This window comes from Sorex araneus, chromosome 1 (assembly GCF_027595985.1).
Source record: "Sorex araneus isolate mSorAra2 chromosome 1, mSorAra2.pri, whole genome shotgun sequence".
Lineage (NCBI taxonomy): Eukaryota > Metazoa > Chordata > Mammalia > Eulipotyphla > Soricidae > Sorex > Sorex araneus.
In genome coordinates this window covers 186,579,690-186,651,778 of record NC_073302.1, presented here as the reverse complement: position 1 = coordinate 186,651,778, position 72,089 = coordinate 186,579,690, and positions in this window count along the sequence as shown.

Here is a 72,089-nt window from a genome sequence, read left to right as displayed (position 1 = left end):
ATAGAAAATTTTTCAAGTTGTTTGAGGAAAGTGTGACAGAAAATATTAATACACAATTGAATATTGGAGTAATAATAGAAATACTCTCAATGTGTTCATAGTTATTTACTTCGTTTAAAAATCTATGTATTAACTTTACTGCCAGATTTGGTTTTGGGAATTAACTGAAAATGAGAAAGAACATCAGCATCATCAATTTATTTTTGCTCTAATATTTATTAAATAGTTTCTCAGACCTATCTTGGCATTAAAATCACCAACAATGATCTTGTAGAAGGTGTGGTCTTCTTTATAGAACATCTCCAGTTCCATGTAGGACCTCTCAATTTCTTCTTCATTGTAGTTGGATGTTGGTGCGTAGACGACGAAGATAGAAACTGCAGGCAGTGAGCCACATCTATTCAAGAGTAATTGTCCAATTCAGGTTGTTAGGCATTCAAATGAATCGATTCTCATGGCCAAGTTCATGTTGACAAGGACACCAACGCCACCAATGCCTCTGTTTTCACATGATTCAAGGAACAATTCTTCTCCAGTGTTGAAAATGGCGTGATGTGATTGATGTCTCCTTGTTTTGGTCAGACCAATGATGTCGTACTTGATCTTCTGCACTTGCTCCATCAGGTCCTTGATGGATTCTTCTGATGCCACCATCCGTGCGTTGAAAGTACAGACAATCATTTTAGTCTTTCTTCGTTTTGGCAGTCTAGTTCATCCCCGAGATTTTTTCAGCCTCTCCTTGCTCATCTTTCTTAATGCTGCCGTATTGGGGCCTCTTTCAGTGACAGGTGAATGAGGTCAATTGTTGTTACTGTTGTTGGCATATCGAATACGCCTCGGGTAGCTTGCTAGACTCTGCCATGTGGGCAAAATACTCTCAGTAGCTTGCCCGGCTATGCGAGAGGAACGAAGGCTTTTAGGGCGGCCTCTAATCGCACTTAGAGTTGTTACCATGGTTCACGGCAAATTTAAACCTATCAAATATGGTGTGGGAATAATGGATATGAAGTGTCTTATGGTGTGTCTTATGGAGCGGCCTGGAGCATGGCGGTGGCTGAGCAGTGGATGTAGTGGGGGTCGGCCAGTAAGGTATTTATCTGGCTTGGGTAGGGTGTGGCGTCTGGGTTGGACTCCTCCCTCAGATGCCAGAGATTGGAGGAGGTAGACAGAGGATCTTGTTTCCAGGTCTCATTGAACCTAGAGTTCAAGGTCTCGAAGTTCTGCTTACCTGTTTTGTGAAGAATGCCGAGAGTGAGAAAGCCACAAACAGACGCCTGTCTTTGTAAACTCTCAGCTCATTCGTCAACGTGGTTTGGCTCGAGCCTCAGGCAACCACAAGCTAACGTCCGAGCTCACAAAGCTGTGCAGAGATGCGATAAAGGAAGACCTCAAAGAGAGAAGAGCAGCAGTGTTGGCCAGTGCAGCAGAAGCATTTGCAATGCTCGCCTGTCCTTCGCCAACTACAAGACCAAGATGACTGCCCTCCAATGTCCCAATAGATCTACCACATCTTCCAGAATGGCAATGGAGGGGATTATTACGACTTCTACTGGGATCTCTTTGACAGCCATGTCCACCTGCCCACGTACCAAATTCCATAGGATGGATATGTTGTTCCCAAAGTTCTCCCTTCTGAAATCCGACATGCCATTTCGTTGGTCAAGACGCGTACAGCACTTAGTCCGAACAACGTCAGACCTGAGCACCTGAAGAATCTGCCGCCAGTACTCATCAATACACTGGCCTGATTATTCACATGCTACCTGTCTGAATGCAAGGTTCCATCCCAGTGGAAACCAGTAGGACCTTTCTGTTGTAGAAGAAGGGAGACATCCACAACATCGGCAACTATCGCCCAATCTGCCTGCTGTCTGTCCTCTACAAGTTATTCACTCGTGTCATCCTGAATAGAATAGGCAGAACACTAGACTAAGGACAACCATGCGAGCAAGCCGGATTCCGAAGGGGATTCAGCATGATAGACCATATCCACACGTGACCAGATTCATTGAAGTTTCACGAGAGTTCAAGATGCCGCTCTGTCTAACATTCATCGACTTAAAGAAGGCCTTCGATTCTATTGAGACTGAGGTGGTCATCGAAACCCTGGCCAAACAGGGCATTCAAACTCAGTAAGTCAAAATCCTCCATGAGCTCTATTGTGGATTCACCCCCAGGATCTCACCATTCTACAAGGAAGTGATGATTGATGTAAAGAGAGGGGTGTGGCAGGGTGATTCCATTTCACCGAAAGTCTTCAGTGCCATCCTGGAGAACATCATGCGATGACTGGAATGGGAAGGAATGGGAGTGAAGATAGATGGTCGGCAATTTCACCACCTCCACTTCGCTGATGACATCGTTCTCATAACACCAAACATTAGCCAAGCTGCACAAATGCTGGCCAACTTTGACCACGAGTGTGGAAATGTCAGATTGCAGCTGAACCTCAACAAGACGATGTCCATGAAAAACGAACGGGTCCCTGAAGCTCCATTTGCTCTCAATGGAATAAACATCTCCAAATGCAGCAGCTATATGTACCTGGGTCGAGAAATCAACATGAGGAATGACTTGGTGCCAGAACTGCGCAGGAGGGAGAGAGTAGCGTGGAATGCCTTGAAGAGAGTCGAAGAAGTGGTTAAGAGAATGAAGAACCTCTGACTCCAGGCACATCGTTTCGATTCCACTGTTCTTCCTGCACTAACATATGCCTCAGAGACCTGGGTCCTACGAAAACAGGATGAGAACGCTATTAGGGTATCCCAAAGAGGAATGGAAAGAACTATGCTAGAAGTATCACGTCTCACTCAAGTGAGAGAAGGAATATGGAGTTCTGACCTCCATCGATGGTCAAGAATCAGGGATGCTGTCTCATTTGCAAAGGCATCAAAAATCATATAGGCTGGTCATGTAATGCGACTCAAAGACGATGGCTGGACTAGAGCTGTTATCGACTAGATTCCAAGGGACGTCAGAAGATCTCGTGGCCACCCACCAACTAGATGGTCAGATTTCTTCGTCAAATCCCTGAATGAACGATTTAAGGCTCTTTCTGTTCTTGGAGCAAGAAGATATCATTGGGCTGCAGTAGCATGCTACAGGGACAAGTGGACAAATTACGGGCACCCGCTCGAGCAAATCAAAGTGATGCAAGTGATGCTTAGTTTCAAATACTTGTCTAGACAATACATGTTTATGCTAAAAATAGATATTTTTTACAATATCTAGTTACTTAAGTTAATAATGATTTACTTGCAATTTTCTGGGTCAACCTAATACAAACTTTTAGTTTATGTTAAAGTCCTAACAGATTTGTGTTCTAATTAAAGACTTGCTGCATATCTTTGAAAATTTTAAACTTTTTAATAGATATATCACCTTAATTTTATTCTTATTGAGTAGGTCACTGTCATCCCATTGCTCATCGATTTGTTCGAGCAGGCACCAGTAATGTCTCTCATTGAGAGACTTATTGTTACTGTTTTTGGCATATCCAATATGCACAGGTAGCTTGCCAGGCTCTGCTGCGCGGGCTCCATACTCTCAGTAGCTTGCCCGGCTCTCTGAAAGGGGTGGAGAAATCGAACTCGGGTCGGCCGCGTGAAAGGGGAATGCCCAACTCCTGTCCAGCCCAGTGGTGTAATCGGTTAGCGCTCGGTACTTATATTAAATAATTTGAGTAAAAATAGTCTTTTTCACAGTCTTTTCTCTAAAGTTTTAAATAATTTGTAAAGGCCTATATTAGAGATCAAAACTTGAATGAGTATCCATTTTCATGGTTACTTTTAAAGTACATCAAAGTATTGAATGACATGTGGAAAAACACTTGCAGACTCATTAACTTTCTGGTTTATGAATAAATTAGCAAGAGGATTATTCAAATTAGGTTTTATGAATTAATAGGAAAAGCCTAGGTCTATTCATAACAACAGGTTAATAAATTGCATAGAAAAGTACAAAGATCTGTTTTTTTAATAATTGGTATCACCTATGTACATTTATATATAGGAATTTATGACTATAATTATTCAAACATTTCCAAATCAAAAATATCTTATTCATACTGTTCAATTATGTATTCTTTAAAAATATTTCCAAATGCATAATAACATATAAACATAGAGGAATTACCAGTAATTGTAACTAGAGTTACCACCAGTAGGCAAATTAAAGAATAATTGATTTGAAAGGTAGAAGATGCAGTTAAATATCTCTGAAATAAGAACATAAAATTCAATCTGCTACTTTCAAAGCTATAAATAATAAAATATTTGAAAAAAATTCAGGTTTCAATACAACGATATTTATTAGCAATATGTTTTGTGTATTTTTATTATTTTCACAGTGGCTTATTAAACATTAAACTAAAATATGCCTAGAGGACTCATTTGTTAAACATGTAGAGTTATTTTTCAATTCAATATTGTGTTCTGTTCTAATTCGTATTGGGACATTGAATGAAACTGCTCTACTATTTGTGCACTTTTAATTAATCTATGTTAATTATATGCATACATTTTCTTTGGTTCTCAAGCTTTATTTCTAGTGGTGATTGGTCTGATATTTCAAACTTTCAAATACTTCATATGCACTAATATTTAAAACACAGACCTAAACCTCTCATTAAGGCTCAGCTTGGTTGTTCAATGACTCCTAACCACAATTTGTTCGTTGTGATGTACAAGAATGATGAAAGAGTTCTGGAAATAGTATGTAGGAGAATTGCATTTACCTTTTGTGCTCAGGAGGTATAAAAAATTTAGGAATAGCTAGTTAAAAATGAATGTATGGTGAGCTAATCCAGTCCCATCCAAGAGATTACTCTTTTTTGGGGCTGGAGTGAAAGCACAGCGGGTAGGGCGTTTGCCTTGCAGGCGGCCGACCCAGGTTCGAATCCCAGTATCCCACATGGTCCCCTGAGCACCACCAGGAGTAATTCCTGAGTGCAGAGCCAGAAATAACCCCTGTGCATCTCCAGGTGTGACCCAAAAAGAAAAAAAAAAAGAGAGAGATTACTCTTTTTAAATGTTGCTTCTGTTTTACCATATATTTGAACATTTAATTTCCTCCTAAAAATTGAAATGAACTTTTAAATTGAACGTATACCAGGAAGTTGGCTCCATGGCTTGGAAACTGGTCTCACATGCTGGGGAAAAAGGCAGCTCAGATAGAGAAGGGAAGACCGAGTAAAATGTGGTTGGAGATCCTGCGCAGGAAGGGAGATGCATGCTGAAAGTAGACTAGAGACTGAACACAATGGCCTCTCAATTACCCTATTGCAAACCACAACACCAAATTGGAGAGAGAGATCAAAAAGGAATGCCCTGCCACAAAGGGAGATGGGATTGGGGGGTGGGAGGGGTACTGGATTTATTGCTGATGGAGAATGGGCACTGGTGGAGGGATGTGTTTGTGAACATTGTATGAGGGAGAAACAAGCTCGAAAATATGTAAATCTGAACTTGTACCCTCATGGTGACTCACTAATTATAGAATTAAAAAAATTGAACATATAAAATTGTATTTTTCCACTTTAAAACCGTTTATCCAGGTTTAAAAAAAAACTGGAAAACTATCATAACCCTAATTTACTCACTAAACAACATAAAATGTCTCAAAAACATATCTTTTTGTTTTATATTTTCTGCATTTTATTTATTTAAAGAAGAACATTTTAAATTGTTTTATTTATATTCTGGCTAGCCTTAGGTCATATATTTTATTAATTCTCAATTCTCATCCTTTGAATTCATTAAAATTTAATTTACTATTACAGCAAAAGGGCATGTTTATCCCGGTAGCAATAAAACCACAGTTTGGATAAAATTTAATTATTAGAAACTTATTTTAAAAAGAAAGTTATTTAACAAGCTCAGAAGAGAACTATGCAAAATTATGGCATAAAATTGCACTTCACATATAGTACACATGTTCATATTTATAAAAAGTCATTTTCACATATGTTCAAGGCTAGAATATATACCAGAACCTTTCCAGAGAGCATCACTTAGTGACAGATCTGATATTTAACCTCTCTCAATTTAACTTAGTATAACTGTAAAACAGGCTCCTGTGTGTGTGTGTTTGTTTGTGTGTGTGTGTGTGTGTGTGTGTGTGTCTTGCTTATGCACTGGGACATCAAATGCAGTGATGCATGTGCTTTATCTCTGAGCAACATCCTTAGCTAGGCACAATGACATTTTGGTTTTCTGACATTTTCAAATATTTCAGGATATCTTCTTAACATTTTCCCGAATGACTGAATAAATGATTATAAAATTTGTAGTTTTGTTCGGTGCAAAATTTATAAAATGTGGCATTCAATGGTGTGAACTGGGTAGCAACATTTAAAACCCTGTTGCTCACACAGCAATTTTTGTCACCAAAAATCAAGATATTTTTGCTTAATGTAGGCATAACATGTATAGCTTCATTCAAAATTTCCAATATTTTCTGTAATTTGGGCAAATACATGTTTCATATTAAAAGGGCATGTATAAATATGAGTTTAATTCATATTGCACAGCTAGATTGACTTTGAAAGCTCATATAATACCCCTGCTCCAGAATTTCTCATTAGCTCATTTGAGAACTTTTGACCTATGTAACTTATTAAAGAAAAATTGGACCATGTGGCCCAAAGTGGCATATTTAATTAATGTTCTTGTAATAATCATTGACTTTAACCAGGTTTACAATTCAACTTTAGGAATCTTTGCTGTAAGCTTTTATCAAGGTGTTTAGAGTTCCAACAGATAGTCATTCATGCAATGTTTGATTCAGCATCTTTAGTAAGCTTAATATTTCATTTCTTCTTCCTTTTCAGATTTTGTAAAATATTTGGTATGTCTTAGAAAGTCAAAAGGCAAATATAATTGAAATGTTGAGAGATTTAATGTAGTCTTTAAAATAGATTCCAATTTAAGTTTATTTTTTATTAGCATTTTGATATAACTTTTCAGATATGCATCTTATAAATCAACTTCTATACTACCACAATAAGTCAAAAGTATACTTTATTGATATATCAATATTTTATTACATCTAAATTTATTCATAAAAATAAGTGATTGTAGGGCTGGAATTATACTACAGTTGATATCATTCTTTGCTCATAGCCAAACCAGGTTCAATCCCCAGCATCCCAAATGGTCCTTGGCGCACAACTAGGAGTAATTACTGATTGCAGGGCCAGAAATAATTCCTGAACACTGTTAAATGTGGCCCCAAAACCAAATAATATATATGTTAAAAAGAATAAGGTAAAATAAGTTATTACATTGTAAAATAGTCTATATACTGCAAGAGATATTTAAAAAATAAAAACTGAACATATAAAGAAATCTTTTTTTTTTTTTTTTTTTTGCTTTTTGGGTTACACCCGGCGATGCACAGGAGTCACTCCTGGCTCTACACTCAGGAATTACCCCTGGCTGTGCTTGGGGACCATATGGGATGCTGGGAATCAAACGCCCTACCCGCTGTGCTATTGCTCCAGCCCCTGAACAGATAAAGAAATCTTAATGTAATTCAGAAACACATGCAATCAGACACTTTATTACATATTTTGTATCTAATTATGCTAATTCTTTTGGTGAGTTCATACTCATATTTTATCATAATTTAAATTTTTTTCACTTGATTATTAATATTAAATACATGATTGCTGAGCTTTATATAATGAAAGATTTAAATATGTTGCATTTTGTAAATTTCATTATACATAATTCATGTCTCATTACAAATTATTTAATATTTACATAAAATATATTTTTACACATATTCCATATTTTATTAGTTGCCCATCATGTCATGTAAAATAATTCAATAAAATTTCTATCAAATATGCAAAATCCTTTCATTTTTTCATACTGTTGACATTGGACATTACAGTTTTCTAATTTTTTTTTTAATATTTCTTTCCTTTATCCTTTCCTTTCTTCCTTGCTTTCTTTCTTCATTCCTTCCTTGCTTTCTTTTGAGTCCACAATCCCACATGAATAGAAATTCAATTAAATCTAAATTTTCCTGGTCCCAAACTCAATTCATTCTCTGTGTTATGTTGTGATCAGTTTATAAACATCACAAGTAATTGCTGAACTATTTCATGTTATACACGAAGAACAATTCCAGTGATGCCGACACAAATGAAAAATTAAATTTTAACTTTTATGTAGTGGCATACGGAGAGTAACTTGGGTGTTCTTTTCCTACCCAGTATGGAACTTGTGCATACCTAACCTGATCCACAAATTACCAGTTGTGGTACTCTACAAGTCACCAAATAGTCTCTGTTGGGCTGTAGCAATAGCGGAGTGGGTAGGGCAATCGCCTTGAATGTGGCTGAACAGGGTTCGATTCCTCTGCCCATCTCGAGAGCCCAGCAAGCTACCGAGAGTATCTCACCCACACAGCAGAGCCTAGTAAGCTACCAGTGGTGTATTCGATACGCCAAAAACAGTAACAAGTCTCACAATGGAGACATTACTGGTGCCCGCTTGAGGAAATTGATGAGCAACAGGATGACAGTGACAGTGACAGTGATAGTAAAAATCCTACCAGGCACAGAGAAACAGTCAAGAGGTAAAGCATTTACCTTGCATGAGCTGACCCCGGTTAGATGCCCTGGTACTTCACACGCTCTCTAGAGCACTTCCAGGAGTCATCATTGAGCAACACTGGTATGGCCTAAGAAAAAAAATGAACAAAATCCCAACTATACTTTGTAAAATTAACTTTTTAACTTGCCTTTTTTTTTTTTTTGGCTTTGGGTTCACACTAGGTAATGCTCTGGGCTTATTCTTGGTTAGAACATTTTGGAGTAAAGTCAGTTTTCAAAAATAATTTGAAAATTTTGGCCAGAGCACTAGTAAAGGAGTTAAGGTGCTTGTCCTGCACGTGGCTGATTCCATTTCGGTTTCCAGGACTGTGTATGCCCCTCACTCCAGCCCCGGCAGCAGGCGGAGTTATCTCTGAGGCCCACATTACTGAAAGTCTATGTTTTGAGAATAAGATTTTGATTTTTCTTCTTTCCTATAACATTTCAGCAGTCTTCTCAGAATTAATGTTTATTTCAAGAAAAGTGTGGCTATTTTGAAAGGTAGCAATTTCAATAGCAAGTTAATAATTATTCACTTCATTGAATTACAAGACATAAATATATCCTTTTTTTAGGACACCCAAGAACTTTAATTACTGATGTGAATAAAGATATTGTGAATCAACATAGTAAGAGACAGCATTATCTTTATGTTCCTAATTTTATTTTTTCTAGTTTTAAAAATTGTACTAATGATTAAATTCTTAACATTAGTACATTATTATGTTAACTTTGGAAACCTTGAACAGAAAGGAACCCTTCCCAATCTATCTGAATAGTGTAATTGAGAAACAACACCACTGTCTTAAGAAAAACTCAACCCGGAATACTCTTCCAAATGCCAGAGACTGATTTGACCCATCCTGTTAGTCACTGTCATATAAGTGATGGCCAAGATGTCTTCAGAAAAAAATTTGATTGTCTGGGCCAGAGAGAAAGTACAGCATGTAGGTGCTGGCCTTGCACAGAGCTGACTCAGGCCGGATCTCTGGCATTCCACACGCAGACCCACCCACCCACCTGCCTCAAGCATCACCAGGAGCAATTCTTGAGTATAGAGCCAGAATTAACCCTGAGCATCCCCAGGTGTGGCCCTCAAACAAAGAAACCAAAAAGCTCAATCAACAAAAAAAGACATTCTGAGTATCTCTAGAGAATAAATATAGAAATAGATACTGAAACATTCAGTAAAATTGTGCTAACATGTTAGCTTAATTCTCAGCGCTGGCAAAAAGTCAAATTGAAAAAAACTTCCAAAATCACTAAGAGAAATGCTACTTTATTAAAATATTTGATAGCAAGATTTCTCTTTTTGCTGAAAAATGTAAAGTTTGACAAATAGTCCATTAGATGTCTCATATTCAGCAAATCAATTGAGCATACTAATCCATGGACAAAATGCATGCTAAAAATGATTTTATTTCCTCTTAGTTCTGCTTCAAAGACCAACACTGAAAAAGAGGTGTTTCAAAAGCAAGGTGGTTAATTACTGGGGTTGTCCTGCTCCGAGATCACGCAGAAACTTCAATAACTCTAAAGCAAGATGGAGAGTTACTTCAGCTTCCCATCTAAACCTACATAAGAAGAAAGGTTTCTAATGAGTATTAAATGGATTGTGACTTCATTATTACTGTTTTCTCTAGTTATTTTATTTGAATTAGAAAAGTGATATTCATAAATGGGATATTGAATCAAGTTGGCCCATCCAAAAAGTCTTTACTAAATAAGTCTGAAGCCTAAATAAGCTTTACAAATGTATTTGGTTTTTGTAATATCTTTTAGACATCAGGACCATTTTACACAAAAAGATGGTTTATTTCTTAAGGAGTAAGAATGGTTGCAGAAAGTTATTGTTCAAGGTGCTCAGAATTATTTTTCAGACTAATTTACCATAGTGACATGGGCAATTACATATTTGACTAGAAATAAAAGTAGATTCTCACTGAAACCCGAACGAAAATACCTGGGTTAGGCCAGTGTGATAGTACAGCATGTAGGAAGCTCACCTTATAGTCAGCAGACCCAGATTGATTCTCTGCCATGCCATAAGGTATCCTGATCATGGCCAGGAGTGATCCCTGAACTAGATGTAACTCCTGGGCACTACCAGGTGTGGATCCCCAAAGAAAAATGCCCCTCCCCCAAAAAAGAAAAGGAAAACTGACCTTATGAATACTTTCTTTTTGTTACACAAGATGTTAACATAGAATAAAAGCATACTGAAAATGTCTCTCTCATAATAAAACTGAAGAAATGATGCCCCTTGGTGCCGGACCCGGGGTCGGGATCTCCAAGGCTGTTCGGATTGGGACTGGACCTCTTTAACACAGATTCCACATTTTCCAGTGGCTAGGCAGTCACACCCAGGAACTTCCCCTGGCACCATGTAATCCCGTCAATAGCCAACATCCAGAGACTATAAAACCAAGTTCCCGATATCTGATAGCCTAGTTCTCCCTCTTGAAGAACCTGGCAAGCTACCAAGAGTCTATTGTCTATTGCCCTCATGGGGAGAGCCTGGCAAGCTCCCCAATGGCATATTCATATCCCAAACACAGTAACATATATATATATACATATATATATATACACACACACACACACACACATATATATATATATATATATATATATACACATACCTCTCAGAGAGCCCAGGAAGTTTCTGCGTGTCCCGCCCGCACAGCAGAGATTGGCAAGCTACCCATTACATATTCAATATGCCAAAAATAGTAACAATAGGCCTCATTCCCCTGACCATGAAAGAGCCTCCAATCTTTGGGAAAGATGAGTAAGGAGAGGTTGCTAAAATCACAGGGCTGAGAAGAATAGAGACATTACTGGTGCCCCTTGAGTAAATTGACAAACAACAGAATGACAGTGATACAGTGATTGTGCCCAGTTGCAAGCAAGACACTCTAAACTCAGGCTCCTCACACAGCTCACTATTCTGAGAAGATTCTAGACCACACTACCCTTGTGACTCCCATTGCAACAGCTTGTGTGTGCAGAAGAAATGTGGAGTACTGAAATTAGGATTTATTAAAAATTTGACAATTGGATGACAACACGAGACATTTGAAAGTTCATGCTAATATTGGGGAGAGTAAAATCCCATGCAAGCACACCAAGTGAAGAGCTTAGACAAGCTGTTTGATTAGTTTGTTCTTAAACTTTGAAGTGGCAACCATCACCTGATTAAATGATAAGGAGTATTAATAGGTGAAATCAGTGAGGTCATAGGAGTTATTCTATATAGGAAGAAATGTAAAAATAGTAGTGATTTCAAGGTGAAGACTGACTAAATTTCAAATCATCATCATCATCATCATCATGAAATCCCATTAATCATTGATTTCTCGAGCGGGCTCAGTAACCTCTGCATTTGTCCTTTCCCTGAGATCTTAGAAGTCTCTCTCGACTTGGCCCTCCCAAGGATGTCGCACAGGAGGCCCTTTTAGGATTGGAGGAATGAGATACAGCTTGTTACATAAATTTTAAGTCATGTCTGATAAATGTTGGAATGTTGGCAGCAGCAGAGCCAGACAAGGCGACATAGGCCTCTAAAAGGAGATCCCTCAATTTATCAGTAAAAATTAGAATGACAAGAACAATGGGATATGAAGTCTACATTGATGTTGCTCTACTGAGAATTATATGGTTCCTCAATGGCCCCCACGATATGGAAGAGGACCATAGTGAAAGTTCGGTAAAAGGGCCGTAGCATGAGACTGGAAGGAAAATATGGTAGGATCAGGGAGGCCACAAGATGTATCAATATTGGAAGAGGAACACTCAGGAAAATAACTGAGAAGCACTGATTTTAACTGCATCTAAGCCCCTCATATTCTTTCAAATATCATATAGTACTGAGTAGAAACAAAATTATATATGCAACCACAGCTGGGATTTGGTGTGTAAACTTCCTTATAATACACACAAAAATCTAAATGTTGTTAATGTGTTTTTGTTGAAAGAGTCTTATTATGAAAATACAATGAACAAAACTGAATAGCTGTCCCATCCTGGGTGAAACAGAGAAACATCTGAAAAGAAAAGAAACATAAAAGATGTAACAGGCTAAAAATAAATACATGTTTGATAGCATACATATTGAGAAGCCCAAGAAAAACTATGTAAGTAGAAGATAGCTTCATTCCCTAGAAGGCCAATGAGCAAAGCCATTAGGAGGTCCCCGTTTTATTGTTGTATGTCTAAATCCTATGATTTTTCCCTATCCAAAATAAAGAAAACTGCTGAATTCACTGTACAGAATTTTACTATACAGAAAATATGACATGATTTAGCATTATGTTTCTTGAAAAACATCATGGCATACAATGAAATACAAATAAAGAAATGCTTATGGAGCTGAGTACTGTTTATTTTGTGGTAGGAGAAGACTTAAGATGGCCACTTTAGCAGAGATTTTGGAATTTTTATATTTGTGGTTTAGTCAGTGGCATTATTGGAGAATAAGTTAAATGGACCCTAAAGAATTGGACATCAGAAAATATGCATCTATTGCATATTAAATACAGATAATAAAGTTTCTGGGGCGGGAAACTTTATAATAAAGTTTCTGCGGGCAGAGAGTCTCTTGGCCGAACGCCTGGCTGTCTTCCCTGGGGCTCCTCAGAGGGGATGGGCTCCAGCTTCCCTACCTGCCCTGTGCAGAGCTCCTGGCGGCTGAAGACCACCGGAACCCAGCCACAGCCATGCTCAAGGCCCCTCTCCACACGTTTGGACAGGCCTCATGCATGAAGATACCGGAAGAGGAACCCAGTTGCGTGTAATTCCATCAACGGCCAACATCCAGAGACTTAAAAGTAAGTTTCCAGAAGTGTGTAGCCGCAAAGCGGCCGCGAGTATCTTATAACCTACTTTTTCCCTCTGGGAGAAACTGGCAAGCTACTGAGAGCTTCCTGCCCACATGGGACAGCCTTGCAAGCTTCCCATGGTGTATCTATATGCCAAAGCCAGTAACCAGCTGAATCTCATTCCCCTGACCCTGAAGGAGCCTCCAATGAAGCATCATTGGGATGGCCGAGAAGAGAGAGGCTTCTAAGATCTCGGGGATAGGATGAATGTAGAGGTTACTGAGACCACTCGAGCCACTTGATGATCAGTGGGATTTCATGATTCATGACTCGTGAATAAAGTTTCTATGAGAATTAAAGATATAATTATATTCAGTCATACAATTCCGAACTGAGAAGACAGCTGAATTCACATTCTTTTATCAGACTCTTAGAAATAGTTGCCTTGGTTTATGAGTGAATGGGATTGTAAATTTCCCAATCACAAACAGATGTGCTGAATGATGCAGTATTCAAGTAATATCTCATAAAACCACAAATATTAAATATAACAGAAAGAAATTAACTGACTTGAATCAATATTACACCAAAGAAAACAGTTGAAAAATTCATATATATATATATATATGTGTGTGTGTGTATAGATAGATATATTTATATCTGTGTATTTGTAAAACCACAATTAATATAATTAGACTTTAAGGAAATACAATCTAGAACTAAGAATTGATAACACTATACAATTAACAGCATAGCTTAAAAATAATATGATATAATTTACAGGTAAGGGTATGAAGCATCAGAAATCTCAGAACTTGCTTGTAAGATTGCAAATGGTATAACTAACAAGAAAATATTACTGAAATTTTGAAATAAAATTAAATGCATATGTGATATATAATGCAGAAACCTTATTCCTGAGTATTAAATCTACATAAATGAGAAAATAAGTTTACACAAATACTTGTACACAAAATTTCACAATTATTGTATTCATATTTTTCAGAGTGAGAATAACCTGAATGCCCTTCAGGAGTGAATAAGAAAGCAAATAAAAATTAATTCAACAAAATATTTTTACAGAAATAGAAAGAGAAAGGTACTAGTTGAATGAGAGGAATCAATCTAAAAATATTGAATACAATATTATCTACTACCAGGATATTCTGAGCCAGATAAGACTAATATAATTGGCAGGACTTGAGTGATCATGTATATGTTCTAGATAAGGGGGCCATAAGGAAGATCTTGGGAAATAATATGACTGTTCTGTGTCATGAGGGTGTTGGTGGTTGCAAAATTCTGAGCTTAACGGTTGAAGAGATAGTACAGTGGCTAAAGCATTCGCCTGGTGTGCAGCAGGCCCAGGTAAGATTCCAGAACCCGAGAGGCCCTCCTGGGGTGATTCTTGAGCATTCAAAACGAAACAAAACAAAACAAAGCTATGCTTACACTAAAAACCTACACGTGTATAATAGATACGTATATAACTGCATAAAAATAATATATGCATATGTTTATTAATAACTTTTATTATACTTGAGATATTACTGATAGTAACTTCCTGAATATTGGCTTTGTTCAAATTTTCTTGGAAATATGCCAACAAAAAGTATGTGCTTGGTGAGCACATAAATGCTGTTTATCACAAACAATGACAATGCAATGGAATCTTAATTTAATGGAATCCCTTTGCCAGGATTCACCTATTTTGAACCAGTTTCAAGAAATAAATAAACCTGAAATACTTTGACTTCTCAGCATGAGTGTTAGACACGTCTATGCTTGTTTCTGGGACAGGATAGTGACAAGGGCCCAGTTCTTGAGAACCTCTCTTATAGGAGAGCACACAGGGGGCTCTGGTGCCGGGATTCCAGTTGAAACCCAGGAATCCCATAGAGTCAGTCTCCTACACAGCACCAGGAATACTCTGAGCCGAGAGTATGAAGTAAACCCTGTGCACTGCCATAGGGTGTGACTCACACCACACTCAACCCCACCAAAATAAATGAGTAATTAAAATCTTGGCTGGAGCAGTAGCGGAGTAGAGGGCTTTCCTTGCATCCAGCTGACCCACGTTTGATCACTTGGCCCCACATATGTCACCTGAGAACAGAGGCTTGATCCCTAACCGCAGAACCAGGAGGAAGGGGCATCACCAGATATGGTCGGAGAACAACAACAGCAAACAACAAAATGCAAATCGAACGAAACAAAATGCCTCTCTTTGTAAGAAATATTATTCGGGTTTATTTGTACTGGTTAATATTTGTTAGTCATATGACTTATTTTTTCAACATTTTGTCTTCTCAATCATGAGGTATCAAAATGTCTTATTGTTTGTTAAAATTGAGTTTTAATTATATAATACATAAGTCGCAAGTGTATATTTGAAAATGTATATACCCTCATAAGCAACAACCAGATGATTGAACATTTTTGTCTTGTTCCCTTCTAACTATATTTTTAAAATTTGCAATTCTGTAATGATGATCAATAACGAACACTTTCAATATGTGTAGTCATTTGCATTTATGTTGAATTGTTAATTATCTCATGTCTCTTTTTCTTTTCCATTTTATCAGAAATTTTTGCATCTTAAAGTTGAAGAGATCTTTATATTTTAATACTAGCCATAGTTGCTAAGGTTTTCTCAGAGTTTTATTATATTTTTTTTGCTTATAGTGTTAGTTATCATGTGGCTATTATTTTCATCACAGAATCAATTTATTCATATTTTTATTTTGTTTTTTATTTTTAATGAATCACTGTGAGTTACAGTTAAGACGTATGAATTTTCATGATGATGTTCCTGTCATACAATGATCAAGTATCCATCCCTCCACCAGTGCCCATTATCCACCACCAATGCTCCCGGTATCCCTCTACCCCCCACCCCCACCTCTGTGGCAGGCACATTCTCTTTAATCTCTCTTTCCTTTTGGCTATTATAGTTTGCAATATGGGTACTAAGTGGCCATAATGTTAGGTCCATAGTCTACTTTCAGCACACATTCATATTTTTAAAATCACAGAGTTGAATTCAAAATTCACTTATAGTACTAAAGAATTTCTCAATCTTATAATTTCTTTTTTATTTTATTTATTGCCATTTAAATATGTGATTACTTTGCATTTTAAAATATTTTCTTTGTTTTATTTTGTGAAATTTTAGATTAGACAAATAAAAGACATATGCCTTGCATTTTTCATATGACGCATAAGCCTTGACAATTCTGTGTTTTTCGTTTGGTCTTTTTGTTGTTTGCTTTTTTTTTTCTGAAAATGCCTGAACATTTTTAATTTGAAGAGGCATTTAGCTTAAAATTAGTTGTCTCAAAAAGCACATATCCAGTTAATCACATGAGCACCTACCTCACTTTTCATTTCTTTCTTTTAAGTTCTCTAGTTTTTTTCATTTTGCTGATTTTCATAACTAAGCATATTGAGGACTGTTATTCTTTCCTTCCTTCCTAAGTTTTAAAAAACCGTTCCAACCTTAAATTAATGATCAGGCTTATGAAAATATGAAATATTTTCCCATATCTCCCCTTTCTCTTCTCACCTCTCACAGCCCACCTATATCTCAATCTGTGGCCTTAAATGTGCAATGTAATTTTCAGGATGTGTCCATAAGAAATCTCACTGCTTTCCAAGTGCCTTATTGCTTATTGCTAAAGAGGAATCTAACAATCCTCGAACCACAATGGGTGGTCTAGACACAATGCTAGTTGCAACTAGGAGAGATCAGCAGAAAACATCATGAAAATGCCATGACGTACAGCAAAATGAAAAAAGTCATGTCTTTACAGAGAAAATAAGAAACAGAACTATTTTGAACAATAAATATCAACTTTAATTCATATTATTTTGAGATTACATATGAAATGATACATCCACATAATATGTCTCACTCCCACCAGAAGAAGGACGGAAGAAGGAAAATATCAGTGAAAACTAGTGATGAATATACACCATTTAAAGAGGAACCAAAGTCCAATTTTGCAAACATTACATAATGTTTTATTGAACAAGACTATATTTATTAAGATATAATTTCAAATCAAATTTCCATATTTTCATACTATTATAAACATAAATCTATTAGTTAATGACAAACATAGAAATTTCAAGTCAGCTATTAAATATTTCATAGCAATGTCATTTCCAAGGCAATTTTCTAATAAGATTTAATAACATGTCATTATTCTGATTGGCCTTTCAAAGTTACCAATTTGCTTTTGTTCTAGCTATTCCTACTTTAATATATAAACATTTTTCAATGTACTTCTACTATTCTATTAATTAAAATTACTAAAATATTATATTTAAGGATATGCATATGCAAATAGGTACAGGTTTTCTGCTTTTCCTCTTGGGTAATGAACTTTTTAGAATTTCTATAACATGCTTTTTTAAAAGAAGACACAATTTATTTGTCAGAATCACTTATATTATTTTTTAAATTATGAATTCTAGAAAATTTTCTTACCAATTGCTATGCTACAATCTCAGGGTATTAATACTCATAAAATTTTAAAAGTTTAAATCAGGAAATATTACTTTATTTGTTCAGATTTCACTTATGTTCTCATACAATTTCAATATCTCTTTCTGGAACCATACAGAAGTCTGCAAATTTTCTATAGTACAAATTATTAAATATTTTAATGTTTGTCAATATATAACGATGTAAGCATTAAGGAATATAGGAAACGTAATATCTATACAATTACAGAAGTTAGAATTAAAGTCTACTTCTCAGAGAAAATGTTTGCTGTTATTATACTTTAATTTCATGGGCTGGAGCCATAGCACAGCAGGTAGGGCCTAGCACGAGACAGACCTGGGTTCGATTCCTCTGCCCCTCTCTGAGAGCCCGGCAAGCTCCCGAGAGTATCTCGCCTGCACGGCAGAGCCTGGCAAGCTCCTCGTGCCATATTCAATATGCCAGAAACAGCAACAACAAGTCTCACAATGGAGACGTTACTGGTGCCCGCTTGAGCAAATTGATGAGCATCCGGATGACAGTGACAGTGACCCTCTACTGCTGTCCTTGTATATTTTTATTGAAAGGCATAAAAAATTGACCTGCCTTCATAATGAATGACTATAGTTCATAATATTTGCTTATTAACATTAGAAATAGAAACTGCCATTTACCATAGCCAAAATTTTAGCCCCTTTTGTTTTATATTCTTTAAAATCTTATGATGCAAGACTATTCCATGAGCATAGGTGTGTATCAATGATCAGTGGTGGATTTTTCTTGATTTGAAGCTACACAGAATGAATTTATAAATATTAAAAATCAATAATGTCTATACAGATATGAGGCTCAGATAAATTATATGCCAACATGAATTTATATTCAAGAATATAATGCATGAATAATTCCATTTTTGCTAGTCAACTTTAACTAAATAAGTTCATAGAACTAATTTTATATGTGTTGTTGCTAAATGAATGGTAGCACTAGTGCCTGCAATTTGGATTACTAATAAATTGTTAACATTCTTTTCTGTCAGTAAAATTTGAGTTATCCACAAACCAGGTTTTAAGACAACAAAAGTCTAAATTTAATAAGGGAGCTTAGATAGGAGGTATTATCATATTATCTGTTATGAGAATTTAGATCAATTGAGACAACTTTAGGAAATTAATGGAAAAATCAAATCCACTGGAAAAAATGCAATTATATATATATGTATACACATGCACATGCATGCATGCTTACACACACATATGCACACACATACACCTAACCTACAATGACAAGAATAAATAAACTTTTACACTACAATGGAATACGTAATTGTAATTTCTTTGAAACTATCCTTGACAATTTTCTTTGTAAAAGTATACTAATTCCAGTAATAAATCATTTCTTGATATTAACCAACACTTCTAATTCTTAATCAAAAATTGTGAAGTAGTCACCAAATAAATATCAACAAAGTAATGTACACAAATGTATCTATAACTGTAATTATCTATCTTTACATGTAGATATCTCTGAATAGTGATTGGAGGTTATACCAAGATAATGTGCAAAAGTGGTGTTTGAAGAAATTTGTTAAGTTCAACATACTCATTAAACAGGACAGTGAAAAACATCGGTTCTGTACATGAACTGGTGTGCTTGGAGCATGTGTCCCTATTAAAGTTCCTACATTGAAATCCTGAACCCCAGATTGATGCAAGTAAGGCCTTTACAGGGAGGGCCTTCATGATTCTGAATGTCTATAAAAGTCTTTATGAAAGTCCTTGTTCTTTGATACCATGTGAAGAAACAGAAAGATGTCAAATATGGACTAATTGGAGACCCCTTTTAAAAACACAACCACAATAGCAAAATTATCTTGCATTTTCCAGTCTTAATAGGAATTAGAAAAAAATTTATATTATTTATCACCCATAAAATCTATAACATTTTACACCAGGTCAAGGCAGTGAAGAAACAAATATCTCTGTATCAAGAAAGTGTCATTGATCAAGACAATAAATATTAAAAATAATGTTTTAACAGCCTCACACATGAAGGAACCAGCAGAGGAACCCAGGTGTGTGGGACCCGGGACTGGTACCTCCAAGCCTGCTCGGATCAGAATTGGGCCTCTTCTGCCCAGATTCCCCATTCTCCAGTAGCTAGGTGGTCACACCCAGAAACTGTCCCCAGTGCCGTGTAATCCCACCAACAGCCAACATCCAGAGACTATAAGATCAAGCTCCCAGAAGCGACCTCGAGACATCTTATAGCCCAGTTCTCCCTATTGGAGAACCTGGCAAGTCACTGAGAGTATCCTGCCCACATAGCAGAGCCTGGCAAACTCCCCATGGCATATTCATATGCCAAAATCAGTTACAATGATGGGGCTCATTCTCCTGACCCTGAAAGAGCCTCTAGTGCGGCACTATTGGAAAAGACAAGTAAAGAGAGGCTTCTAAGATCTCAGGGCTAGGACGAATGAAGGCGTTACTGAGACAGCTTGAGAAATTTGAGGATCAAGGGGATGATGATGATGATGATGATGATGATGAATGTTTTAACGATGTTTAAAATAATACAAACATTAAACTATCCCAAGAATAAGCATTAAACTATCTCAAGAATAAACATTAATGTGAAATTTATTATAATTTAAAAATAACAATAATGCATCAGTCTGTTTTCACTCAGGACACCCAAGAGGGGGGTGGGTGAGAACCCCCTTCACCCTAAGGGACCCAGGCCTGGCAGCCGACCTCCACTACCAATCACTGCCACACTCCTGGCTGCTTTCCAAATGTTATAAGTCACATTATAAGACAATTCCTACCCATTTTCCATAATTATCACACCATATTTGATGGAGTTCAGATAGTAGGCAACAAATCATAGAGTAAATATGTATGTATGTACACACACACACACACACATACACACACACACACACATACTTCTCAGAGAGCCGCTACCGAGAGTATCCCGTCTGCACGGGCAGAGAGCGTCAAGGTACCCGTGGTGTATTCGATATGCCAAAAACAATAATAATAGGTCTCATTCCTCTGACTCTGAAAGAGCCTACAATCGTTGGGAAAGACGAGTAAAAAGAGGCTGCTAAAATCTCGGGGCTGAGTGTAATAGAGACGTTACTGGTGCCCGCTCGAGTAAATCAGCGAACAACATGATGACAATGATATAGTGAACAATAATGCTGTTGGATTTATTTATAAATCTGCCCAAATTATACTACCTGCTCTCCAAGAGGAGCGGAAAAATCAAACCCTGGTTGGCCACGTGCAAGACAAATGCCCCACTCTCTGTGTTATCCTCCAGCCCTTACAAACTATATTTAAGATCACTGTATCTTTGTATCAGTGTCATTCCGTTGTTCATCGATTTGCTCCAGGGGGCACCAGTAACGTCTCCATTTGTCCCTGTCATGTGCAAGTGTAGCCCAATGGCATTTGGGGGGCTCTTTCAGGGTCAGGGGAATGAGGATCATCATTGTTACTGTTTTTGGCATATCAAGTACGCCATGGGTAGCTTGCCAGGCTTTGCCGTGTGTGCAAGATGCTCTCAGTAGCTTGCCGGGCTCTCTGAGAGGGATGAAGACTTTTGGGGTAGACTCTAATCACCTTTATTTCATGAATTTATTAAGTACCTTTCCGTTGAAAAATTCCACTTTTAATAATATATCTCTTCTGATGACAGTGATGTTACTCCTTCTCATTTGTATTATTTGTAGATACTGGTGTTGCAATGTTTGGCAGTTGCACACTTCAAAGTTCCAATAATAGTTGGGATTTGCACACGTGGTCCCTGTACTCTCCAGAATTTTCACACTGATTGACTTTCTCACACACTTAGTTTTGACAGTGGTCAAGGGTCACATACATGCCATGGTGTCAGAGGAAACAATGATCGTGCCAGGGATCATTCTCAGTGATAAGGATGGTGCCATGAGTGTACTTACAGCCTCACTGATGTAAGCAGGCATTCTATCGACCAACTAAGCCACGTTCCTGGCCTTGTAATTGTTCCAAAGTAATCAACAAAGAAGGGGGATTTCTTGTTTTTGTCTCTTTTTATTTTTAATTATTTTTAATATAATAGAATAAATATTCTTAAAAGTTAGTATAATTGCTTCCTTTGTTTATTTTTTTTAATTGACTGAAGCAAGTTGCTTAGCAATTGGTGTAAAGGCAAATACACACATTTTCTCATAATCATTACAGATTAAATGTATTGAATTTAATGTTTTGAAATTCCAAATCTTTGGACAGGCATGAGAGTGGCATAGGTAGGGGACTTGCCTTGTATGTGACTAACCCCATATGACACCCAGTATCACATGTGGTCCTAGTACTAGAGTGATCTTGAGCAGAGAGCCAGGATTAAGCTTTACTCACTGAAGGATAAGACCCAACTTCACCCACCAAAAACATTCTAAATCCTTTCATAATCGATGCATTCTATCTTAATCTTGCAGTCTAACAGAAGCTATAATAGTTAAATTAAAATGTCAAATGATTCACAAGAAACTGAAAAATAAATTTTATAGATTTGGCACAGAATATATATGTGTATATGTATGCACACAAATTATCCTATAAACCATGGGTAGTTAATAGCTATAAAATTCTAAAGTTTAATAAGAAATAACCTTTTCCTTTGGTTAAGTAAGGCGTACTTTCTAATTTTCCAAAACAATAAAATATTATGCTTATGTTATACCATCTATATTATATTGAATCAAAATATTTTTCTCAATCCAAATACATGTTGCTATTAGGATTTGTTCTCTCTCTCTCTCTGGTCACGGGTCTATGGAAGGCTACAACATTTAAAACAGATTTTAGTTATCAGTAATGAATATTTTCATCTCTTCTTTCTGGTATCTGTATTATGTGACTCAATTATTAAACACCTTTAAATTCAGTACCCTCATAAGTAAATTAGAGACGACTTTTATAATAAATTAAAATAAAACATAAAATACAATGTGCAGAAAAATAGTTCATAATTATATACTTAATATCATCTCATATTTACTATTACCTAATATTCTATTACTGTTATTTAAGTAACTGTCCATTCGTATATCAGTGAGTACTTTCAGAAACCTGAACTGAATTTGAAGACTCCTTGTTTTTCATTGTTCTCTATTTTTTGAGAAACATTAGTTCTATCTGAGTTAACAATCCTAATTAGACCCCCTAGCCACACCTCCCTGGGTCCCCCGTTTCCCGCATCCTCCCGGGCGTCTGACGTCCCGCAGCCACCCTGCCCCGCATCCCAAGACACCTGTCTTCCCACCTGGCTCCCTAATATCGGCCCTCTCACCAGGTACCATCCCCCAGCCAGGCTTCCCCAGGTCCCCCGGGTCCCGCGGACAGGAAGATACTGGGGGCATGGCCTGTAGCTCAGTGGCGTGGTCTCACAGGGGCCATGGCCTCCTGTGGGCCGCAGTTATTATTTTTTACCTTAGCACAATAGGTATTGTCTATTTCTTTGAAAATCAATTTAGCCATCTCAATCACTTATGCAAAATAGCCCATTAGCTTAGTTTAACTTTATAAAAGCTATCAGTGAATAAGGGAAGCTTAGCAAAACCTTCCTAAAGAGAACATAGCCTTAAGCCTTGTTTAGAGGCCCCACATCAATCAGGAAGAGCTCCTGAGTACAAGGAAGAACTCTAGAATAGGACCAAGGCTGCCATCAACAATAGCACAACCAGAGCCCCTCCTTCCCACAAGAAGGAATAGGTATAAATAACTACAAAGCTCCAGCTCTACACTTCCATAACAATATGAAGAAGCAGCGAAAATCCCCTCCACGAATGAGGGAGAAGAAAAGATTCCAGAAACATCAACAGAGGCTACTCACATTTATGACCTCTCAGATAAAGAATTCAGAGAGGAAATCTGGAGGAGAGTCGACATACTCCAAGCAATCATGGAAAAGACACCCAATAAATTAAGGGAGGATATGAATGAAACACTGTAATAGTCTACCAAGAAAATGCATGAAGAAATGAGAGCAGAAATTTCAAAGCTACAAACGGAAGTCATACAAATAAAGGAATCAGTAGATGAATTAAAAATCTCACTAGATGCCCTCAAGAGTAGAATGACTACAGCCGAAGACAGAATCAGCGACCTTTAAGATGAGCTGCAGAAAGCTTATAGACAACAACAAATAATGGAGAAAGACCTCAAATTGGCTATAGAGTGAATCAGAGTCCTTGGAGATGACTTCAAGAGGAACAACATAAGAATCACTGGAGTACCAGAAGCACAGGGAAGTAATGCCAATGAAAAAAACACAGTCAAAGACATCATTGCTAAGAAATTCCTAGAGCTGGAGAAGGCAGGCATCCAGATCCAAGGAGTCCAAAGAGCACCAGCAAAAAGAGACCGGAATAAAAAGACTACAAGGCATATCATAGTCAGAGTGACGATTTTGTGGATAGAGACACAATTCTGCAAGCAGCAAGGTCGAAGAAGGAAATCACATACAAAGGAGCACCCCTCAGATTTACAGCAGACCTGTCAGAGGAAACCCTCCGAGCCCGAAGACAATGGTGGGACATAGTGAAAAAACTCAATGAAATGAATGCCTCACCAAGAATACTTTATCTGGCTAAACTCTCACTCAAACTTGGAGGAACCATACACTATTTCTCGAATAAACAACAGCTCAGGAACTTCATAGACTCAAAACCAAACTTAAAGGAAAGTCTAAAGGAGCTAGTGTAAGACAAGGAGGAGCCCCACGAGAACAACAAACCCCACAGAAAGATGACTCAAAACCCAATTACAATAATCTCTCTCAATGTCAATGCCTAAATGCACCTATCAAGAGACACAGAGTGGCAAAATGGATCCGGAAATTAAACCCAACATTCTGCTGCCTGCAAGAAACACACCTGAACAAACAGAGTAAACATAGACTCAAAGTCAAAGGATGGAAAACAATCCTGCAAGCAAACAACTCCCTTAAAAAAGCTGGAGTGGCCATCCTGATATCCGACAACATAGACTTCAGGTTGAAAAAGATTAAAAGGGACAGCAAAGGTCATTTTCTATTTATCAAGGGATATGTACAACAGGAAGAAATCACACTCTTAAACGTATACGCTCCTAGTGAACGACCGGCTAAATATTTAAAACAACTCCTAACAGACTTCAAAGAGGACATCACTAACAGCACAATTGTAGTCGGAGACTTCAATACGGCCTTATCGCCTCTAGATAAATCGACAAGAACAAAACTCAGCAAGGAAACACTGACTCTGAAAGAAGAAATTGAAGAGAGAGGCCTAATAGACCTATACAGGGCTTTACACCCCAAAAAGAAAGAATACATATTCTTTTCCAGTGCACATGGAACATTTTCTAGAATAGACCATGTACTGGGCCCCAGAACATACCTCAATAAAATCGGAAAAATAGAAATTGTATCAACCATCTTTTGAGACCACGATGTGCTGAAGATAGAAGCTAACCACTCACCAACACGAAGAACCAAATCAAACACCTGGAAATTAAATAGCTCAATGTTGAACAATGAGTGGGTCAAGAAGGAAATCAAGGAGAAATCAAAATATACTTAGAAACAATGAGAATGAAGACACGAGCTAACAAAATATATGGGATGCAGCTAAAGCCTTATGTTAAGGAGAAAAATTATAACTCTCAAAGCATTCCTCAGGAAGGAAGAAAGGGCCCACATAGATATCTTGACTTCAAGGCTCAAGACCTTAGAAAAGGACCAGTTAAAAAGAACCCAAACCAGACCGAAGGAAAGAAATAATAAAAATTAGAGCAGAAATTAATGACATGGAAACCAAAAAAAAAAACAATCTGAAAGATCAATTAAACAAAGAGCTGGTTGTTCGAGAAAATAAATAAGATTGATAAACTACTAGCAAGACTCACAAAGAAACCAAAAGGGAGAGAACCCTAATAAATTGAATCAGAAATGAAAAGGGAGACATCATAACAGAAACCAGTGAGATTCAAAAGAACTTTAGAGACTACTTTGAAGGTCTGTACACCACAAAACAAGAGAACCTGAAAGAAATGGATGAATTCCTTGATTCCTACAATCTCCCAAGACTGAACAAAGAAGACTTGGAATATCTGAATAGACCCATTAATGTTAAGGAAATTGAAACTGTAATAAAAAAATCTCCCCAAAAACAAAAGCCCAGGCCCAGATGGATTCTGTTGAATTCTTCCAAACATTTAAAGAAGACTTGTTGCCAGTTCTCCTCAAGCTTTTCCAGAAAATTGAAAAAATAGGAACCATCCCAAGCAGTTTCTATGTAGCATACATCTCCCTAATACCAAAAGCAAACAAAGACACCACTAAGAAAGAAAATTATAGACCAATATCTCCAACGAACACCAATGCGAAGATCCTCAACAAAATATTAGCAAATAGGATCCAAGAACTCATCAAAAAGATCATATATCATGACCAAGTGGGATTCATCCCAGGGAAGCAAGGATGGTTTAACATCCGGAAATCAATCAACATAATCCATCATATCAACAAAAGTAAAGATAAAACCATATGATCATATCAATAGATGCAGAGAAAACATTTGACAAGATCCAACATCCATTCATGATGAAAACCCTCACAAAAATGGGTTTTGGAGGAACTTTCCTCAAGGTAGTCAAAGCCATCTACCACAAGCCTACGGCAAGCATTATCCTCAACGCAGAAAAACTAAGGGCCTTTCCTCTGAGATCAGGCACAAGACAAGGATGCCCGCTCTCACCACTTCTATTCAATATAGTACTGGAAGTACTTGTGATAGCTATTAGACAAGAAAAAGAGATTAAGGGCATCCAGATAGGAAAGGAAGAAATCAAACTCTCACTCTTTGAGGACGATATGATACTGTATCTAGAGAACCCTAAAACCTCTACTAAGAAACTCTTAGAAACAATAGACTTATACAGTAAAGTTGCAGGTTATAAAATCAATACCCAAAAATCCATGGCCTTCCTATACACAAACAATGAGGCAGAGGAAAGGGACATGAAAAAAGCAATCCCATTCACAATCGTGCCCCAGAAAATCAAGTACCTCGGAATCAGTTTAACCAAGGAAGTAATTGACCTCTACAAAGAAAACTATAAAACGCTACTCCGTGAAATAAAAGAGGACATGAGGAAATGGAAATATATACCCTGCTCGTAGATAGGGAGAATCAATATTGTCAAAATGACAATACTTCCCAAAGCATTATACAGATTCAACGCGATCCCTATAAGGATACGCATGACATTCTTCAAAGAAACTAATCAAGCAATCCTAAAATTCATATGGAACAACAAACGCCCACGGATAGCTAAAACAATTCTTGGGAAAAAGACGATGGGTGGCATCACCCTCCCCAACCTCAAACTTTACTACAAAGCGGTAACAATTAAAACAGCGTGGTACTGGAACAAAGGCAGAGCAGCAGACCAATGGAACAGGGTGGAATATCCCTACACACAACCCCAAATGTATGATCATCTAATCTTTGATAGGGGAGCAAGAGATGTGAAATGGAGCAAGGAAAGCCTCTTCAAAAAATGGTGCTGGCACAACTGGACAACCACATGGAGAAGAATGGGCTTAGACCTCGACCTGACACCATGCACAAATGTCAGATCAAAATGGATTAAAGACCTCAACATCAGACAACAAACGATAAGGTACATTGAAGACAAGGTCGGCAAAACCCTCCACGATATTGAAGATAAAGTTATCTTCAAAGATGACATGCAACTGGCCAACCAATTGGAAACAGAGATCAACAAATGGGACTACATTAAACTAAAAATCTTCTGTACCACAAAAGATACAGTGACCAGAATACAAAGACTATCTGCAGAATGGGAAAGGATATTTACACAATACTATCAGATAAGGGGTTGATATCAATGGTATATAAAGCACTGGTTAAACTCTACAAGAAGAAAACATCCAATCCCTTCGAAAATGGGGCGAAGAAACAAACAGAAACTTTCCCAAGGAAGAGATATGACTGGCCAAAAGGCACATGAAGAAAGTGCTCTACATCACTAATCATCAGGGAGATGCAGATCAAAACAACCATGAGATACCACCTCACACCACAGAGACTGGCACACATCCAAAAGAACAAAAGTAACCAATGTTGGAGAGGATGTGGAGAGAAAGGGACCCTTCTACACTGCTGGTGGGAATGCCAACTGGTTCAGCCGTTTTGGAAAACAATATGGACGATTCTCAAAAAATTAGAAATTGAGCTCCCATTGACCTAGCAATACCACTGCTGGGAATATATCCCAGAGAAGCATAGTTGAAATGACATCTGCACTTATATGTTCATCGCAGCACTGTTTACAATAGCCAGAATCTGGAAAAAAACCCGAGTGTCCTAGAACAGATGCCTGGTTGAAGAAACTTTGGTACATCTATACAATGGAATACTATGCAGCTGTTAGAAAAAATAAGGTCATGAACTTTGCATATAAGTGGATCAGCATGGAAAGTATCATGCTAAGTGAAATGAATCAGAAAGAGAGAGACAGATATAGAAAGATTGCACTCATCTGTGGAATATAGAATAACAGAGTCGGAGACTAACACCCAATAATAGTAGAAATAAGTACCAGGAGATTGACTCCATGGCTTGGAGGCTGGCCTCACATTCTGGGGAGAGGGCAACTCAGATAGAGAAGGGAACACCAAGTAAAATGTGGTAGGAGGCCATGCGGGGGAAGGGTGATGGGTGCCAAATGTAGACTAGAGACTGAACACAATGGCCACTCAACACCTTTATTGCAAACCTCAATACCTAATTAGAAAGAGAGAACAAAAGGGAATTCCCTGCCACAGTGGCAGGGTGGGGTGGGGGAAGATGGGATTGAGTAGGGTGGGAGGGATGCTGGGTTTACTGGTGGTGGAGAATGGGCACTGCTGAAGGGATGGGTTCTTGAACTTTGTATGAGGGAAACATGAGCACAAAAATGTATAAATCTTTATCTGTACCTTCATGGTGATTCACTAATTAAAAATACATAAATAAATAAATAAATTAAAATCAATCCTAATTATTTAGAAAATATTATTTAACTACTGGGTATGGTTAATTTACCAACATTCTCATATATTTAGGACTTTCTCATAGCTATTCATAATTTTATCCTTCCAACTTAGCAATCACTATCATTTAAAAAATTATCAAAACAAGTTATATATATCTGAAAAGCTGTCTTCCATTCTTTACTATCAGCAAAAGGAAGGACACTTTGGTAATTAAATATTTTATAAAGCATTTTCAGTTAAATCTTTAACAGTGCTCTACACTTATATTTTTCTTTTAGTACTGTTAAAGTATTTAAGAATCGTTGATCTTGGGGCTGGAGAGATAGCACAGCGTGTAGGGCGTTTGCCTTGTACGCGGCCGACCCAGGTTCAAATCCCAGCATCCCATATGGTACCCTGAGCATGGCCAGGGGTGATTCCTGAGTGCAGAGCCAGGAGTAACCCCTGTGTATCGCCAGGTGTGACCCAAAAAGAAAAAAAAAAAGAATCGTTGATCTTTGCCTTTTTTTTTTACTATGAACCATTTTGTTTGCCTCTTTTCTGGATTATAAAAGCACCTATTACAGTTATTTATTTCTTGTCTGCTAAATATTGTAAGGTAAAAAAACAAAAGCAACCGGTGTTGGCGTGGATGCGGGGAGAAAGGGACTCTTCTTCACTGCTGGTGGGAATGCCAACTGGTTCAGCCCTTTTGGAAAACAATATGGACGATTCTCAAAAAATTAGAAATTGAGCTTCCATTTGACCCAGCAATACCACTCCTGGGAATATATCCTGTAGAGGCAAAAAGGTATAGTAGAGATGGCATATGTATTTCTATGTTCATTGCAGCACTGTTTACAATAGCCAGAACCTGGAAAAAAACAGAGTGCCCAAAACAGATGACTGGTTAAAGAAACTCTGGTACATCTACACAGTGGAATACTATGTAGCCGTCAGAAAACATGAAGTCATGAAATTTGCATATAAATGGATCAACATGGAAAGTATCATGTTGAGTGAAATGAGTCAGAAAGAAAGAGACAGACATAGAAAGATTGCACTCATATGTGGAATATAATGTAACTGAGAAGTACAAGTTGGCAATGATGCAACTTCTGGCAGATATCTCTCTGGACTTAGTTACTAAAATACTAAATTACAGAAACCCAAAACTGAGAGGCCGCTAATGTGGTCACTCGACCTCATACCTCTTCATCCTCAGCAATGGAAAACAAATTATCTAATGCTTCCTTTTCAGCAGGTCTGACTTTAGGGGAGAGACTCTCCAAACAATAATAGTGAGTTTTGTTGAAATATTGTATGCAAAGTGAAAGTAAAGTGAAATTTATTAGTTACACAGGCGGGGGAGGCTTAGGGTGGGGGGGCTAGGGGCGTGGGGGGCTTAGGGGTGTGAGGGGGTGGGGTGGAGCTATACTGGGATTCTTGGTGGTGGAATATGAGCACTGGTGAAGGGATGGGTATTCGAGCATTGTATAACTGAGATTTAAACCTGAAAACTTTGTAACTTTCCACATGGTGACTCAATAAAAAATTAAAAAAAAATAAAAATAAAAATAAAAAAATAATAAAAAAAGAAAAAAAATAAAGAAGTGAACACAATAAAAAAAAAGAAAAAAAGATATGGAATATAGAAAGCACGGATAGGTCTTTAACAGAAAAAAAATAAAACATCCCTTCTAACAATGGGAAAGAGTGATGAACAGAAACTTCTTCAAAGAAGACTTACAGATGGCCAGAAGACATGTGGAAAAAAATTATCTGCATCCCTTATCATCAGGGAAATGCAAATCAAAACAACGAGATACGACTTCTCACCAACGAGACTGGCACACATCACAATGAACAAAGTCAACCAACGTTGGTGTGGATGTGGGGAAAATGAACCCTCATTTACTGCTGGTGGGAATGTTGACTGGTCCAGCCTGCTTGGAAAGCAACATGAACACTTCGCAAAAAACTTGAAAGTGAGCTTCTCACTGACCCAGCAATTCCATTTTTTGTCACCTACACCAAAAGTTTAAAGCTCTCTTCAGAAGAAAATGATTTACACTCCTTTGTTCATTTTAGGACTATCATCAATAGCAATGAAAATCTGAAAACAACCCGTGTCCAAGAACAGAACCCAGTAAAGAAACTCTGATATATATATATGCACAGTGCAGTGCAATACTACCCAGCTTTAAGGAAAGATTAAATAAAATAAATAAATGTATAAATAAAAAAGAAAGGCCGAAGTCATTCAATAATATACTATGTGGATGGATCTGGAGACCATTATGCTAAGTGAATTTAGTGAAAAGGAGAAAGACAAGCTGAATTATTTTTTTTCACATGAGATCATTGTCACTGTCATCCCGTTGCTCACTGACTTGCTTGAGTGGGTACCAGTAACGTCTCCATCATCAGACTTGTTACTACTTTTGGCATATCAAATACGCCATGGGTAGCTTGCCAGGCTCTACCGTGCTGGAGAGATACTCTCAGTAGCTTGCTGAGCTCTACGAAAGGGACAGAAGAATCAAACCTGGGTCAACTGACCATATGCAAGGCAAACGCACTACCCACTGTGCTATTGCTAGAGCCCATGAGATACAGAAAGAAATTCAATAGGGTAATAAACAATGTCCAAGGTAGCAGAAACTGAGAACTGGTCTTTAGTAGGAAGTTTCCAACAAAGGTGCACGGGGACAGAATAGAATAGGGGAGAATACCGAAACAATGATGAGGGAATACATGTGTCATTTTACTTAGAACAATGTCTAGAAGGATATTCGTAAGTTTGATAGCCATAGTTGTTTAAGCAAAATGGAGTAAGACAAAAGAGATTTCCACTGTTGATTTTCAATTTTCAACATTCTTGTAAGCATACCCCATATTTTCAATTTAAAATAAATTCAAAATGCATTGCTTTTATGTTTGTCAAAATAAATTTGATACATTTAATTGGAAAAAAAATATTGTAAGGTAATAAAAATAACTTTGATTTTCTCTGCTTTGGTAAAATGTTTTAAATTTTTTTCTTAGCAATATCAGTCTTAATTTTGTCCTATAAAATAGAATATTGATTTACCTTAGTGTGCAAAATGCAAAAAAGCTGTGGTATCGCATCTTGATTTCTTACACATCACATAAAAGTTGGTCTTGAGAAATCATTTGTAGAATGAGAACAAATTTATCAGAATAATATTTTACTCTTCCTCAAAAAAAGAAAATATACATTTTTGTTTAATATGCTTGTTCATTTCTACCATTTGAATGGTATTAACCTTTCTCTGCTTTTTAAGTTTTCTCTAATAAGAGATCCAAGATATTTTCCAAAAGGTCTTGATTTAATTTTTATTTTCTGTACCTTGTTTAGATGCCTCTGAAAATAACCGGTATTTCAGACTGCTTTTTGCCTCCTGTTTTGGTGTATATGCCCCCTTCTCCCATTAAAAAGAAGGAGGGGTTGGATATTAACACTGAGTGTTTCAGACTTCACCAGTGCATTGCCCCTCACCCTCCTCCCAGAGCGGCATGCAGTGCTCTCGAGAGCATCTCTTTTTTGCAGCCGTGGGATATATTCCCAGAAGTGGTACGGCAGGCTCTAGACATTAGTACAGGGAAGTAGCACTGGTGAAGGGATTGGTGCTTGAACATTGTACCCCTGAAACTCAATCACAAGCAATTTGTAATTTGTAGTGATTCAATAAATTATCATTTTAAATGCTACCACACATATAATTTGAGAAATATTTAAGAAAAAAAATGCCTTTTTTTTTGACTCACACCTGGCAATGCTCAGGGACTGCGGGGTTACTCCTGGCCCTGCACTCAGGAATCACCCCTGGCAGTGCTTGGGGGACCATATGGGATTCTGGGAATCGAACCCAGGTCGGCCACCTGCAAGGCAAATGCCTGTGCTATCACTCTAGCCCCAAGAAATAATTTGATAAATATTTAAATTCTTTCAGAGCTTAAGTCTGAAAATGCCTGTAAAAAACTAAGGCACGCAGAGGGGCGTGTGAACTCTCGGGGCTCTCCAGGCAGCTCTGTCTCACCGCCCACATTCGGTGCTCTGGAACTGCTGTGTATGGGCTGGATCGGGATGGCCGTTGGCCAAGGACAGGCGAAGGAAGAACGAGGACCAAGCTGGTTGCTGATTAGTTACCGTTTATTCAATCTTCCATCTTTCTCCTCTCCAGCTCCGACCTTTCTCTGGATCTTCTGCCGCCTCTCGCCTCTCTGCCCCTCTGTCATCTCTCTCCTCCCTTTTTCCTTTCTCACCCTTGTCCCTAGGTTACACCCAGCCAGGTAGCAAAATCAACATAAGAAAGCCCTTCCTGAGGGCAGCCAGGTTCAAAGTCCTTCCTGACTCTTAAGGTGTTTTCTCCTTTCCTTAGTCCAAACACTCATTAACATCTTAATACTAGTTATTTTTGTCTGGACATAGCAAGAGATACATTGAGGCTTGCAAGGCAGCTCTCTTGGGAACATCTTGCCAGACTCAACTGCAGCACTCAGGCCAAATTAATCATTCCTCACCCTAGCAGGGTCTGAATCTAGTTATCACTGTTTGGATCATGACAGCATTTGTCCATGACCAAGCTCTTAACTTATAGGTAAGCATTAGGCACTTTGGCCAGGCCCATCTTGATGCCAGGGTAGCATACAACTCACCGCTTGCCCTGCGTCCGTCTCATCCCTCGTCGGGACCCTGCTTTTGGAGGTGCTAGGAAGTAAGGGCAGCTGAGGCTTAGGTTGAGAGAACAGATGCCCAGAAGGAAAATATCATGTAGAATCAAATGACTCACAGGTTACAAAAGCATAGCATTTGCTAAGTCTTCCTGTGTCCATACAAAAAGGACATTGCTCTGAGTAAACTATGCAAAGGACTCAAGGAGAAGAGGAAAACAATATTTACAAGTCAACAGAACACTAAGAAAGAAGTTACAAATAAACAAAGAGGAATGGGAGCACTGTAATTGGAGTAACCAAATAAACCTAAACTACCTGAGGCTATGTTATCCTACAGTGCCCAAATTAAAATAAGCACATCATCCCTGTGTATTATTTAAAGTTGTGTGTCTACACAGTATACTTGTACACTTTCTAATTTGTGTTACCTTTAACTTCTTTATCTTCAATAAACTTAATTTTGAAAGCTCTTAGAAAAATGGCAAAGCTACTAAGTCTCAGTAAGGCATGGAATGAGTTCAACAGGCTAGAGGTCATGTTTTATATTCTCCAGACCCTGATTTCCATCGCCTGGACCCCATAACCCCAGAGCTTCACAAAGTATGGATGGTCCCTGAGTACTGCTGGCTGGGACACGATCCTGGTCGCCCAGCACCGCTAGCCCAAGTAGGATTGCTGGATCGCTACACATCACACAGGCCTGGGCACCTGACTGCATGTTGCGGGAAGGGTCCCCAGTTCCCACCAGAGAGGACCCATTTTAGTAAAAGAAGAGATGCCTAAAGCTACCCCTGAGGTTGTTTTCTCTTAGATCTTTCTTCTTTCTTCCTCTGTCCTGCTTTATCTTAGGGTGCTAATTCGTCAAGGGTCCAATCTGCTATATTCATTTCAGCCCTTCAGCATGATAAATTTTGTGGGTTTTTTTCGGAATTTATTTTTCTACAGCTTGTATTATCACTTATAATTCCCTTTACAAGATTTCACTCTATTTATTTTGCATATTAAACTTTCCAGTATTTTCTACTTGGAAGAATCTTGAAAAGTCTATAAGTGAACATATAAATAAACATATATTCCAAAGTAACTTTGCTTCTAGGCCCCGTGTGAGTTCACAAAGCTTGGGGATGCTGCATAACACATGCATCCAGTGACTGAGAGCCTCCTCTAGTCCTCCCCAGGCCCCCTCAGAAGAGAGACAAAGAGAGAGGGGACCACAGACTGATGGTGAACATGGCCCACTTAGTACGGAGCTACTAACATCCTTATAGAACATCTGAAGGAATCAGAGGTGTAGGACTGCATGTCCCTGTGGCTTACAGAGGTAAAACTTTCCAGCACTGGCCGTCGTCTGGGGGAGGTCAGCTCAAGGAGACACTCTGTCCCTCAGGAGTATCTCTATTGCTTTTCTCTTTCACTCTAGTCATTCTATCAAACAATTGAGTCAAACAATCAAATAATTAATCAAACAATTCAGTGACTTCTTACCAATACTTGCAGTTGTTTGGATAAACATAGCAAGAGATAAAGATCACAAACTTAGTTCATGGGCTCATAGTTCTTTGAGAGCAAGCAAGGCTTTTGCAGTAAATCCCAGACTAGGTCCTCAGACCAGTTCAGCTTGGGGTCCTGTCTCTTAAGTCATAGCAGCTTGCAGCAAGACCATGCATTTATGCTTTCTAGATTGCCCTATTTCAATGCCAGGGTAGATTCACCACTTGCCCTGGGTCCATCCCCATCCCACGGCAGGACCTCTCTTTTGGGGTGTTAGGAACTATGGCTACCGAAGCCTGAGTCAAGTGATTGTGACAGATGCCCCGGAGTGGATATGTTTCAGAGTCAATGAACTCCCAAATATCAGGAGTGTGGCATTGATGGTCTTTCTGTGTTTAAGCAAAGAGCATTGCTCTATAGTAAAATATGAAAATATTATAGGGGAAATTGAAGAGCAAATAATCCAATAGGCTGAGTGGGCTGTTGGCGCCTACTGTGAAGGCCTTTGGCAGCCTCTGGGGAGGGTCACATGTCACTCTGCACAGTCCTAGTGCCACTGGACATGTGGGTCCCCACCAAATTGTCTTTAGCCAGTCATCTGTTCTTGGGCACTCAGATTTTTTCCAGATTCTGGCTATTGTAAACAGTGCTGTAATAAGCATACAAGTGAAGCTATCATTTTTTCTGTATTTTTATCTCCAGGATATATTCCCAGAAGTAATATTGTTAGGTCAAATCAGAGCTTAATTTCTAATTTTTTGAGAAACAAAATACATTCTTATAGCCTACCAACGCTGAACCAAGAAGACTTGCAATACCTGAATAGACCCATCACCACCAAGGAAATTGAAACAGTAATTTAAAAGTCTTCCCCAAAACATAAACCCAGATCCAGATGGATTCACTAGCTAATTCCTCCAAACATTTAAAGAGGACTTATTACCAGTCTTTTTCAAGCTTTTCCAGGAAATTGAAGACACAGAAAATCTCCCAAACAGTTTCTATGAGGCCATAGAATCCTAATAGTAAAAGCAAACAGAGACACCACAGAAAAAGAAAATTATAGGCTGATATCCCTGATGAACATGGATGCAAAAATTCTTAATAAAATATTAGCAAATAGACTCCATGCCAACACCAGCTGTTTTTGTTCTTTTGGATATGTGCCAGTTATAGTGGTGTGATATCATGTCTCATTGTTGTTTTGATCTGCATCTCCCTGATGATTAGTGATGAAAAGCATTTTCCCATGTCCCTTTTGGTCATTCAGATTTCTTCTTTAAGAAAGTTTCTGGTCATTTCAGGGCTCCATTTTCTGATGGGGTTGAATGTTTTCTTCTTGTAGAGTTCAACCTGCAATGCTCAGGGTCTATGCACTCATAAATCACTGATGGCAGTTTTCTGGGACCATGTGAAATGCCAGGGAATGAACCCTGGTGGGCAGAGTGCAAGGCAAGCACCTTAATCACTGTACTATCTCTCTGACTCCATAACTGATTTTAAATATATAATAAAACTAAGTTTTAATAGAAAAAGCTATCATATATAAAAAACAATAAGGTCTCTGTTCAAGGAAAGAGGAGAGAGGAAAGATAGGCACCATCATAAATGAAGATACTTAAAATTTTGGAGGTTCATTACTAATCACATACTAACCTTGAGAAGCTAATTTGTATCTGTGAAACCTTCTGATGCTCTGATGCCTGGGATCACCGGTATTAGAATTTGACTAACAACCCCAAAAGGCATTTGCAAAAAAGATCAGATTTAGTACTAAGACAATTTGCAGTGTAGGGCAAGAGAAAAGGCAGAGGGCAAAGTTAAAAAGGAGGGTCAAGTTACCCTATTTGAACTGTACTCTGCTTTGCATATGTTAAAAAGGCCTTTGTTCCTGGCATTTTTGCACTGAATATTCAACACTGAGGGGACTGGTGCCTTTTTGTTGAATCCTGTGTAAGAAAACTTGAAGAAAATTCTACCTTGATAAACTGGAAGCTTTTCATTTAGCTAAAAACAATGAATTGGGGACTGAGGAATAAATCTTGCAAACCAATGACTCCCAAGAGCTGAAGTTAGGCAGAACAAATTTATGGAGAACCCTGCCCTCACCGACCCTGCCTTTAACCTGTATCTCCAAGTTTTAAATAACAAGCAACAACTTAAAGATGAATATGGAAACATGGCATAAGGGCAAAATACAGAAAAATCAAATACTGTTGTGGCATACCAGTGCCACACAGGGCACTATTAAACAACTGCCATCAATCGCAATGTAACAGTGACAATAGCAATATGCCTCATATTGTTTTTTGTTGTTGAGATTATTTAAAGCTATTTATTTATTTATTATTGAATCACCGTGAGAGAGTTACCAAACTTTCATGTTTGAGTTTCAGTTATCTAATGATTGAATAACCATCCCTCCGCCAGTGCACATTCTCCACCACCAATGTCCCCAGGATCACCCTTTCCTCTTCATTCTTCCCCCTGCCTCTATGGCAAACAATTTCCCCCATACTCTCTCTCTACTTTTGGACATTATGGTTTGCAATATAGATTCTGAGAGGCTATCACATTTGGTCCTTTATTTACTTTCAGCATAAATCTCCTATCCCGAACGATTCCTTCAACCATCAGTGGCTTAGTGATCCCTTCTCTATTCCGCCTGCCTTCTCCCCCAGCTCATGAGACAGTCTTACAATTATGGAGCAATCTTCCTGGCCCTTGTGTCTACTGCCCTGTGGTGTCAGTCTCATATTATGTTATTTTATATTCCACAAATGAGTGTAGTCCTTCTATGTCTGTTCTTCTCTTTCTGACTCATTTCACTTGGCATGATACTCTCCATGACTATCCACTTATAAGAAAACTTCATAAATTCATTTTTCCTAAGAGCAGCATAGCATTTTATTGTGTAGATGTACCAAATTGTCTTTAATCAGTTGTCTGTTCTCATGCATTTGGGTTGTTTCCAGATTTTGGGTATTGTGAACAGTGCTGCGATGAACATACTAGTGCTGATGTCATTTCTACTGTACCTCTTTGCACCCTCAAGATATATTACCAGAAGTGGTATTGTGGGGTCATATGGAAGATCAATTTCTTATTTTAAAACCATATGAAAATAAAGTTGTGCCCATTTCTAGGCTCACAAATTATTTACTCTGTATTGTAAAAGGACATGCGTTCAAGTAAGCCAATAATATATAGGCATGTATGACAGTGTACTCCTAAGAAAAAAGTAATACACAAGATCAGAATAAAATGTAGTGTAGATAATCATGTCTAATAAAGAACCTAAAATAGCTTTACCAGTATGCCAAAAAGAATGGGAAGGGCAAGTGACATGTAGGATTTTATGTTTTATTCTTTAAAACATAAAATTTTGTTTTATGATGTAAATAGAAAATCATTGTAAAAGTCTCACATCAAAAGCTTCACCAAAGCACTATCAACTGGACAATGTTAATATTAGGCAGTCAAAGTTGAAGCAACAAGAAAACATTACATGCCTTCAAAACATCCGATCAAATGTCAATAATGTGCCACATAAGACAATTTCAATGTGACCTTGATTGTTTAAAACCTGGTAGTATAAATTCCTTGCCCCACTTTCCATTAATATATTAGACCCTGGGCCTGGAGTGATAGAACAGCGGGTAGGGCGTTTGCCTTGCATGCTTCTGACCCAGGTTTGATTCCCAGCATCCCATATGGTCCCCTGAACACTACCAGGGGTAGTTCCTGAGTGCAGAGCCAGGAGTAACCCATATGAATTGCCGGGTGTGACCCCAAAAGCAAAATAAATAAATAAATAAATAAAATTAGACCTTTATTAATTTCTTCTATATCTGCGGGTTTTGTTTATTAGATTTTTGGACACAGTCTGTGATATTCAGGCTTACCCCTGGCTCTTCACTCAAGGATCACTCCTGGTGGGGCTAGGGGGACTGTATAGTTTGCCAGGGGTCACACTGGGGTCTGCTATATGCAAATTAAGAGGCCTACCCACTGTACAAGCTCTGTGGTGCCATTTTTTCATATCTTAATGACTATGACTTTTTTCTCAAATAATATCATCACTGTCATCCTGTTGCTCATCGATTTGCTCAAGTGGGCACCAGTAACATCTCCATTGTGAGACTTGTCACTGTTTATGGCATATCGAATATGCCACGGGTACCTTGTCAGGCTCTGCCGTGAGGGCAGGATACTCTCAGTAGCTTGCCAGGCTCTAAGAAAGGGGCAGAGAAATCGAACCTGGGTCAGCCATGTGCAAGGCAAATGCTCTACCCGCTGCTCTATCGCTCCATCCCAGTTATATTTCATAATATACTATGATATAATTCATAGTGATTAAGTTTGAGACTTTGTTTGGATGTACCTTTAACCATCTTTTTGTTTCCTTTTTTTTTTTCTGTTTTTTTGAGTTACAGTTACAATGTTAGATGGACAAGGACTCTGAGGCTACTAAATGAAAATACCAGAAGAAATTATCACATACACATACTCCAGATGGAATCCCAGTGACTAAGAGCTTCCACAAGCAAGGCTCAAGTGTGTAGGTTCCAGGATTAAATCTCCATGCCATATGGCGGCATAGGTGTGGGGCTGTTATTCTCCAGGCTATCTCTACCTGCCCCCTTGTCGACCTGGCTGTCACCCCCACAATGTTACTCTGGGCACCATCTTAGCGCACCAACAGCCCTGGTCCAGAGATACCCAATTGAATCCCAAAATGGATTAGTGCCCTACTGAAATGTCTCTGGAACCCAACCGTTCACAATCTAGCATTCCAGAAGCATGTGTCTGCAACATCCAGGTTATTCTAAATGAGCAATGGACAAGCAATGGACCTAGCATCTGCCCCTGACAGGCATTCTTGAATGGTGGTACAAAAATTCAAGTAAAACATAATGCCCAAAAGTAGAGAGAGAGTATTGAGGAAATTGCCTGCCACTGAGGCAGGGTGAAGACTGGGATTGGGGGTAGGGGGCAGGATATACTGGGGACACTGGTGGGGACACTGGTGGTGGAGGGTATGCACTGGTGGAGGGTGTTTGATCATTATATGGCTGAATCTCAAACATGAAAGCTTTGTAACTGTATCTGACAATGATTCTATTAAATAAAAAAACAATAAGGTGGAGTTCATGCACAATTCAATCAGATTAATCAATGGCTGAATAAATAACAGTACTCCTACATTTTAAAAAAAATATCACATAAACATAAAAATATCCATTAATCTCAGCTGTTCCAGTTTCTCTACAATTGAATTTTCTCAGCCTGCTGCAATACTGGCAGAAAAGTAGGCATCAAAAGGCAAGACACATCTGATAACTACTGTAGAGATTAGGCAATGAGAACTACCCAGTTAATCCCATCAAGATTTATGATAAAATAATAACTATTGATTTAAATCACTGATTGTGAGAAGTAGGTGACATAGTCATAGATAGCTAGAACACTGATATGATTTAGTACAATGACAACTAGTGTATTTGAATGCCTAATCTCTTCTTATTTATTATAAACAAGCACTAATGCTAAACCTAATACTTATTCTAACCCAAACCCTATACTAATTCTGACTTTAGCTTAGACGGAAACCTACCAAGTAATCCACATTTAAAAATTGTTATGTACTTAAGTGCATTTTTAGATCTGAAAAATTAAAACCTAATACCAAAACCCAATAACTTAGTCTAGCCCTAACCCTAATCAAATTCTATTTCTAGACTTATTATAAATCTGAAATTATCTTAACTAGTTAAGCTTAAAAATTAGTCAATTTAAAAATCAAGTTATACTTGATTTTTTAACTTAGAACACACTAAAAACTTATTCTCTATCCCCATACACATATCTAACTAGTATTACTTAAGTTAGTTCAAACATTAGATTAGTTAAATTAACTCTATTAATCTAACCTATACTACCCCCAAACTATACTTACCTTGAATTTAGCAGTGCCGAACTTTATCAATTAACCTAAATTTACCAATCACCCAATACTTGCATGTTTAACTTTAAACACAGAAGAACTTAATAACTAACTCCTATACAGATCAACACCCTCTTCAGAGATGTAATCCTCATACTCACACTTAAACACTAAGCTTTCTTCTAGCAGTGTTGAAATTTACCAATTAGCTTAAATTTAAAATCACCCTATTCATAACTTGCATTTATAACTTTAAACACAGCAAAGAATAATAACTAAAGTCTACACAGATTCTAACTTCAACCCCAGTGCTTATGGCCTGTGTATTTGGTAAGTGTATTAGGGTTAGGGGTGGGTTGGATTAAGATTAAAATTAGGGTTAGATTAGCATTTGGGTAGGGGTTAAGTGTTAGTTCTGAGTGTGTCTCAAGTTTAAAATGAACATTTAGTATAGAATAACAATTTTAGACTAATTTATAGTTGTCATTGACAGGGTGAGATCAGTGTAGTTTAGGGTAATATGAGTACTAGTGCTTGGGTTAGGGAGTGAAGCAGTTAGATGATAAGTTTCTCTCTAAGTATAGGGTGATTGTTAAATTTTGGCTAATTTTTAGATTTAGACCTTGGCTAGAATCAGGGTTACTCTGGAGTTAGGGATGCATTAAGATTACTGTTAGGGTAGGTCAGGGGTTGTGTAAGTATTGTCTTAATTTTGGCTGTGTTTAAGGTTCAAACTGAACATGTAGTATCATATGATTGTTACACTTAGGTTACTTGGAGGTTTTTGTGATTGCTAGGGTCACAGTTAGGATAGGTTAGGGTTAGTATTGATACTGATAAATTTCGGCTAATTGCTTGGTTTAGGCCTAAGCTAGGGTCAGGGTGATTACAGGGTTAGAATCATGTTAGTTAGGGTTAGGGTTAGGTTGCGGTTTATATTGCAGCTAGATGTTAATTTTTGGCTGTGTTTCATGTTAAAGATAAACGTTTAGTATTGAGTATTGGTTAAATTTAGTCTAAATGGAATTATAGGCATTTCTAAGATCAAAGTTAGTATCGTTAAAGTTTAGTACAGCTTTAAGGTTACAGTTTAAGTAGGAATTAGGTACTAGGTTTTAATGTATTTCAAGTTTATAAATTCAAGTTAGTATAGGGTGATTTTTAATTATTTTCTATATCTTAAGTTTAAGCCTAAACTTATTGGACTGGAGCACAGGCGGTAGGGCGCTAGCCTTACACGCAGCCGGTCTGGGTTCGATTCTTTCGTCCCTCTCGGAGATCCTGGCAAGTAACCAAGAGTATCCTGCCTGCATGGCATAGCCTGGCAAGCTACCCGTGGCGTATTCAATATGCCAAAAAACTATAAAAACAAGTCTCACAATGGAGATGTTACTGGTGCCTTGCTAGAGCAAATCGATGAACAACGGGACGACAGTGACACAGTGCTAAGTTTAAGCCTAGGCAAGCATCTGGGATGTTACAGGGTTATTGTTGGACTTGGATTAGGGTTAGTGTTAGGTTAGTTATTGTAGATGCTTAAATTTTAGTTTCCTCTGTGTTTCAAGATAATCCATAGTTTTCAGCATTGCTAGAGTTAAGGTTCGTATTGGTTAGGGGTAATATGAGCATTTGGGGTAAGCTTTGTGTAACATTGGGCTTCATATCTTGTTCTGTTTCAAGTTACAAATGCAAATTAACTATAAAATATTACAGCTTGTCTAATTAGTAGGTTTAGGCCTCGACCAAGGTTAGGGTTAGTACAAAATTGGGATTAGATTGGGATTATGGTTAGGGCTCGGGTTCGATTAGGTGTTGTGGAAGAGTGTAGTATTAGTTTTTGCTGTGTTTTAAATTAAAAATGAATGCTTAGTATAGAATGATGGTTAAATTTTGGCTAATTGGTAGTTTGAGGATTGCTAAACTCATGGTTAATATAGACTACTTTAGTATGAACATTGGGACTAGGGCTAGGGTTTGTGTTGGGGTTGGGTGTAGGTTTCACCATGTTTCAATTTAAAAATGCAGTTAAGTATGGGATGATTGTTAAAGTTTGTCCAGTCAGTGGGTTTTGGCCTAGAGTATGGTCAGAATAACTACATATAGGATTAGGGTTGGAATAGAAATAGGTTAGGAGCTGTTTTGGGTTTAAGTGTTAGGTTTTGTTTTATAAATTAAAAATGCAACATAATTAGAACTTTGTTGTTAAATTTTGTCTAATTGATAGTTTTAGGCCTAGGCTATAATCAGTGTTTTTTTGAGTGTCTGGGTTAGGATTAGGATAAGGATTAAAATTATGTTAATTTTAGGAGTTGTGTAGAGGTAAAGTGTTGAGTTTGGCTATTTAAGTTATCATCAGGGATATTATTAAATTTAGGAAAACTGATTGATTTAGGCTTTAGCTAGATTTAGGGTTTGTATATGTTAAGGTTAGGCGTAGGGATAGGGTTAGGGTTGGTCTTTTTGTAGATGATAGTCTTTGCTGTGTACAAAGTTAAAAATGAAAGTGAGTGTAGGATCCCAAAAAGGAATCAAAAGAGCTATGCTTGGAGTATCACATTTCACTCAAGTGAGAGAAGAAGTACCGACTTCCAACCTCCATCGACAATCAAGACTCAGGAATGCTGTTGCATTTGCCAAGGCGTCAAAAATCAGATGGGCTGGACATGTAATTCGATTTAGAGATGACCACTGGACTAGAGCTGTTACTGACTGGATTCCACAGGACGTCAAAAGACCGTGTGGCCGCCCACCTAGGAGGTGGACAAACTTCTTCGTCAAAACCCTGAATGAACAGTTTGAGGCTCTTTGTGTTCCTGAAGAGAGCAGATACCATTGGGCTACACTAGCATGGGACAGGGACGAATGGAGACGTTACTGGTGCCCACTCGAGCAAATCAAAGATCAACGGGATGACAAGTGATACAAATGAGCATAGGATGCTACTTAAATTTTGACTAATTAGTAGATTTAGACCTAGGCTAGGGTAAGATTAGGTAAATGGTTGGCTATAGGTTCGATAATAGATTAGGTTCAGGATTAGGATTAATGTTATGTGCAGAGTTAGGATAGGGAGGTTGAGGGCCTATGCTTAGGTTTTGCTTCTTTTAAGGTGTTAATGTTTTGTATAGTAATGATATGTATAGATCAAATATTAAATTTAGAATAATTGGTATGTTTAGGCTAGGCCATATGCTTGGTTAGTATTAGGTTAAATTTAGGAATATCATTAGGGTTAGGATTAATTTTAGGGTTTGTGTAGGGATATACATAAGGATGTGTTGTATTTCAAGTTAAAATTAAAGTTTAGCAAGATTATAAAGTTTTGGCTAATTGTTAGGATTAGGCCTAGGCTAGGGTCAAGGTTAGGGTTATGGTTAGGGAATCTTACATCTTAGGTATTTTTTTTTTTGAGTTTTTTAAAAGTTAAAAATGAGTTTATGGGGGCTGGAGTGATAGTACAGTAGGTAGGGTGTTTGCCTTACATGCGGCCAACCCAGGTTCAATTCCCAGCATCCCATATGGTCCCCTGAGCACTGCCAGGGTGCTGGGTCCAGAGTCAGGAGTAATCCCTGATCAACGCTAGATGTGAACAAAAAAGAAAAAAAACTGAGTTTATAAAAATACTTATAAAATAAAATGACTTAGTCTTGAGCACCGCATATGGTCTCCTTAGTCCTTCCAGGAGTTATACATAAGGATAGAACCTGAAGTATGTCCTGAGTAACACTAGTTAAGACCCAAACCCCATCTATCCCAAAATATTTCATATTGCTTAGTCATTCAATAAGTCATTTTATTATGTCAATACTAGATCAATCTACCAATATTCCAATACTTAACAATTGGCTAACTGAAGACCCAAGGAAATAAAAATAAGATATAAGTTATATATTTCCAATTGTGCTAATATTTTACACAGATAGAAAGATGATCATGTGAATATAAATACAAACTAGAAAATTCTAACAAGTGGTTCATTCTAAATAAAGTTTGTCCAGTTTTAGATTTCTGAAAAGTTTTAAATTATCTAGAAATCAATTAATTGGAACTTGAACATGAAAAACTATTTTTACAAATTATTTTATAAAAATCAAGGCAATAATGATTAGAACTATCACTTTTCCAATTATAGAACAACCATGACTTTTTTTTTTTTTGCTTTTTGGGTCACACCCGGCGATGCACAAGGATTAATTACTCCTGGTTCTACACTCAAGAATTACTCCTGGCGGTGCTCAGGGGACCATATGGGATGCTGGGATTTGAACCTGGGTCGGCCGCGTGCAAGGCAAATGCCCTATCCGCTGTGCTATCATTCCAGCCCCAACAACCATGACTAATTTTAACTCCAATATTATTATTTTTCTTTTTTGGTCACACCCAGTGATGCTCACGGGTTACTCCTGGCTCTGCACTCAGGAATTACTCCTAGTGGTGCTTGGGGGACATTGTGAGATGCTGGGAATGGAGCCTGGGTTGGCCGTGTGCAAGGCGAATATCCTACTCCCTGTGCTATTGCTCCAGCCCCCTAAATTTTTGAAAAATATGTTAAATATATAAAAGAACAGGTTTCAGTCATTGAAAATTATGTAGCAATGATTGTAATTTATGATAAATAGATTTAGTGGCAGACCTAAAACTATTAAACTGGTGACTAAAACAATTATTTGTGTGTAAATTACAATACCTTAATTAAAATGCATATACATATTATGAAACAAAACCTTGTTATTGAAGTGTAAAATAGATAGACTGGGTTAAGCTATGTCAAAGAAAATACATTTTGGTATTCAAAGCAAAATATCTTTTTCATACATACTGAAAATGAAAAATTCAGTATCAGCAGATCTGTGTAAATAGAGTTGTCAAAAGAAGTTATTCACACAAATAAAAATAATACCAGATACATTACTATATAGTAAATAATAAAACATTCTAGAAGTCTAAACTATTTAAGTAAGTATGTCTAGAAACATATTACAGAGGTAAGGTTTATACTCTGTATATAGCTGGCCCTGGTTTGGTCTCTAGCATCACATGACCCCCAAGACACATTGGGCACAACCCTGAGACACCTAGAACCCCCTGAGAGTTCTGGGTAATCCCACACTCTGCAGGACCAGAGCAGAAACACACTTTAGACTTCACACTGGAACAGGAGCAGGTGACTGAGAGTTAGGAACAGGGCTCCCCAGGCACCCAGAACACCACTCAGGAATCCTTCAAAAGTGAATCAATATACACTCATTCACGCTAAAAAAAAAGCACTAAAATATATTAAGAGTATACTGAGTGTGGTTGGAAAGATATATGGATTTAAAGCATGTGACTTTCATTCTGTTGACCCATATTTGATTTACAGCATTGCTTGTGGTTACCTGAGTACTGCCATGAATTATCCTGAGCACAGAATCAGGAGTAATAACTGAGTCTAGCATGGTGTGCCTATGCCTCACCCACCCCCCCAAAAAAACAATGAAAGAAATAAAGAAAGAAAGAAAGAAAGAAAGAAAGAAAGAAAGAAAGAAAGAAAGGAAGGAAGGAAGGAAGGAAGGAAGGAAGGAAGGAAGGAAGGAAGGAAGGAAGGAAGGAAGGAAGGAAGGAAGGAAGGAAGGAAGAAAGAAAGAAAGAAAGAAAGAAAGAAAGAAAGAAAGAAAGAAAGAAAGAAAGAAATGAAAGAAGGAAGAAGGAAGGAAGGAAGAAAGAAAGAAAGGAAGAAAGGAAGGAAGAAAGAAAAAGAAAGAAAGAAAAAATTACATTGTGCTGTTTAAACATAAACATAAAAAAACAAAATCTACTAGTAAATATAATTTCTGTTTACTAGTAGTAAACATCTGAAAAAAGAAGAGTATTCAATGTATAAGTAGCAGAAAATTAATATCTATATATAATTGAAAATAAGTCCAAAATATATATTCCTCAGTGATTATATTAGTGTACTATATGAAAGTCTTGTACAAAATAATAATAATAATAATAATAATCGTGGCAAGCCATTGTACTTAAAAATTTAGAGAAATCCAAATTGAATGAAATACTGTTTCTCAACCAGAAGTATAACTATTGTTTAGTCTCAGCTATTTCCAATATAAATCAAATTGGAGAATTATAATTATCTTTCTGGAAGGTATTAAAAAATAAAAAATAATTTTAAAATTTTGTGTAAATTAAAATTAAGTTAGCCATTAGAACTCTGAAAATGAATTTAGAATGAATGATAATATTTGACTTCTATATTTATAAAGTTACTCCTGAATCAAAGAAGAAGATATTGTGGGTTAAATTAGAAAAATAAGTAAAATGAATAAATTTATGCCTGGGAATAGACACAATTATATTGGCTAATTTTCAATCCTGTTGCAAATGTATCTTTCTTGATTAAAGGTAGTAAAATTGCTACTGAACAGTTACATATGTGAAAATATACAAAAATTAAAAATGTCTTGTTTAATGCAAAAATTAAATGACACAAAATCCGGTAAGGTTTGAGGAATAAAGAAACAAAAGGGATGCAAATTGCAAAAGGAAATAGAGTTATCACTACTTGCAGATGAAATAGAAAGATCTAGAGATAATCTTACAACTTTAATTAAAAAAATTTAGAAACAAGAAATCAATAAAGTGAGGAAAAACACAATCAACATAAAATAGTTAATGTTTAACTATATAAACAAAAACAAAGATTTTTTTTTTTTTGCTTTTTGGGTCACACCCGGCAATGCACAGGGGTCATTCCTGGCTCATGCACTCAGGAATTACCCCTGGCGGTGCTCAGGGGACCATATGGGATGCTGGGATTTGAACCCGGGTTGGCCGCGTGCAAGGCAAACACCCTACCCGTTGTGCTATCACTCCAGCCCCAAAACAAAGATATTTTTATAGTTCCATTAGAACCTATAAATAAATCAACTTAACAAAGAAATAAAAATTGTAAATTAAAAAAATCACCATTAAAAGAAATATAAGACACTAGATGATGGAAAAACATTCCATGCTTATGTGTTGGAAGGACTAACATTATTAATCAGCCATCCTACTCAAAGCATTTTACAGATACCATAAATCCCTATCAAAATCCCAGTGATAATCTTCAAAGAAATAGAAAAAAAAAAGGTTAATGAATTTTGCATGGAAGCACAAAGACTGTATTAACTAAAGCAATCCTGAAACAAAAGAAGAAAGGACACATCATGCTTTCTGACTTAAAACTAATCATCCCTATATAGTTAAGGTCAGCTGTGTAAAAACAATCAAAGACAAAACAAAGAGAAAATTGAACCTGAGAAATAACTCAAAGGTCTAAGCACGCATTTTGCATGCAAAAGGATTTGGACTTTGAGTCTTTACAGGACAGTCCCTGAGCATAGTGACCCAGAACACCACCAGGCCGCCTAGAAGTCAAATCAAAACAGAATAGAAATTAAAAATAAAAAGTAAATTATGGTACCTGTTAGTGTAAAGTAACTCCTACAGTATTAGAAGAATGGAAGAATAGTAAAATGATATTACTCTGAAAATAATGTTGACTTTTACAAATCGGATAAAGCTCTTTATTGGTAACAATTTCAAAGAATAAAAGTAGTATACTATGTCAAAGGAATTTCACAGCTGTGTAGTAGGGCCCTTTTATATTTGTTTATTTCTGAATTGTGTTAGTGACTATAGTGACAAAGTTCCTAGAAATATGAATTATAACTGCTCACATGTATATATTTAGAGGGAAGGGACGAGTTTCTTTAAAAAAATCTTAAACTAGCATGTAGTGATTCTGTAAATTAATTCAGAATAATGATATGTGATGAAATAGAAGGTTCAAATGTTTGTGATTTTATATCTGTATTACATTTAAATGTTTAATTCTCTTAATGAGTGTTGAATATTGAATATTTTTCAATTAGAGTTTATTATGTTTACCAGGTGAGAGCACTTGCTTTGCATTCGGGAGCCCTGGGTTTCACCACCAGGCACTTCGGGGCCTGGGCCCCCAGAATTAAACAAAGCAAACAAACAATAATGATGATAGGTATATGGTATGAGTATATTTAATATAGATAAACTATACTTTTAAATAGTTAAAATGAGTTAAATGGTAAATTTAAATGTCATGTATATGTCAATATGTGTCCACTCAGTAATCTGACTCATAACTATACTGAATCAACTCTCTCATAAGTTGTTATTTGATCATATAACTTTAGATATTTAATATTACCCTCCCCCAGTGACCCTTTCATAATCACCGTTTAAAACATTTTCCTCGCCCCACCATCATCTAATACTGAAAGTCAGACCCATTAAATAATTTCCCATTTCCCTGATCCCTTATCTCCTGGCGACCTTGTCTTTGAATTTGACTGGTCTTAATGACTCATCTTTGTGGAAGCATACAGTATTGTCCGTTTCGAAAAGCTTATTTATATTAGCAAGATAGCCTCAAGTTGATCTATTTCGTTGTATATGTGAATATTTTCTTCCCTTTTAAAATTGAATGATATTCTTCTTTGTGTCTCTTCCACATTTTATTCATTCATTTGTCAGTGGATCCTTAGGAAGCTTTCACAATTTCACCTTTGTGACTCTTGATGTAGTAAATATTGGGCAAATACCTATCTGAATTCTTGCTTTCAGATAGCCATAAGTGGAATTATGGGATCAGAGGGTAATTTTCTTACTATTAAAAGGTTTTTTGTTTTGTTGTTTTGTTTTGGGGCCATATCCAGCAGTGCTGAGGACTGACTCCTGGTTCTCCACTCAGGAATTACTTCTGGTGGTGCAGTGGTGTGCATTTGGGGTGCCAGAGAATGAACCTGCTGCGTGCGGAACAAGGTCTCTACCTGAGGTACTATCATTCCGGTCCCTATTACAATTTTTTGAGAAACCTTCATACTGTCCCACAATAGCTCTGTAATTTTTCATTCCCATCACTCACACAGGGTCCTGGTGTCTCCTTATCCTCTCCAACACTTGTTCTTTTCTATTTTGATAGTAGCCTTCCTGGTTGGTATGAGCCATATGTCATTACAGTTTTGTTTTGCATTTCCCTAATGATGAGGGATGCTCTAATCAGTTATTTCTTTAAAATCCTTATTATTTTATTCAATGACAGAACTTAGAAATCTGTATCTTAAGTCTCTTTAATTCATACTGCTCTTTCTGATCTATGCCACAGGGTTCCACTCCTCCTCCATATTCCAGAATTGGGGTCTCCCTTCACAGGAAGAGGTTTGGGCCTCAGGAACAATTCTTACTCACACAAAGTATCTTTAAAAGAGCCATAATGCTACCACACTCAGCACTAAACTCACAGTCAAGTTCTATGTTTATTTGTAGTGCTTTATGCCTTTATTAAAAAATTTATTTTCAGGGCTGGAGCCATAGTCAAGTGGATAGGGCACTTACTTTGCATGCAGCTGACCTAGGTATGATCCCTGGCATCCCATATGGTCCCATGAGCACTGCCAGGAATGATCTCTGAGTGCAGAGCCTGGATTCAGCTCTGAAGCGCCATAGTGTGTGCCTCCAAACAAAAAAACAATTTTTTTTTCCTCTGTATTTTTGGGCCACTCCTGGTAATGTTTAGGAGCTACTCCTAGCTTGGTGCTTGGGGTCAGTCCTGGTGGTACTTTGAAGACCAGGCAGTGTTGGTAGACCTGGGACTCCACAGGCAGATGGTTTCAGCCCTTTGAGTCATCTCCCCAATCTCTAATGTATTTAGAATATGTTCCACTGAAAAATTTTCTCCCAATGAGTTACATTATTAGCAATATATAGATAAGCTCTTACTTCTATTTACTTTTTGGGCATTTCCCACTTTTGCTTTTTTTCTTTTGTTCTGGGGCAATACCTGGTATTATTCAGGGTTTACCCCGGACTGAAGTGGGTAGGGCGTTTGCCTTGCATGCGGCCGACCTGGGTTTGATTCTTCTGCCCCTCTTAGAGAGCCTGACAAGCTACCGAGAGTATCCCGCCCACATGGCAGAGCCTGGCAAGCTACCTGTGGCGTATTCTACATGTCAAAAACAGTAACACAAGTCTCACAATAGAGACATTACTGGTGCCTGTTCCAACAAATTCAATGAACAATGGGATGACAGTGCTACAGTACCATGTTTATCAGATATTGGACTGTAGTTATTTGTTTCTTTCTTGAAGTGTGTGTGTGTGTGTGTGTGTGTGTGCGGGTGTGTGAGAGAAAGAGAGAGAGAGAGAGAGAGAGAGAGAGAGAGAGAGAAATTCATCTATGATTTTGGAATGTGGGAACTGTCAGAACAAAGATGACCTTAACGATATAGAGATGGCTAGTTTTAAGTCAGTAATCATAATGTGTTCTTTCTTCTTTTATTTTAGAAGAAATGGTTTTACTTAATAAAGTCTTCTTTGATTTCATGCAAATTCATTAAACTTTTCTCTATTTCTTTGAGGAATATCATTGGGATTTTAATAGAGATTTCATTTTATCTGTAAAATGCTTTGAGTAGAATTACTATTTTAATAAAACAAGCATGGAATATTTTTCAATCTCTTATTGTCTTATTTTATTGTATATCCTGGGGACAAGGCTTTTCAATGTGCAAATATTTTACTTCTTTGTTAAGCTGATTTCTATGCAATTAATTATTTTAATGGAACATTAAAAAACATACTCCAGCTTTTTATTTACATATTAAAATACAAACTGTTTTAATACTCATAATACTAAAACTAATAAAGATTAGGTATGAGAAAAGAATGTTTGCTTTCACCACTATTCACCTTAGTATCAGAAGGCCCAGCAACAATTATTAGGAATAAAGAAACAAAAAGGATGCAAATTGAAAATAAAAAGTAAAGTAATCACTGTTTCCAAATGGCATGGAAACTTCATAAAATGTATTTAGAATAATTTCTTTCCCTACAATATTTGCCAGCATGTCATGTATCATTCATCTTTCACCATATCTGAACATACATGAACATGTACATTCCACCTATATTATGGATGTTTCTGAGATGTTTCAGATTTTTCCTGTATCTCCACAGACATATAAGAGCACTGGATTCTCAAGAAAATAAGCACTATTTAGGGAGCTCAAAAGAAAAATATTATAGGACCTAAAGAAATTCACTGTGATCTTCAAATATTCCCAACTGTATCACTACCATCAAATTAGTTTATCCTATTCAAGTATCAGAATGAATTGAGGGATAAGAACCAAAAATATAAATTTAGGAACCCATGTTTTGAGAGTAATTTTGTAAATGGTAGTAACACATAGACATTTCTATAACACTGACGGAACCAAATGGTAATTTGCATGATGTAAAAGGTCTTTTTATTAGTAGATTAACAGTTCTGGAACTTGTTTATACATATACTACAGTACAGTCCAGGATGGAAACAGTGCCAAAATTATTGTTAAAACATTTTCAATAAATTATATAGAGAAAATTAGATACCTTTTAAAAGAAATTTTTCTTTTACTACAAAAACAGAGTAGTAGACATATAAACATTATTTTTTAGAGAACTAGAAGCTACTGTTTTCTCTTTTACAATGCTGAGAATGAAACCCAGGGTCTCACACAAGTAATTTGAATACTGAACCTCAGAGCATATTAGGTATTTTGTTACATCCAATAACTCTGAACAGATACCCTACCGACAAATAGCTAAAAGAAAACAGGAAGCAAATAATTTTCATTGTAATATTAAAGAGATTTTAGTTTAAAAACTTCTATTCAAAATGAATATCATCTAAAAGATAATAGTTGCATAAAATGTATACATATGCTCCCATATATTGTTTACTATTTCAGATAAGTAAATTAATGTATTTAATTTGATACAAGAGAAATTTTAAATTATATGATTTTCAAATGCAGTTCATGGATATTGGATCAATTTCCTGTTTTAAAAACCTACTAAATAGGGGCTGGAGCAATAACACAGTGGGTAGAGCGTTTGCCTTGCACACGGCCGACCTGGGTTCAATTCCGAGCATCCCATATAGTCCCCTGAGCATCGCCAGGGGTGGTTCCTGAGTGCAGAGCCAGGAGAAACCCCTGTGAATTGCCAGGTGTGACCTAAAAATAAAAAAATAAATAAAAACCTACTAAATATAATATCATAAATATTCCGTATTTGTGCGTTAGTAGTAAATATATTAAAACTGAAGCATTATGAGGTAGTCTTTATAAAGAAAGGTTTTTGAGGATAATATCAGAGTATGAGAATTTAATGAGGCTTTCAACACTGAGAAGACTTGACTCTTGGGGGAAGAATATTATATATATAGTTTATATATAAATATATATATTATTTAATATTTATTTATTATATTATTTATATATTATTTGAGTATTATTTGAGTAATGTATGTATCTAAGTTTAAAGTAAAAAATTGTTAAATGCTATTTCTTATATTTATACTTATTTAGAATTGTGGCTATTTAGCAAACATAGATTGGTTTTATATTGATAATGGAAGGGGAAATTACTAATTTCAGAGAATGATTAACATCATGGGAAGAATTTAATGTGTGGTTTTATTTTTCATTTATTCTTAAAATCCTAGCCAAACTGCTATGGTGGTTTCTTGAGAAATTTTTTCAAACATTGTACAAAAATATATAAGATTAAAATTCTAGTTGATACTTCCTTTATATTTAGAGAAACGGAAATGCTTGAAGACTCTTCCTTTATGTGGTTAATGTATTATAAATTCACTGATATAAAGGAGGATGTTAGAATGAGGAAACAGAAATTGTAATCTGACAAACAATAAGTTCACTTGTATCACTTGTCATCTCATTGATCTTCGATTTGCTCGAGCAGGTGCCAGTAACGTCTCCATTTGTCCCTGTCGCTGGCTAGTGTTGCCCAATGGTATCTATTTGCTCCAGGAACAGGAAGAGCCTCAAACCATTTGTTCAGGATTTTGACAAAGAAGTCTGAGCATCTCATTTGTGGGTGGTCACGTGGTCTTTTGACATCCCATGGAATTCAGTCCATAACAGCTCTAGTCCAGTGGTCTTCTCTGAATCACATTACATGTCTGGCCCATCTGATTTTTGACGCCTTGGCAAACAAGACAGTATCCCTGATTCTTGATCCTTGATGGAGGTCGGAACTCTGGATTCCTTCTCTCACTTGAGTGAGACGTGGTACTCCTAGCATAGCTCTTTCGATTCCTCTTTGGGATACCTGAAAAGGGTTCTCATCCTGTTTGCATAGGGCCCAGGTCTCTGAGGCATATGTTAGTGCAGGAAGAACTGTGGAATCGAAAAGATGTGCCCAGAGTTGGAGGTTCTTCATCCTCTTAACGACTTCTTCGATACTCTTGAAGGCATTCCACGATGCTCTCTTCTTTCTGTGCAGTTCTGGTGCCAAGTGGTTCCTCATGTTAAGTTCTCGACCCAGGTACACATAAATGCTGCATTAGATGTTCGTTCCATTGAGAGCAAATGGAACATCAGGGATTAGTTCATTTCTCATGAAAATTATCTTGGTGAGATTCAGCTATAGTGCGACCTTTCCACACTCGCAGTCCAAGTTGGCCAGCATTTGTGCCACCTGGCGGATGTTTGGTGTTATTAGAACGATGTCATCAGCGAAGCGGAGGTGGTGTAGTTGCCGACTGTCTATCTTCACAACCATTCCTTCCCACAACAACAATAACAACAATAATAAGTTAAATAAATGCAATTCTAATATTCACTGTTATGCAAACTTTAGTTCTGTGAGTTTTGAGCATATTAAATTTTTGCAATAATTTTGACTGTGAAGTTTGTAGAATATTTGATTTTGCTATTCATTTTAATATATGATAATGACGTCTTAAGTTATTTAATATATAACTATGCATTAGTGCATTCGAGAGCATGGAATATTAATAATAAATTCAAGTTTTAAAAATTCAAATAGATAACTTTCTATAAAAATGATGATAATACAACAGTGAAATGATTTCTATGCTTAACTGAAAAATAAACCTTACATTTGGAACTAGATTTAAGTTTAGCAGTGTCGATGCAGTTCACATTATTCATAGAAGAAATCACCGTAGTGAATGAGATGTGCTACACGCATATACTTAAGAAAATATCTGTTAAATGTTTTTTAAAAAATGTTCAATGCATTGCATAAGGAAACCATATCGTAGAAAAGAATTCTTTCCTTCTAAGATTATAGCTTACTACTACCTCACTGCTTTATGAGAGAAGGAGAGTTCCAGGAGAATTCTCACTTCAGAGAAACAAATTCTCAAAGGATCACAGAATGCCTGTTTCAGAAGGAATTTAAGATTTTTCATATCCACAATTTTACAGGCTATCTTTTCTGCAAAAGGTAGTATTTCCCTTGTTTACCAAACTATTATGCAGAAAACTTTTGCTAACTTTAAACAATGACATAATTTTCCTAGTCATGTACTGCTCAGTCATGGAAATCAATCAAGCTGCAGAGAGGGAATTTTAGGGACCCATGAACTCACATAAATAATGTAACTCCGTGTAAAGCTATGCCTTTTAACTTTTTATCCTATGGGAACAAGTTGCAGAGGATACTGAAAAACAAAAATAACATTAGTAGAAATTGCAGAAAGTGAACAAAATAGGAGTATTCTTGCTGCATATAACCCTCGATAATTAGTATTCTATTGGTCATGCAGAAAAATATATATGACTGGTATAAGTTGATTTTATGTGATTTTAAGTACTGCATTTTTTTGGCATTTTGAGTTATGTGTTTTCAAAATCTTGAGCCAAGTAGTCTTAGCTTAAAAAAGAGACATATTTATGGCTGAAAATAACTATATAATAACAAAGATGGCTCCTAATGATATAGGAGACTATATGATAATTCATAGAGCTGGAGCATAGGGTTGATCCACATTACGGTGTCTACCTGAGCAGTGTTAGGATTTCCAGCAAGTGGCTTTTTTAAAAATTTATTTTATTCTTTAATTAGTGAATCACCATGAGGGTACAGATACAGATTCACACATTTTTGAGCTTGTTTTCCCCTTATACAATGTCCGCAAACACATCGCTCCACCAGTGCCCATTCTCCACCACCAATAAACCCAGTATCCCTCCTACCCCCCAATCCCATCTCCCACCCACCCCACTCTGCCTCTGTGGCACGGTATTACCTTTTGATCTCTCTATCTCCAATTGGGTGTTGTGGCTTGCAATAGGGGTAATGAGTGGCCATAGTGTTAAGTCTCTAGTCTACTTTCAGCACGCATCTCCCTTCCCACACGGGATCTCCAGCCACATTTTACTTGGTCTTCCCTTCTCTATTTGAGCTGCCTTTTTTCCCAGCATGTGAAACAAGCTTCCAAGCCATGGAGCCAACCTACTGGTACTAATTTCTACTATTCTTGGATATTAGTCTCCTACTCTGATATTTTATATTCCACAGATGAGTGCCTGTCTCTCTTTCTAACTCATTTCACTTAGCATGATACTTTCCATGTTGTTCCATTTATATGTAAAGTTCATGACTTCATTTTTTTTTCTAACAGCTGCTTAGTATTCCATTGTATAGATGTATCAGAGTTTCTTTAACCAGTCATCTATTCTCAGGAATTCGGTTTTTTTCCAGATTCTGGCTATTGTATACAGTGTTGAGATGAACATATAAGTACAGATGTCATTTCGACTATACTTTTTTGCTTCTCTGGGGTATATTACCAGGGGTATTGCTGGGTCAACTGGGAGCTCAATTTCAAATTTTTTGAGAAGCGTCCATATCGTTTTCCAGAAAGGCTGAACCAATTGGCATTCTTACCAGCAGTGTAGAAGGGTCCCTTTCTCTCCACATCCTCCCCAACAGCCCAAAAGCATTACACATATTCAACGCAACCCCTATAAAGTTACCCATGACATTCTTCAAAGAAATGGGTCAAGCAATCCTGAAATTCATATGGAACAATAAACGCCCATGGATAGCTAAAACAATTCTTGGGAAAAAGATGATGGGAGGCATCACCCTCCCCAACCTCAAACTTTACTACAACGTGGTAATAATCAAAACAGCATGGTACTGGAACAAAGGCAGAGCCTTAGACCAGTGGAAGAGGGTGGAATATCCCTACATACAACCCCAAATGTATGACCATCTAATCTTTGATAAGGGAGAAAGAGATGTGAAGTGGAGCAAGGAAAGCCTCTTCAAAAAATGGTGCTGGCACAATTGGACAACCACATGCAAAAGAATGGGCTTAGACCTCGACCTGACACCATGCACAAAAGTCAGATCAAAATGGATTAAAGATCTCAATATCAGACCACAAACCATAAGGTACATTGAAGAGAAGGTCGGCAAAACCCCCACGATATTGAAGCTACAGGTGTCTTCAAAGATGATACGCAACTGACCAATCTAGAGGAAACAGAGATTAACAAATGGGACTACATTAAACTAAAAAGCTTCTGCACTGCAAAAGATACAGGACCAGAATACAAAGACAGTCTACAGAATGGGAAAGGATATTCACCCAATACCCATCAGATAAGGGGTTGATATCAAGGGTATATAAGGCACTGGTTGAACTCTACAATAAGAAAACATCCAACCCCATCAAAAAATGGGGCAAAGGAATGAACAGAAACTTTTTCAAGGAAGAGATACCAGTGGCCAAAAGGCACATGAAAAAGTGCTTTACATCACTAGTCATCAGGGAGATGCAGATCAAAACAACCATGAGATACCACCTCACACCACAGAGACTGGCACACATCCGAAAAACAAAAGCAAGTGGCTTTTATTTTAACAAAAGCAGGCTGTGTTAAAGCTGACAAAGGTAAAGGGAAAGATGCCATGCAAAATGCCCAGGAGCCAATAGCTCGCCAATCTCCTGTAGAGTATATGATGACCACTGCTAGCTAACCTTATTATAACACAGAGATAACTTCACATCAAGCAAAAGAGAAAGTGCTCCAAAAGACACCATAATGGAACTGTGTGTTGTTGTCAAGGTAAAAACCCCATGGCAATATGAAATAGAAAAAATCCAATTAAAGTGTTTGATCTAACTTCTCACTCACTTAAGATGCAGTTCCCCAGGAGGGAACTTAATCCTTAATTTTAGTCAAAGGTCAAATGTACAATTAAAGTAATACAAATGCTTCAGCCAATCATTTATAAGATTTCTATTAGCCTTGGACTTTCTAACCTGCCACAGCTTAATCAGAAGTTCCAACTGCAGCAAATTGCTTTTTGTTAGGCTTAAAGAAGCACACAGACCACTGTACTGGTCTACAGACACTGCATCTGAACACACCATGAGTATTAAGTAGAACACAGCATGCGTATCTTCTGGAATTGCAAAACAAACTCTTCCTTCCATGCATGGAAAATATCTCATTTATTTTCAATCCAAATATTTCTATTCCAGGTACTGTTGCAGTGATCACATCTGTTAAGTTCTGACCAGTCAAAAATTTTGAAAAGAAACTAACAATGTGAAATCACAGCTTACTGAGCTTTTGAAATCTGTAATTTCTTAATTATGGAAATTCTTGGGCCAGCTGGTAGCTATTGACCTTAGTATGCTTATGTGTGAATTGATGGAGGTATTTCTTCTCTGAAGAGTGAGTGGCAGGTTGAATACTGTTCATTACATTGTTTGTGCTTATGAATAATAAGATTTATTCTTCATGAAAATAAAGCTTCTTTAGGCAGGTGAGTTTGATACTCTCCCCTTGCAAAGGTCCTAAAATAGTGAAGAATGGGGAGACTTTGGAAGGAACCTGATCTAAGAAAATTGTCCAATCTTGGTTAATAAGGTACACTGCTTTTTGTACTCAAACAATTAAACTTCAATCAAAATGTACTCAATCACATTTTACCAAGGCTTAAGAGAAGGCAAAAGAAGGTAAAACACACTCTGAAACCTATGGTTGATTGCTGAAAATTAAAAGTTCACTGATAAACATGACTCAATATTATAAAACTATAAAATATTACAAACAATAGGGATAAAGTTAAAAAACTTAATCCAGAAAACAAACCATAAATATATGAAACATTTATGAACATTTAGGAAAAGAGTTTCCTTTCTTTAATCAATATCATTTACTTAAAATGTTAAAAAATCTACAAATGCTCCATGAATAAAAATAGAAAAGTCACTACAATTATATCCATATACCTGATGCAAGAAAGCTTTAGAAATATAAAAATTTACTATTTTAGATTATATCATTAATTTAGAAAATCCAACATTTAACAAAACTAACTGATAAATTATTGGAATTGTTTTTAAGTTCGACAAGATGATGATGTATTTGTGATCAAATGTCATAATTATGCCTGAAAAAAATCTAGATACACATGAAATGTTTTAGTTTATATTTTTGATAAAATTATGTGGTAGTCATCCCGTTGCTCATTGATTTGTTCGAGCGGGCACCAGTAACGTCTCCATTGTGAAATTTGTTGTTGCTGTTTTTGGCATAATGAATACCCCACAGGTAGCTTGTCAGGCTCTGCTGTGCAGGCAAGATACTCTAGGTAGCTTGCGGGCTCTCTGAGAGGGGCGGAGAACTTGAACCCAGGTGGGCTGCATGCAAGGCAAACACCCTACCCTCTCTAGCCCAGTGACCTCAAATCTCCAGTAATCATATTAGGTTTAGAATAATATACGATTTGCAACCCTTTTTCGTTTGCCTGTTTTGGGTCACACCCAGCTGTGCTCAGGGCTTACTCCTGGCTCTGTGATCGGAGATCACTACTGGTACTGCTCAGGGTTCAAATCAGGAAAGTGGTTGCAGGTTTCGTACCTAGCCCCTGTACTATCTCTCCAACCCTACAGTATGCTACAATTTAAAAAGTCTTTACTGAATTTGATGAAGCCTATTGAGTCATAAACATCAATTTATGATGAGTTTTATGATTCAATGAACTTACACATTGAATAATTTTTTACTCATTGGATTATTTTACTGTTGATAAATTTTATATATTTTTAATTGCTCTGATTGTACAAAAATGTAGAATTTGTGGAGCAGAGAAATAGTGTAGCAGCAGGGTGACTGCCTTTATCATTTGTAGTATCTCTCCAGGATTGGAGAGATAGTATAGTGGGTAGGGCCTTACACGTGGCCGACCTGGGTTTGATTCCTCCGTCTCTCTCTGAGAGCCTGGCAAGCTACCGAGAGTAACCCGTGATGCTCAATTGTTACTCCTGGCTTTAGAAATTGGGAATTACCCTCTGATAGTGCTAGGGAAATCATATGGAATGCCAGATGTGTAAAAACACAAAAGAGAAGAGGGACCAGTGGGCCTCTATCTCTCCCGCTGCCAGTGTTCGGTAGTCTCCAGCCACTTTCCCCACCCCGGGGAAGTTGATGGCGATAATGAGGCAGGCGAAGGAAGAAACGAGCCAAGCTGGTTGGTCTCAATCTCAGTTCATTCCAATCTCCTCTCTATACACTCCCGTCTCTGTCTGTCTCTCTCTCTGCTTCCTCCCCATTCTCGATCTCTCTCTGGATCTTCTAATATTCCCTTTCTGCCCCGCTCGCTCTCATTTCTTTCACCTTGTGCTCTGCTTATGTGTGTGCCACTGTGCTCTCTTAGTCTGCGTCTCTACATCTCTGCCTCTGCCTCTCTGCCTCTGCCTCTGCGTCTTCTTCTGTCTGTGTTGTCTCCTTCACTTCTGTGTCTTCCCGTGTGTCTTCTGTGTCTTGTGTCTTGTGTCTTCTTCCTCTGTCTTCTTCTTCTGCCTCTCCTCTCAGTGCCCCACAGTCTCAGTTTATATAGCAAATTACATAGGGCAGTAGCACAAAGGTGGGTTTAACATCAACAAATCAACAAAGAAGGGTAAAACCATTTCTTGAGGAGATTAACAAAATCTCATCTAAGGAAATCTCATCTAATGAGATCCACTTAAGGGTGTGATTCCAAACAAGGGTGTGTCAGGGTGTGAGCTAGTAATCTACTTAAATAGTTATAGTAAATCTACTTCTAATATTTCTAGCAATGTCATTCTGTATGAGCACAGTAAGAGATATAACCTTAAGTTTGGTTCGTCCTGAGGACATTGACTAAATAATTCAGACCACAGTCCTCAGGCCAGGTTAGTCTTCCTTACCCCAGCAGGATCCTATCCTAATCTCGTCGTTACTTTTGGATCATGACAGCATTTGTCCATGACCATGCTCTCAACTTATAGTTGGGTATTGTGGCGCTTTGGCCTGGCCCATTTCGATGCCAGGGTAGCACATAACTCACCTCTTGCTCTGGAGCCGTCCTGTCCCTTGTCGGGACCCTGCTTTTGGGGTGGTAAGAACTAAGGGCAACTGAGTTGAGAAAGCAGATGCCCAGGAGTAAATATTGGAGTCAATCAACTCCCAAGTTATAAGCACAATATTAACTGTCTTCCTGTGTCCATACAGAAAGGACATTGCTTTAAGGTAAACTATGCAAAAGACATAACTTACAATAAAAGTTCAGAGTCTTTAGAAGGATCTGACCTTACAAGATGATAACAGAATCTGATTAGGAAAAGGTGGTTAACTGGTTGGGAAGGAGGGTGCAGAGAAGAGTTTGGCAAAGGTTCAGGACCCCTGAAGGTGGGCTGGTGGCGTTGGCAAAAGAACACGAACAAACATTTTCAGGTGTTGAAAGAGGCCTCTGCTTTATTCCATTTATGTCTATATTTATATTCATTTTCTATATATACATGGACTGGAGTGATAGCACAGCAGGTAAGGGCATTTGTCTTATACGCAGCCGACCGACCCGGTTTGATTCCTCCATCCCTCTCAGAGAGCCCAGAAAGCTACTGAGAGTATCCCACCCGCATGGCAGAGCTTGGCAAACCACGTGTGGTGTATTTAATATGCCAAAAACAGTAACAAAAAGTCTCAGAATGGACACTTTACTGGTGCCCGCTCCAGCAAATCAATGAAAAATGGGATGACAGTGCTACAGTGCTACGTATGCATCTAACATAACTTTGTTACAGGAGGAAATTAGGCAAGAAGCTTTCTGTCTCACTTCTTGTGGTTGCACAGAATTAAAAATAAGTCGCTCAAGCATAGCCTGCAGGGTTCACAAATAAAACTCATAAATTATGCCAAATTAACACAAAGGGTTAACTAGACATTGATTTTTTTTAACTGTATTTTTAATAATATTTTGCTTTTTAAGGCTTTTAGAATATCTGGGTCCCTTTGTTTTTTCTCATAAAACTGAAACAGACTCTTTCCCCACCAATGATTCTGGGATCTAATTTGCTTTAGGAGATCAATCTTTTGTTTTATGTTTAACAAACACCACAATGGCGTATTGCACCTTATTCTTTGCCAAAGGTTCGATGTGTCATGTACTTAGTCATTATGGTGGGCTCTACACTGTTTCTAATTTGGGGCTACAGAGGACTTGTTAGTTTCTATTTTATCTTCCATTTTCTGATTTCCTAACACATTGTTAGGTGTTTGTGTAAATGTTAATTCACATTTCTGTAAGCCATTCTTAGGTTTCCTCATAGACCCATCTAGTTTATATCCTGTTATATATTTTACAAGGGCTGAGTCTCCAACCATCATTTTTCTGGAACTCCCAGAACTAAATATACAGATTAACTGCAGTGCACATATGGAAGTTCATTGATTCCAAGAATTGGGGAGGTGAGAGGTTGTTGTCTTGTTCCAGGAAGGAACATTCCTTGAATGTCCTTCCACCACATGTGGACCTTGTCACACCGCAGGGCTGGTAGATGTGGCACAGAACCTTGTTTGGCTCTTTGTGTTTAAGGAGCAAGTACAGAGAAATATTTCCTCAAAAGGGGCACAATTTAAATGCAAGACAATTTTAAAATGGGTTAAAATTTCAACAAGTCAACAAAAAGCTTCAGTGATAGTTTCAAATGTCTTCGTTTCTCCATGACTATTATATGGAACAATTTTAATATTTTCTACTACAATCACACCAACCACATTTCTTATTTTCATTACTAGACATATCTTTATTCAAATTTATAGTCTAAGTATCCATCTAACTTAGGTTCTAAAGTTTCACTGCCATTTGAAGTTGTATAACTCAATTCGAGTTGTTTAGACTCATCTAAGGTATTAGTACTAATGTTTCCTCAACATTTGTGTATCTAAGAATCTCACAAATAATTGTAGCCCTGTAGCACTGTCGTTCTGTTGTTCATTGATTTGCTCAAGCGGGCACCAGTAACGTGTCCATCGTGAGACTTTTTGTTACTGTTTTTGGCATATCAAATACGCCACGGGGAACTTGCCAGGCTCTGTTGTGCAGGCAGGATGCTCTCTTTAGCTTGCTGGGCTCTCTGAGAGGGATGGAGGAATCGAACTCAGGTCAGCTGTGTCCAAGGCAAACACCCAACCCACTGTGCTGTCACTCCAGTCCTCACAAATAATTACTTCCTTTAAATGAAGATTTATCTAATCTCTATAAAAATATTTAAAATGATTTTTGTATAGCTCTAAGGCCCTCTTGTTCATAATAGTTTATTAAAGAATAATTTTAAGAACAATTATATTTTAATGGTTTTCCTCAGAAATTAGTTTGGTTCTGATTACAAATTTAAATGTGCATTAAGGCTGGGTGTTTCTATTTATTTTCACAAAATTAGAGATTTTAGATGTGAGTGCTTGACATGATACGATCTTAGTGGCTCTCTTTAGGACTCTACCTGCCGGGACAGTGAGCAACTGCAGACACAGCAGGTCTGTTGTGTTTCTTTTTCCTTCAAATGAGCCTGAGTTTTGAAGACAAAGTTTCCTTCTGTCATACTAGCCTTCCTATAGCAGAGAAGAACAGCTGAAGTGATAGTAGGAAGAAAGAGATTACAAATGAGCATCTCAAGATCACTACGATTCTTCAATAAACAGAGTTTCAATAAAAAGTTTGAATCTTATTAATGCTTGAATACACCATATACAATTGACATTCTCAGATACTTTTTCTATAGCCTGATTTTCTTTATTATTAAGAATAGCCCTGTTCTTTCAGCTCACTCTTCTTTGACTGTGGTTACTATCTAAAATTATCAAATAATCTTATCATTAATTTTACTTTCATAAAGTTTTCTCCTAGCACATCAACTACCCATCTATATTATCTCAAGAATGCAACAGCTACCATAAATTTGATTGATTTTTAAAAGGAATGAGCAAAATATATCAGTATTTTTCTGTAACTCTGCTAATAAAGAGAATGTTACTTCAGCTCTTAATTACTGAGACTAGTTTCCTATTGTTTTCTGAATAATTTGCTAAAAAAGCTATCTGAGATACACATACATAACACATGTACCCACTTTATAAGCATTGTTTTCTAGGACAATTAAATTATTTCTTTTGAAAGTGGCATAAAATGTTGCTAGGGTATGTTAGACAAAACAGTTAAGAATCAAAGGGTTATGGATAGCATATATATATATATATATATGTATTTTGTTGTTGTCATTGTTGTTGGTGGTTATTATGGGATACTCAATCATGAAACTAGAGAAAAATCTTTATTTTTTCACCCAGACAGAATTTTAGACTGATGAAAAACTTCTACATTCACACTTATTTTGTTATTGAAAATAATATAACATATATAATTGAATTTACAGCATAACTTTATCTAAAACTATTCATTTGCAGTTATACACAATCTTTTCTTTTGTATTGACTGCTTACTTCACACTAGTAGTCTTAGAATGAAGCAAAGTCATTTTAACTAACTTCTTAGGAAGATTTCTAAATTATGTAAAACACTTTTCATGGTTTTATAGTGTTGTAATACTTAAGTTCTAATAGTTTTCTAAAACGAGGCCACTGCACACTATCATTATTATTATTATTATTTATGTTATTATTTTTACTATTTTGTACCTAAAAGTGCTCAGAGGATTATATGGGATACTATGGATAGAATCTTGGTCAACCAGATAAAGGCAAACACCCTACACACTATAGTATCTCTCCAGCTCCAGAAATTCTTAATTATTTTAAAACATTCTTTCAATTATTACATAAAAATAATGACTTCAGAAAAAATATTTCTTCAAGATAGCGTTAGAAGGAACTTGGGTAAAACAACTGCAATGCATGAAATATAAAGGTTAACAATGGAGCCTACTACTAATAGAGACTCATATTTCTTTTATTTTTTCTGTCTTATTTTTTTTTCTTTATTTTTTTGGTAAGTGAGTCACCATGAGGGTACAGTTACAAATTTGCCCAACTTCGTGCTTGTGTTTCCCTCATACAATGTTCGAGAACCCATCCCTCCACCAGTGTCCATTCTCCACCACCAATGAACCCAGTATCCCTCTCACCCCCCAGTCCCGTCCACCCACCCCCACCCCACCCCGCCACTGTGGCAGGGTATTCCATTTTGTTCTCTCTCCTTTTGGGTGTTGTGGTTTGAGATAGGGGTATTGAGTGGCCATCGTGTTCAGTCTCTGGTCTACTTTCAGCATGGATCTCTCTTCTTGCGCTGGGTCCCCAACCACATTTTACCTGGTGTTACCTTCTCTATATGGACTGCCTTTCCCCCAGCATGTGAGGCCAGCTTCCAAGCCATAGAGCCAATCTCCTTGGATATATAATGCTATTCTTGGTTGTTAGTATCCTACTTTGTTTTTTTATATTCCACAGATAATTGCAATTTTTCTGTGTCTGTCTCTTTCTTTCTGACTCATTTCACTTAGCATAATACTTTCCTTGTTGATCCACTTATGTGCAAAGCTCATGGCTTCATCTTTTCAAAAAGCTGCATAGTATTCCATTGTATAGATGTACCAAGTTTCTTTAACCAGTCATCTGTTCTCGGGCACTCGGGTTTTTTCCAAATTCTGGCTACTGTAAACAGTGCCTCGATGAACATATAAGTTCATGTGTCGTATTGACTATACCTTTTTGTTTCTCCAGGATATATTCCCAGAAGTGATATTGCTGGATCAAATGGAAGCTCAGTTTCTAAGTTTTTGAGAAGCATCCATATTGTTTTCCAAAAGGGCTGAACCAGTTCACATTCCCAGCAGCAGTGTAGAAGGGTCCCTGTCTCCCCACATCCTCTCCAAAAGCAGTTGCTTTTGTTCTTTTGGATGTGTGCCATTCTATATGGTGTGAGGTGGTATCTCATAGTTGTTTTGATATACATATCCCTGATGATTAGTGATGCAGAGGATTTTTTCATGTGCCTTTTGGCCATTCGTATCTCTACCTTAAAAAAGTTTCTGTTCATTTCTTTGGCCAATTTTCTGATGGGGTTGGATGTTTTCTTCTTGTAGAGATCAACCAGTGCTTTATATACCCTTGATGTCAACCCCTTATCTGATGGGTATTGGGTGAATATCCTTCCCCATTCTGTAGATTGCCTTTGTATTTTGGTCACTATATCTTTTGCTGTGCAGAATCTTCTTAGTTTAATGTAGTGCCATTTGTTTATCTCTATTTCCATTTGGTTGGTCAGTTGCGTGTCATCTTTGAAGACACCTGTAGCTTCAATATCATGGAGGGTTTTACCGACCTTGTCTTCGATGTACCTTATGTATTGTGGTCTGATGTTGAGATCTTTAATCCATTTTGATCTGATTATTGTGCATGGTGTCAGGTCGAGGTCTAAGTCCATTCTTTTGCATGTGGTTGTCCAGTTATGACAGCACCATTTTTTGAGGAGGCTTTCCTTGCTCCACTTCACATTTTTTGCCCCCTTATCAAAGATTAGATGATCATACATTTGGGGTTGTGCATAGGGATATTCCGCTCTGTTTCATTTGTCTGCAGCTCTGCCTTTGTTCCAGTACCATGCTGTTTTAATTATTAACGTATTGTAGTAAAGTTTAAGAAGGTTGGGGAGGGTGATGCCTCACATAATCTTTTTCCCAAGAATTGTTTTAGCTATCTGTGGGCATTTGTTGTTCCATATGAATTTCAGGATTGCTTGTTCCATTTATTTGAAGAATTTTATGGGTATTTTTATAGGGATTGCATTGAATCTGTATAATGGTTTGGAGAGTATTGCCATTTTGACAATGTTGATTCTCCCTATCCATGAGCAGGGGATATGTTTCCATTTCCTCATGTCCTCTTTTATTTCCTGGAGTACCATTTTATAGTTTTCTTTACTTCTTTAGTTAAGCTCATTCCAAGGTACTTGATTTTCTGGGGCAGAATTCTGAATGGGATTGCTTTTTTCATGTTTCTTTCCTCTGTCTCATTGTTCGCAAATTGGAATGCCATGGATTTTTGGATATTGATTTTATAGCCCGCAACTTTACTGTACAATTCTATTGTTTCTAAGAGTTTCTTAGTAGAGGTTTTAGGCTTCTCTAGGTATAGTATCTGCAAATAGTGAGAGTTTGATTTCTTCTTTTCCTACCTGGATGTCCTTAATATCTTTTTCTTGCCGAACAGCTATTGCAGGTACTACATTGAACAGAAGTGGTGAGAGTGGACATCCTTGTCTTGTCTCTGATCTTAGAGGAAAGGCCCTTAGCTTTTCCCCCTTTAGGATAATACTTGCCATAGTTTTGTGGTAGATGGCTTTGACTATCTTGAGGAAAGTTCCTCCAAAACCCATTTTTGTGAGAGTTTTCACCATGAACAGATGTTAGATCTTGTCAAATGCTTTCTCTGCATCTATTGAAATGATCATATGGTTTTTATCTTTGCTTTTATTGATATGATGGATTATGTTGATTGATTTCCGAATGTTAAACCATCCTTGTGTCCCTGGGATGAATCCCACTTGGTCATTGTGTATGATCTTTTTAATGAGTTGTTGGATTCTATTTGCTAATATTTTGTTGAGGATCTTCCTATCGGTATTCATCAGGGATATTGGTTTATAGTTTTCTTTTTTGTTGTGTCTTTGTTTGCTTTTGGTATTAGGGAGATATGTGTCTCATAGAAACTGTTTGGGAGGGTTCCTATTTTTTTCAATTTCCTGGAAAAGCTTGAGAAGAACTGGCAACAGTTCCTCTTTAAATATTTGGAAGAATTCACCAGTGAATCCATCTGTACCTGGGCTCTTGTTTTGGGGAGACTTTTGATTACAGTTTTGATTTCCTTGATATTAATGCATCTATTCAGGTATTCTTGGTCTTCTTTCTTCAGTCTTGGGAGATTGCAGGAATCAAGAAATTCATCCATTTCTTCTAGGTTCTTTTGTTTCGTGGCATACAGACTTTCAAAGTAGTCTCTGATGATCTTTTGAATCTCCTTGGCTTCTGTCGTGATGTTCCCCTTTTCATTTCTGATTCGGTTTATTAGAGTTCTCTCTCTCTCTTTCCTTGTGAGTCTTGCTACCAGTTTATCAATCTTGTTCATTTTCTCAAAGAACCAGCTCTTGGTTTCATTGACCTTTAGAATTGTTTTCAGTGTTTCCATGTCATTAACTTCTGCTCTAATTTTTATTATTTCTTTCCTTCAGTCTGGTTTGGGTTCCTTTTTCTGGTTATTTTCTAAGATCTTGAGCTGTAAAGTCAAGTTATCTATGTAGGCCCTTTCTTCCTTCTTAAGGAATGTTTGCAGAGCTATAAATTTTCCCCTTAACACAGCTTTAGCTGCGTCCCATAGGTTTTGGTTGCTTGTGTCTTCATTCTCTTTTATTTCGAGGTATCTCTTCATTTCTTCCTTGATTTCCCTCCTGACCCACACATTTTTCAACACCGAGCTGTTTAATTTCTAGGTGTTTGCTTAGGTTCTCTAGGTCTGTGTGTCATTAGCGTCTATCTTCAGTGCATCGTGGTCTGAAAAGATAGTTGATACAATTTCTATTTTTCAGAATCTATTGAGTTATGTTTTGTGGCCCAGGACATGATCTATCTTGGGAAATATCCCATGTGCACTGGAAAATAATGTGTATTCTCCTTTTTGGGGTGTAAAACCCTGTATAAGTCTATTAGGCCTCTCTCTTCCATTTCTTCTTTCAGAGTCAGTGTTTCCTTGCTGTGTTTTGTTCTTGTCAATCTATTTAGCAGTGATAACGTGGTGTAGAAGTCTTCAACTATTATTGTGCTGCTAGCAATGTCTGCTTTAAAGTCTGTTAGGAGTTGTTTTAAGTATTTAGCCGGTCGTTCATTAGGTTAATCATGTTTATGAGTGTGATTTCTTCCTGTTTTACATATACCTTGATAAATAGAACATGACCTTCACTGTCCCTTGGAATTTTTTTCAACCTGAAATCTATGTTGTCTGATATTAGTATGGCCACTCCAGCTTTTTTGAGGGAGTTATTTGCCTGCAGGTTTGTTTTCCATCCTTTGACTTTTAGTCTGTCTTTGTTCTGATTGTTCAGGTGTGTTTCTTGCAGGCAGCAGTATCTTGGGTTTAGTTTCCGGTTCCATTTTGCCACTATGTGTCTCTTAATTGGTGCATTTAGGCTGTTGACATTGAGAGAGATTATTGTTATGGGGTTTTGTGTCATCTTCCTTTGGGGCTTGTTGTTCTTGTGGGGTTCTTCCTTGTCTTACAATAGCCGCTTTAGTCCTTCTTTTAAGCTAGGTTTTGAGTCTATGAAGTTCCTGAGCTGCTGTTTATCCAAGAAACAGTGTATGGTTCCTTTGAGTTTGAGTGAGATTTTAGCCAGATAAAGTATTTTTGGTGATGCATTCATTTCTTAGAGTTTTTTCACTATGCCCCACCGTTGTCTTTGGGCTTGGAGGGTTTCCTCTGATAGGTCTGCTGTGAATCTAAGGGGTGCTCCTTTGTATGTGATTTCCTTCTTTGACCTTGCTGCTTGCAGTATTGTGTCTCTATCCACAGCATCCATCATTCTGACTATGATGTGCCTTGGAGTCTTTTTATTCGGATCTCTTTTTGCTGGTAGTCTTTGGGCTCCTTGGATCTGGATGCCTGCTTCCTCCAGCTCTGGGAATTTCTTAGCAATGATGACTTTCATCATTTCAATGGTGTTTTTTTTTCATTGGGGTTACTTCCCTGTACTCCAATGATTCTTATGTTGTTCCTCTTGAGGTCATACCCTAGAACTCTGATTTACTCTAGGGCCATTTTGAGGTCTTTTGCCATTATTTGTTGTTGCCTGAAAGCTTTGTGTAGCTCATCTTCGAGCTCACTGATTCTGTCTTTGGCTGTAGTCATTCTATTGTTGAGGGCTCCTACTGAGTTTTTTAATTCATCTAACGATTCCTTTATTTGTGTGACTTCCATTCGTAGCTTTGAAATTTCTGCTCTCATTTCTCCTGCATTTTCTTGGTGGACCACTCCAATGCTTCATTTATATCCTCCTTTAGTTTATTTGATGTCTGTTCCATGGTTTCTTGGAGTACATCTACTCTCCTCAAGATTTCCTCTGTGAATTCTTTTTCTGAAAGGTTGTATAGGTGGGTAGCCCCTGTTGAGGTTTCTGGAATCTTTTCTTCATCCTCTCTTCATGGAGGGGATTTTCGCTGTTTCTTCATATTGGTATGGAAGTATAGAGTTGAAACGTTCTAGTTGTCTATCCCTATTTCCTCTTGCTGCAGGTGGAGGAGCTCTGTTTGCACTAAATTGATAATTGTAGCCTTTTTCCTATTCTAGAATTATTCCTTACTTTCAGGCATTCATCGTGATTTATGTGGGGCCTCTAGTGAAGGTTTAAGGCTGTGCTCCCCTTGCAAAGTTTATATTGTTCACGGATAGTTTTTGTGAAGTTAGAATTAGCTAATATGCTACTTACATAGAGTAATTGAGATGGCCAGGGTATTTTTCAAAGGAACAGGTTATACAGATTATGCTAAAAAAATAATAATAACTGCGGCAGCCACTCCTGAAGTAGGCCACGCCCCTTTTGAGCCCCGGGATAAGGCCATGCCCACAGTAACAACTTGGGACACTGGCAGGACAGGGGCGACACAGTTGGGGAGCGAGCAGAGAGGTGTGGTGATGGGAACAGGGTCGGAGGGTTGTGGGAGAGCTGGGAAGGGCGGGGACCCTTGTGAGAGCCATCCAAAGCCTAGTAGGGGCTCACGGTGGGAGATTACCTTCAGTACAGGGGCGATGCAGTTGGGGAGCGAGCAGAGAGGCATGGTGATGGGAACAGGGTCTGGAGGGTCGTGGGAGAGAGTCTCATAATTCTTAAGAGCATATGTGGATTAAATTTCTATTGTGCATTCAATAATTTCATGATGTTAGTGAGTTATTTAATCTGACCTTTATGGCTCAATTTATCTTGATCATATAATTATTTTGTGAAGTCAGTTAAAGTCAATGCAGAGAAATGGTAAATATTTAGAATGTTTCCTTCTTTGTAATATTTAATTTTATTCATATAATGTTAATAGGCAATGAAGTATATGTATATACTTTGAATTTAATATTACGCCTCTTCAAATATATAGTTATCGTGCAGATGAAGCAGAGACAGCCGCGGTGGGTCTCTGCTCACAGATTCCCAATAATGATGTTCATAATCAGAGATGGAAGCTACAAGCTTACTGGAACGTATACAAGAAAAGGAAAGAAGTTCTCCAATTGGGGGGTGGGGGGGAACTCAGTAGATGACTAAGTGAAAGTAAGGAAGCTTGTGCATTCCTCTTAAAAGCTCCTGGCAGCTTTATTGGTTGGCAAGTGTTTACAAAAGGAGCCAGAAAATTACAATGATGTCTAGATGGTCTAAATTGTTCTGGGTATTTTTGCCCCTTACCTTGGTCTCCCTGCCGGCCTAGCTCCAAGGCAGAGTTTTATGGAAATCTCTGGGAGTACTGGGCAGGACTGTGGGAATGAAAGATGTCAGGCCACCAGGAGAAAGGTGCCAAGGAGAAGCGGGCTTTCCTCATCACTGGCAGGAGAAACTTATCTTCCCGTTCTAATTGCCAATTATCTCAATTTCCACATCTGCCTGGAGTCCAGGGAAGAGTGTTATGTTCCTGGGAAGTCCCTGAATGCTAAGATAGGATGTTGTGGGTGGAATGTGTGTCAGGTTGATGGGGAAGAGATGGAGCATCTGGAGAGAAGAAACTGGGGCTTTCTGTCTCACTGGCAAGGGGAAACTCTTTCAGTAACACAA